We start from the raw sequence: 72,089 nt of genomic DNA on the forward strand, positions 1-72,089 counted from the left end.
GGTTACAAGTGCTAATCCTACACCCAGTTTCTGTGGGGGTGTTACCAAGGACGTGTCTCCAACTTTAGACTAACAATTTGTATGTAATAATACTGATAATCCTGTTTAAGATTTGTATGAATCCTTTATAAAATAACACATTTTACGATATGATTCACGAATTCGTTGCTTTAGTTTTGAAAACTGTTTCTACGAGTTGATTTCTTAATCGTTTGGTAAAACTGTTTTCTGTGTTAAAAGCATTCTAAACATATAGTTATCTTAAGCAAAATAATATATTTTGAGCACAAGTTTCCTTGTACTTTTGCTTGTATTCCCCCCTGAAAACATGGAAAATTCGGAAAAAGCGTAGGGGTATGAACTCACCGTTTGACGTGGGATTCGAAAGTAAGTTGCTAGGAATTGCTAAGTGTCAAATAAAGCCTCGGGCACAAACGGATCCTATTTAGCATGTAAAAGTACATATATGTATCAGGTGAGGCCATAACACTATTTGTTATGGAAGGAAATCATCCTAGGGTCTAGGAAACACTTGAAACTAAGTGTTAGAATCGCATGTGATTTGAAAATAGGGAGTTTGCGGCCGTAAAAGGAGTGTACGGTCAAGGGTTTGCGGCCCAACAGAGTTTACGACCCATGGGTTTACGGCCCATGAGTTTACGGCCGTAAACACTCGAAAAAAATGTGACTCGTGGCATTTCTAATTCCTTTCTAGCCTCTTGGAAGTGTTCTAAGTCCCATGTCTGGCTTAAGGAAGGGTTTAAGACCAATAATTGACCAAAACTGGAGTTATCGGCCAATGAAGGGTGTACGGCCGTACACATGGTTTACGGCCATAAACCCTCTGTGTTCATGCATTTCAGGTCGATTTTTAGGCGAAAATCGATGGTTTCTAGTAGATATCAAGTATAGGGAGTAGTTACTTACTGTTGAGAGGTTTGGAATGAGGTTTTTAGCCACCAAGAACTAGTGTGTGTTCTTGGTGTTCTTGGTGAGAGAGAAAATCTAGACAAAGATGAGATTTGATGAGCTAGGAACATGGATTTACCACTAGATAGAGGAATGAAGCAACAAATAGAGGTGAAAAATACTTACAACTTGAAGATCTTGGAGAGAATTCGATGGTAGAGAGAGAGTAGAGAGAGAAAGTCTCTTGAGTGCTCAAAGTGTGGAATGAAGGCCACTCATCCCTTATATAGGGGTGAGTTTCCGGCCATGGGGTGGGGTGGGGGGTGTACGGCCGTAAACTCGAGGTTGCGGCCGTACACTCCTCTCGAAGGGGTGTTTGGCCCGTATGCTATGCTTTGACTTTGAAAACCTCGTTTTTGAATCCAAAACTCGATTGAACCGAGCTTAGAATATTCCGTTAGACCAAAAAGAATACTAACGTGAACGGAAATAAATCTGAATTGATTTATTTATTTTTAACGGTATAAACGGAAGAAAGTTCGGGTTGTCACATCATCCCCCCGTTAGAGGGAATTTCGTCCCGAAATTCAAGAATAATGACACAACTCGTGGATCTAAAAGAGATGGGAGTACCTCTGTTTCCTTGGGTTCTCGTGCTCCCAAGTGAATTTCAAGTTCTTGATTGTTATCCCAGGGAACTTCCACTAACCGAATACAACGTTTGTTTCGTGCGCTAGACTTCCTGATTGCCGAGTTCAATGATTCCTACATGAAGTGTAGATTCTCGTGGAATTCGATATTTTCGAGGGGAATCGCGAGTCTCTCATCGGGCAGACACTGATTTAAGTTCAACATGTGAATGACGGAATGTATGTTACTAAGTTCTCTAGGTAACTTGCAACTCAGTCGGAGGTAATGATTACAGGTATACTATGAAAACGGATTACTACTGTATTTACTATTCTGATTTGTGAATGATGTGTAGGTTGGACTTGCCTGACCACGTTCATCCAACTGGTAGGATGTTCTTTCGTAGTTCTGAGCAACCTTTGTCCTTGAGTTAATGGTAGGACTTATACCTGGTCCGTTTATCATTGCCTTATGTACACAAGTCGTATATAATTAAGATTAATAAGACGGTCGGATGGGTGTCACTGCCCCAGGTCCACAACCAAACAAGGAACAGGAGATAGGGCGGAAACACACATCCTAAGTCTGCAGGATCTTAATTATACACCACCCTCGCGTGCACATTTAACATTGATAGGCTAACCGTATGCGTCCCTAGCCTCTGTGTTTGAACTTGACTTGTTGCGCGAGGGGTATTTCCAAAATGGTCTGTTGAGGGTGCTTAAGGAAGGTTACAGTTGGATACCATACTCCTTGTATGAATACTTTCGAGAGTTTGAGGCGAGATGGAATTTCGGGGGTTCGCATCTAGTTTATCGTTATGAGTGACGAGAGTTTTGCGATCGGACGATTTAAGACAAAAGGGTTTGGTATGACATAGATTCAGTCGGGCTAAGCAGGATGGCGACGTAGAGTTGCGTGTTAAGGTCGTCCGGAAGGATCGTTTTGTTAGCACATTGATGACCTTGAGTGAATATCTCTGGTGTTTGTTGTGTTGCTTCGAATTTAACAGGTATCACTAACACGATGGTTCAGACGTTTTGAAACTATGAACTCTCATGAAATGGTTCTTACTAGATCTCTTTATGATCGTTTGGTATACACAAACCGCGTATAATTACAACTGACTCTAGTGTATTCACTGGGCTATTGTAATTTGCTCATTAGAGCTTCAAACCTTATAAAGATTTCGCGATTTAATTCGGACGAATAAGTAATCACAATTATGAACCATTATTGGGGTTTTTTGAAAACGTACCAAAACATGGCAGGGTCCTTCAATGCTTCCTCATCTTCTGAGGTTAGACTCATCCTGCTCCCTCGTTGTTTTTCTCTGTGGGGCAGTCTCTTTTGAGATGTCCCATTTCTCCACATATACCGCACACTTGGACTGTGACAGCATCGGTCGTGGAAGTGATGTGTTGAGTTGGGGTCTGTACGGAACAAGTTTCCTGGCCATCCTTAATCCTTGGACAATTTCTTTTGTAATGTCCGGGTTCACCACAATTGTAGCAAACCTGACCCATCGGTATTCCAGGAATCGAGGTGTTTGGCTGTGCAGGTGTCCTGCAGCATCAAGTGGTGTGTCCTTGCATATTGCAGTTCTCACATCGAAGTTCGCGGCACTTTCCTACGTGGTGGAAGTTGCATTTCTCGCAATTTGGAAGTTTTCCAGCATATTGCCGACCTGGCGTTGGTATTGGTTGGGCGGATGTTGTGGCTATAGGAGTTATCACGGGTTGTTGTCTCTTGGCAAGTTTCTGAGACAACTTGCGCTCCCTCTTGTTCCAGAATTTTCGTTTGGCACTCTTAGGTTAAGAGTTGGAATGTCCTCTTGGACAAGCCCTTGTTGATTTCCAGGTGTGTTGTTACAGTTTGAGGTGTGGAAATTGTTCCCATTCCCATTTAGGTTGTTAGTGTTAAGAACAGCTAAGGCGGCTGCTACGGTTGCTGTGACAGTAGCTTGGAACGTGGCTGAGTCCATCTGGAGGACTGGTGTCTTACTAGTGGGGTGGTTATGTTTCTTCGGAGGCATGATCTGCTACATGTCAAGAAAAGAAGTTTGTGAGCAACAATGGTTGCCTCTGGATATATCCGAAACGTTTATCTATGCATGATAATTTCCCGTTTTTGATATTTGACTCTCATTGATTTGACCCACATCCCTATGATGTGATCTTAGCAGCAATAGAAGTAAGTTTTTAGAATGGTTAGAGACCGAGTATCATCCGAACCAAGTTATCTTCGATTTATGAACACTGATTTCAAATTTTCGAAAGGATTTGGAATCAGTCCATAATAAGGCCCACATAACACAGACTTATGAATCCTTTGCTGATCAGTTCATTGAGCTGATTGGAAAACTTTTGGCACTCCCGACGACGTTTAGACAATATGAAGGTTTAGTTACGGGAGGTAGCTCCGGTAATTAAATCGGTACGAAACTCGACTTGGTGCTCGGGAGAAATCCCTGGAATATTTTTGGGGGAAAGTTTCGGGAAAATTTGCAGACTTCTGGAAAAGTTCTCGTGGTCGATAACATCCTTGCATTTCATTATCATGAGGTGGAAATGCAGAGCATTTCTTCTGTAGGTACTTCTGGGTTTTGATACATGAAATGATACGAAGATTTGAACCGAGTTTGTCATGGAAAGTGGTGAGGGATTCACCAAAGAGCAGATTGAGACAAATCGTTTACTCGAAACAGGGGTTATTAGCGTGATCGAGGCTCACTCATCTATGCCGATCATAACATCGATGCTCCCTATGGAAAATGACATGAGTTTTATAGGGAAGGAGTGATCGTCTAGGATAGGAGTACAACCTATAAATACGTTTTGAAGATGAATAATGGTACAATTTTGATAAAGTTACTTAGTTCGTAGGTTACTGATCTAAGATATACGTTTGTTAACGATGACTTTTAACTGAGTTAAGACTATTGTCTCTATAGTTGGCATTAAGATTACACAGAGTTAGGAAAATTTTCGACCTACGAGTAGGTCTACAACATACCAACAGAAGGATAATTTGACAGTATGAAGAACTTAGCAAAACAGTACTTGTAATATAGAGATGTTTACGGAAAAAAGTGCTACTTAGAGCATAAGTAGGAAGGCTATTCTTAACTAAAAGAAAGGATGAGTAGAGTAATTCCTACTAGCGACGGGGACTCCTCGAACGGATCCTTAAGTTAGCCAGCTGGCACTCCATGTCAAGAAGGTGTCGTTCGAATACTCTTTGGCGTACTCGAAGTTCTATAACTTCAGCTCGAGTTGCAGCGAGCTCTCGCCGCAGAATCTCGTTGTCACTCATAACTCTCTCAGGAGCATTTTCGAGACGGATGGTGCGGATTGTATGCATTATTGGATTGGCATCCATTTCCATGATTCTGTTAAGGGCTGTGCTTCCTTGTATTTCGTTCCTAGCAAACCTGCGGACCAGGATTGGGAGAACTCTGTCTGCTGAGCCTCCTGTGCTCAGGTCGTAGAAGCTTCGGTCTCCATTGAAGGGCATAGGTTGATCCTGCTCTTGACTCCACGTTTCCAAGCTTTCCACCCATGGAGGCGTCGGGCCTTGAAAAACCGGACGAGGGTTAGAATTTGGGACAGGAGCCACCGGGGGTTGATTATTGACTTCGGGCTCGGAGTCGGAACCTTCCGAATAGTTCTCGGCGGAATGATCATCTAAGGGAATTGCAGGTTCTTCTGGCTCATCATCGAGCCATCCACCATTTCCTTGGTTGGGAAAGCACGGGTCATCAGGGAGATGGAATCCGGCCATGCTATCTTCGTGAATAAAGGGATAGTTAATAGGCATCGACTCTAATAATACTTCCAGTGTATTATAGCTATATGATTGATTCTTGGGTAAGTTTCTAGTTCGTTCGTTATAACATCCTAAAATACTCCTATAGTATTTTGACCCTTATGTTTGATTCTAGAATTCTTCTGGTATTTAGGTAAGTTTTAGGCTTGCTGCAACACTACAGTCACTCCCAAGCACATGTTGGTCATGTCTCGAATGAATATAGTTGATCAGGCTATATTGATCCTAGACATGATTACATAACTGCCCAGGTTTAACCACGATGTCCAACATCCAAATACTTCTATTTTGTTCTACTTACGACACTGATTGGGGTACTTGGGTATACTTGTATGCTTTTATAAAAATACTTATATTTTTCAAAGTATACTTTTAGTTCAGAGCGCTTCGGCCCCTTAGTGTTTATAGTTGTATACCATGTAAGGTTCGGTATACTTAGTTCACTATAAACTATAGCTCTGATACCAATCGGTCACACCCCCGAACCGTCAGAATGGACGGCAGAAACGTCCGAGGGGCGGGTGACGTCATGCGTAGTATCACAACAATCGTATCATAGTAATCAAAGTAAACACAACCAAACATTGAATACATACATGAAAAAGGTTTACATAGTCTTAGTACATAGTTTTATACATATCAAAGTAAAATGAAAAGACGAAATTCTATCGCGCAGACTTCTCCAAAATCCTGGAAGTACCTGTCTACAAATTCCTGAGAATACAAGCAGTTTGAAAGAGTATCAGCATAAAGCTGGTGAGTTCATAAGCGTTATGTTTTAGACAACTATTCTTTATTGTTTCAAAAAGATACGTTATGTTTCTCCCAAAAACCTTATATTTTCTGATATAATGAATGTTAAGTAAAAATGATTCCTTGATCCTTTGAAAAGTGTTTCCTAAGAAAATCCTATATTTTCTTATGGAAGATGTTTAATTATCCATTAGTTATTTGTTAAACAGTCCGTTTATGAAAGGTTGAGTTACCCCGGGAAAATCCTATATTTTCCCTAAAAGTTGATAGTTGGTTATCTTTTCTTGTCTGAGGTGTACAAGTATCTACCATACTTGTATCGTTAGACGTAGTTTTCTTGAAAAACCCTGTTTGCTCCTTGTGAGGTGTATTAGCCTTATTACATAAATAAAACTAAAGAATACGAGATGAACTAAATCCTAAGAGTATTATTAATAACTATTAGTAGTCAAATCGGTTATTACTTTGAAATTAGTTCACTTGTTTCATTATTACAAAAGTAAATTACTGTTATCTAGGTTGTGAGTGTCATAACCGTACTTAGACTTGATACGGCACGTAACGGGGCCAATATCTTTTTATGACTTTGTCACCCGTAGACCTGCCGGTCCGACTGTAGCTAGCAGCGAGGTGCGGGATTGTCAGTCCTGTATAGATCTATACACAATAGTCACGTTCCCCCTACAAGAGATTCTGGTTACAAGTGCTAATCCTACACCTTGTTTCTGTGGGGGTGTTACCAAGGACGTGTCTCCAACTTTAGACTAACAATTTGTATGTAATAATAATGATAATCCTGTTTAAGATTTGTATGAATCCTTTATAAAATAACACATTTTACGATATGATTCACGAATTCGTTGCTTTAGTTTTGAAAATTGTTTCTACGAGTTGATTTCTTAATCGTTTGGTAAAACTGTTTTCTGTGTTAAAAGAATTCTAAACATATAGTTATCTTAAGCAAAATAATATATTTTGAGCACAAGTTTCCTTGTACTTTTGCTTGTATTCCCCCCTGAAAACATGGAAAATTCGGAAAAAACGTAGGGGTATGAACTCACCGTTTGACGTGGGATTCGAAAGTAAGTTGCTAGGAATTGCTGAGTGTCAAATAAAGCCTCGGGCACAAACGGATCCTATTTAGCATCCAAAACTCGATTGAACCGAGCTTAGAATATTCCGTTAGACCAAAAATAATACTAACGTGAACGGAAATAAATCCGAATTGATTTATTTATTTTTAACGGTATAAACGGAAGAAATTTCGGGTTGTCACAATCAATACTAGTTAAATTATATGATTTCATATTAATATATTAGAACTTATATTATATTAATAAATCATATATAACCTCTTCTCAAAAGTCCATCTTAACAAATTGTCCTGATGTTATGCAACCCAAATGGACCATGCTACTCTCGGGTCGAGTACATACCAATAATTGTTATGGGATTAGACATCTAATCCAACAGTCTCCCACTTGGATAAGTCTAAAACTATTATTGCAAATACGACTCCAAAAACCCGACTAGCAATCGTAGCTCTTAAAAGCCGCTGTCGAACTCTGATCTAGTCAATGACGTGTCCATTAGATAAGGGATCATATATTACTCCATTCTAGATATCATATGGACTGAGACATAGATTACAATCATTCTCTCTGTCCATCTGTTGTTTCCCGATTTCTGATTTATGACGACCGACTAATTGAACAAATCAAATCAGTCCAGGCCCGGCCGAGCACTTAGGGTTGTCATCACTGAATCATCGAGGGGCCCACAGATATCTCTTTTATCCCTCTAAGGGTAAAAGGAATGGATAAACTTCGACTCATATGCTTGCTCTATTTACTTATCAAATCACACACAACAATGTGTTTTATAACACCAAGTTACTGGTGCGTTTTCACATTATCAATGTGCAACCGACTTGTAGACTGCAACTCATATCTCTCCGTTTGAAGAATATAAGATATTATCGTCTCATGGTTACTCGTAATAAAGTCCATAAAGTGATTCAAATTAGCGTGGGTTTAATACAATACTCAAATCTTATTCCAGGAGCACTCATGAATACTGCAACTATGTCTAAAAGACCTAGACATACTACAGACCCATTCATGACAGTCTTGCCTCAATACCTACTTCCAAAGTAAGATCGACTGTGGATGGTTTGAATAACCTAGTTATTCGGGAAGTCAAAACATGCAAAATGAAACAAAAAAAATAATAATAATCCTATATGGCCCAAAAACTTTGATCCATATTGAGTACTCATTATTCATTGTATAATGTTTCAAATAATCAACTTAATACTTGAACTAAAACAATAGTTGTCTCATGCTACAAGCATGCACACTATGTTTACCTATGGTCCTTTCTTTGTGGATAAGATCAATTGAAAACATTTCAGTGATGCTCATTTCAAAATTCCAAATCCTTATGATAAATGTAAGAATACAAGATTCTTTTCCATTTACTGAAATCTGTTAGATTCTAAACTTATATGCAATGATCCTCTTGTAATGACTATGCACAAAAGTCACAAAGACTTGGCAACAGACATTACAAAGTATTCCGATGGAGAGCAATTCCATGGAAACAAAGTCTCACATTCAAAGTACATTCATTTGAACATCCTTCTTGCATTAAGTTTTTATAATCTTACACAGATTTAATGAATAACTTCCACCTATGGAAACATTTCCATATTCCCATTTTGACTATCACTTCTGAACAAGAGTTGCCTCTTTTCAGAATATGTCAATATGGTCTTTCCAAAATTTAAACCATACTTCCAACTGTCCATGAGCAACCAATCTTTGGTAAACCTTCAGACTGTCCTCGACAATTGCTTAATCATTTCAGTCATATCCAGTTCTATTCCTTTTTCCCTCTTAATGCCCTAGGCATTTGGAAAAATTAGAACACATAGAAATATTATAGCATATGCAATCGTTCTTATACCCGAAGCATATGGGATACGATTCATAATGTCTCACATAAAGACATGATCCTAGACCAGTCTTTTGCTATAAATTTTCTATTAGCCATGTTCTCAAAATTCGGACTATGAAGAGGGATACCATAATCATAATCGAATATTGAGAACGCAATTAATATTTCCATATATAGCATTTCCTTATGTTGAACCATTCCAACATAACATTCATATATATATTTGACTAAATTTGATTAAAATCTCAATCTAAGCTTTTAGAATTGGAATGAACTCAATCTAAGCTTTTAGAATTGGAATGAAGTATAATTTCCTCTCCCTTAATTATAGCAAAACAACTTTTCAAACCCAGAAACTTTGCGAATTGAAACCTTTGTTTTCTATAATTAACATTGCTAACTTGCAACATAATAATCATGCTCCCACTAACATGATAATTATATTCTTATCAGCATATCACTTATGCTCCCACTAGCTTTGACATGTATCCATAAATCAGCTGGACTTCTAGAAATCAATACTTTATTGACTTTCATTACCAAAGTTCAGGTTTCTGATACGAGATGCTTCGATAAGACTTTATCTAAGCTTCCCAAAATCATACACCTTTCCTTAGATAGCTCACATGTGTGTCTAAACAATTTTAGAACTATGAAAAGGGATGTCGTAATCATAGTCTCAAATGTTTAGACCTTTGCCATTGCTCACAATTCGAATTATGAAAAGGTATGTCGTAATCATAATCAAATTTGAGAATGCAAATATCACAACTGCTATCTCCTTAAAATATACTTAGTGAAAGCGTTTCCTCACCATCATTTTCATGAATCGAAGAGAAACCTTATGACACTTAGATTTTATGGTGTATGTGTTCCTATCCATGCGGATTTGTCAAAAACATAATCACAAGAGGAGGTTAGTGACAAATCCAAACTCATATGGACTGAACTTGTTCAATCTTAACTTCTTGCCACCTGGTAGCACAAGGGCCTATCATGACTTCCAAGTTGTCATGCAAACAATTGAGAACTCATACAACTCACATGCATAGTTAACTTTAACTGGAATGGGCACAGAAACAAGAATATGTCAACACGATAGGTTATAAACCTCAAGTCGTGTGCTAGTGATAAACAATACCCTTGATTAGTTCTTGAAACTTTTCAAGATCTTTAAGACTCCCACTGACCTCTTGACATATAAGATTCTCTTGTCAAGAACCATTCCTTGACAAAGCAAATATTCAAGAGTTAGTGCGGATTCTTATCAAGACAAACACTTCACACAATTGGCCTTAGTTGGTCTTTGTTTTATCCAAAACATCACAACTCACCAATTTCAAATGTACAAGAGTAGAAAACATTTTACTCTACATTTGATAAGTGTTTTAAACCTTCTTAACATTATGTCACTCAAGGCTCGATCTAGGAGTGTTACACTAAGACTCAATTTTGGAACGAAGTATGATTCATCTTTTGATTTAACCATTTCAACAATTCACGATTCCTCTTCTTAGCCAAACAAATGAACCAAGATGTCCTTAGAGGATCAATTGTGATATGGTTATTCATAATGATTAAGATGATCATAAAACATGATACTGGAGTACTCTCCCATCTTTTCAGATTGGAGAAACTTTTATCTTTCTGCCTAGTTTGATTCTACTAATTCGTCCTGTCATACATTGACACGTTTCCAATGTTTCAGAATTACACTTAAACTTGTAAGCATAACCATATTTACTAAACTTTAGTAAATCATGACGAATAGCCTTATTGTTCTTTGTGGTGGACCTGATCAGCGCACAACCAAGTGTACCCGATCTCCCAGTCCTTCACTTGACTCACATATACATGTGAACAAGGAGTTAGTCTTAATTTCCCAAAGATGAAAATTCTCATTCATCATACAATACAAGTTGGATGATTCCAAGTATCTATCCAACTAAAACTTGGGTGATGAAAATCTTTCCTTATTTGGTAAATTATAACACTACCACAAACGAAAGAATCAAATCCATTTTCCAATATTGCTATCAATGAAATCATATAAACAACAATTTTTTCACAAATGCCATTGTAAGGATACTTAAAATAAATAAAATCAAAAATTTTCCTTTTATTTTAAAATTATGGAAAGACTTATCCTTACAATGCAAATACATATGAAAACTATGTTGTTATCTATTCCTAATCAATCTATCATAACTCTTAAGAAGCAACTCAAAATTCTGATCTACGAATCATGCGATCGAAATCCATTTTCGCGATCAGATTTAGCATACTCTTCTTCTAAGCTTCCTCTCTTTTTCCGATTCTACAAAACATCAAAATGCGACCTAGTCACATCATGTAATAAGAATCTCCAAATAGGAACTTAATAGAGTTAGATAGTGGACTTTACCTGAAGCACAGTCAAATTTTTGACTTTTATGATCCTAGTGAAATTTCAGGTAAATAGGGCAGCTTCGCAACAAATGCCTCCTCTTTTGGCAATAAAAACATATGGACTCTTTAGTAATGGTACATGGGACTATCTCAGACTTAGCCTTTCTCTTTACCATTTGGTCAACCAGGTTGACTATGGCCGATCCCTTTCCATTGGGAAGAGAAGACTTTTCTGGACTTCCAATGTTTCCATTGTCAATGTCCATGAAAGTTTGGGAAGTAGATCTTCCAATCAAATTTGCTTTATCAGTGCTCCAAATCATTGCTGATTCAGCAGCAACAAGCTAATATGTAAGATCATTAAGGGTCATGTCGTGGTCTGTCACATAGTAGTCCTTAATGAACTCACTATATGACTCGGAAAGTGACTGAAGAACCCAGTCAATAGTCAACTTCCTTGAGACTTCGACACCCAACTCTCCCAGCCTGTCAATATGAGACTTCATCTCCAAGATGTGAGTACATATAGACACTGCTTTCCAGTAGGGATTGAGTGACCTTGAACTATTCAAGAAATTGTGGTTTAGGGAGAACAATTGGAGGAGGTGGAGGAGGTGAAGTATGATTTCCAGTCCTACTAATGCACAACAAAGGGATTAATCTTTCACCTTGATCGTCATTTGGGATATCATCTTCATTAGGATAGCTTTATCCAAAAGGATAAGGAAGACCATAGTTGTCATAACTAGACATCTATGAGGGAGAAATTCAAGTTTAGTTGATTTAAGTCCTTAATATAACATCCAATATGAAATATTAAGTATAGGACCCAACACAATATTTTATAACTTGAATGAGGGATGTCGTAATCCAAGCTACAAAATATTTGAAGGTAGGTAAATGACGATTTACCAATTTCCACCATGAAAAACGAAATTTAACATTAGGTTTTAAATGAATTGAAACTCCTAGATCTTTTGAGATTCATTGAACTATTCAATGACATGTTTAAATCTCGATTGTGCCCTTCAAGTTTGTGACTGGGATGCCGAGGATCAGAAACAAGGAGTGAATAACCATGCAAATTAAGTTGGTACACTTAATGATACAACCACCTAATCAATGTGCCGGTTAACCACACACGCTCCATTGATCTATGATTAACATCAAGCTACCCTTTGCCACACATTGTCAGTCCCAGATTAGTGTGCCGGTTAACCACACACGCTCTACTAACGACTTAACAAGGTGCAAAGTGCAATTTCATGGGTTAGCACTAAATTCACATTTTCCTAAAGTAACTAAGATTGGGAATTTAATAGTTTAGTTACTTTATATTTACCATTATACTTTTAATGAAGGGAGAATTAATGTCCTGTCCTACCCGTTCGGCTAACGACCCGCCACGAGTCAAGGAAGCGGTGGGTGAGAATGGACATCCATTAAACTACCATTTTATAGGCATTAACCTTATACCCCCCTTATAGATCGACTTCGTGAATGAGGCCTACTAACGGTAAGACTGACTTACTCTTATGCATATATATAAATACTAAACCTATAATATTATAATAGTATAAGGGTTGAATTTTAAACTTTTAAAATTCTAAGGGTTGGAATTAAAGTATACATGGGGGGGGGGGGTAACTTTACAAATTCCAAAACTTGAGGGCAAGTTTTGAACTATTCAAAAACTTTTGGTTTCCATAACTTATGAGTTTAATATGGTTTTTATGGAAGACTTTTCATGTTCCATAACTTGAGGACAAGTTATGGAAGACATAAAACTATTTTATGATGACATTTAAAAACAAGACCTTTCATTTTTCATAACCTATGAACTTAAATGAATCTTTTAAAAAGAAAAACTCTTCATTTTCCATAACTTGAGGAAAAGTTATGGAGTTCATAAAAACCATTAATATCAATTATTTCAATTAACACAATAATCAAATAATTTTTTCTATGATCTAGATCAAACTCATAAGTAAAGATAATTCACATCAACAATTTTCAAGAAATTAGCTAATTACATAAACTAATACAAATCTTGAAACTTTGACAATTATCCTTTATTTGGATGAGGATAATCATTACCATAACATCAAAATCAAATTTTATGAACAAAAACATTGTGTGGTAATGATCCTAATCCAAAACAGGCCAAAAAACTCAAAAATCTGCATCGAGGACAGCCAACTTGTCGAGTGCATAAGCTGACTCCTCGAGTTGGTCAACTTTGTGAGTGGACTCGGCGAGTCACTCATCCAACTCGGCGAGTCCAAGGAAAAAACCATGCAAATCGTCGAGTTAAGCACTGGACGCGGCGAGTTCTGCTGTCAGAGTGCAGAAAATTCGATTTTTTCACTTTGAAAACCAATAGAACATCAAGTATAATAGAAAACAACCCATGGCTCTGATACCACTGTTGGGTTTTAGTATACTACAACATCCTATGGTGCACATACAACCCTAAAAGCTTTGGATCTATGTTTTCTCTAATTATACATGCATATGGTTTCCAAAGCTTTAAGCCTACAACTAGCATACACATAACATATGTATAATAAGACAAGTTTTAGACATACCTCTTGATGTTGTTGATGTTGCTAGAAAAACTTTGGCCTTTAAGAACTTAGTGCCCCAAGTGTTGCACCTCAAATGGAATCACAACTCACATAGGACAAAGGTGACTCTTGGGAGAGAGTTTCCATGCACCAAAACACCTCCATGACCTCCAAGAACTAGAAGTGGCGGTTTTAGGTTATGGAGCTTATATTTATATGTAGGATTCCAAGAGTCATGGGTATAACCCAAATCCATACCCATGGATTTTATGATCAATGGTTCATATGGCCCAACTCTTTATGTATCCATACATAAACTTAGTCCAATATGGATCATAAGCCCAAAACATATAAATATAACCAAGTACCATAATTAGTCCCCATAGATTTAATTATTCTCTTTTGATCACTAAATTAATTCCAAACTAATTCTTGATCAATACTTATTAAATCATATGATTTCATATTAATATATTAGAACTTTAATATATTAATAAATCATATATAACCTCTTCTCAAAAGTCCATCCTAAAAAATTGTCCTGATGTTATGCAACCCAAATGGACCATGCTACTCTCGGGTTTAGTGCATACCAATAATAGTTATGGGCTTAGACATCTAATCCAACAGCATCAGGAATGCGAGCAACAGTTGGAAAAATAGTTGGATCATCAACAAAAATCCTTGGAGCAGCCATAATTGGAAACTCGGCAGTTTTGACATCAGAAGGAACCAAAATATCCCTTGACCATAAATGACTTGTAAAATCAAGCTCCAAAAACGAGCACTCGAAACACCATCAGCGAGATTGGTGTGTGTAATTAAAGTTCCAAACTCCTCCCAGAGATATGTAGCATAATCCACATTCAGACCGTAATACAATCATGCTGTTATTGAATATACTTCAAGCTTCGCTTTGGCGATCCCATAGCTTCTCCCTATTAAGAAGCATAACACAATCCTAAATAGAAAACTCCACATACAAGGAAGACTATACTTCTTAAAGTGACTTATCCTAGTAAGAATTGGTTGATTCCCCATTTCATTAAACATATGAAGCACCTGATCTGCCGAAACTTCATAGAATGTACCTGACACTGGCAACTTCAGGTTTTGGGCAAATTGCTTCCGAGTGAGCTTCTTAGTCTTTGAATTCGTCAAATGAAACGTGACCACCTTAGTAGCTTTTTTGATGACAACACTTGAACCATCAAGAGAAATCCATTCCATCAGAACTACAAATGAGGATGAAAGTGCATTTGATAACACATAGCTGTTCAGGGTTTGAACAAGCATCTGTAATGGCTCTAGATATTGATCAATCGATGTCACACCCCAAAACCGGAACGGCGGAAACGTTCTGGGGTGGAGGACGTCATGTACAGTATCATAACAAAGCATAATAGTAAAGACAAGCAACAACATCCATTGCATTAATATAATAGTTAAGTACAAGTGTGTTCTTTTGTAAGTTTAAATGACACCAAAAATGTACAATAAAAAATAAGACGAATCTTGGATCCACTTCGTCCTTCAAAAGCTGCATGGGTATACCTGTCTTATTGGTTCCCTGAGAATACAAGTTATTTTGAAAGAGAGTATCAGCATAAAATGCTGGTGAGTTCATAAGTATTTAGTGTCATTGATGTTGTAAAATGTTTGTAACAATGTAGTATGACTATTCGTAGTTGTTTGTAAATGTTTGAACTCCCTAGAAAATCCTATATTTTCTAAATAAAGTAGTCTTCTACCAAGACCTGACTATTTGTATGCTGGTTCCTTTGTAAATGTGAGAGAGTTTTCCCCAGTGAAACTATCATTATAAAAATATAGTTTAAACCATCATTTAAGTGAGATGATTTTAAAGTAAATGTAATAGGGGAAAATAATGTTTTATGTAACGACGTAAATTTTCAAAACAATTTTTCATTTTTAAATCATCAAAACAATATCATACCAAACTGTATCCAATGTCATCATAACAACAATTCCCAGAATCTCAAAACATAATCTCTATGAGTGTGTACAGATCATGTCGGCGCCTTCCCGCGATCCTCGCTAGTACCTGAAACACATAACACAACAACTGTAAGCATAAATGCTTAGTGAGTTCCCCAAGATACCACATACAACACATACGCCTTTCCAGGCCATAACTCTGTAGGATCTTCCGATCCATGTGTCTCAGGGGACTTCCGTCCCGAATCCCGGTAGACCTTCCGGTCCTACCCGTATCGACCTTCCGGTCCGTAACCTCTTGACCTTTCGGTCCATATCGTACATAACATACATAACACATACATATCACATAACAACATACAGCTCATACATCTCATAGCATATAAGACCTTCCGGTCACACATAGGTACCCTTCCAGGTACAGTATAGTGAGAAGACTCACCTCAATGAAGTCGGATAAGCTCTCGTGCTCAACGTCCCGACCTAGCCTCCTCCTATCATTCAAATAACATCCCCGATCAATACTTCTCTCATAGTCTCATCTCTAAAGTTGGGAAGAAGGCCATTCTACCCCTCCCTGAACTCTCTTGAATCAGTCTTGACCAGAACCCTAAGGTCAACGAAAGTCAACGGTCAAACTTCGACCCGACTCGTCGAGTGCACATGGGCGACTCGGCGAGTCCATGCAGGTCCTCTGAATCCTTCTAGCCTTTCTTGGCTCGTCGAGTCATCCTTCCACTCGACGGGTTCCTCCTGTCACGAATCGCGGGGCAACCCCGACTCGACTCGTCGAGTCCACTTATGAACTCGGCAAGTTGCTTCCAAGATCATACTCAAATGACCTTCTAAGGTCAGATCTGCTTCTCTAATATATAGATCTGACCTTCCCAAGCATAATAATGATGTAAAGGTCGAATCTTGGTACACATGCAACACACCCAAAGCTTCTTTTGGTGAAATAACCTCTAAAATGGCCTCCTAGGCTCATAACTCAAAAGGTATGGCATAAAGCAGAGTGGTAAGGACTCTCTGGACCTCTTAAGGTCCAGATCTATGAACCATTTCGCCTTGGGACCTCACATACTCCAGATTCAACTAAAAGAGGCATAAAGAAAACCCTAGATTCCAGTAGAATCATTATAAACACGAGAATGGCACAGATTGTTACCTCCAACAGCTTCCTCTGATCAAATAGAAGTGCATCCAAGCTCCTCAACCCGCTTAGCTTGTTCTACCTCCTTCCTTCTTGCTAAAACACACAAGAAATGGTGAATTAACCTTCCTCTTGCACCACAAACGGTCTCTCTGCTCTCTAGGGTTTCTCAGGGGTGAAGTGGCCGCAAATGGAGGCCATAAGGGCCTTTAAATAGGGCACAGACCCCGAGAATTAGGGTTTCAATCCACAGCGCGGACTCATCGAGTCCACCCTTTCCGACTCGTCGAGTCCGTTCATTAATCCATTTAGCACACGCGATCCTACTCGACGAGTCTACGCCTCAACTCGTCGAGTCCCTCCCTTTTACTCAAAAGAATAAATGATCAAACATAATACCTGGAAATCCGGATATTACAATTCTCCCCCACTTAATTTAGATTTCGCCCTCGAAATCGCTCCTCCACATACAGATCGAATCCTATAACCAAATGGCACCATCGATAGGATCTCATGCCACACAGCTTCCATCCTCTCTGGACACCTGGATCCCAACAGGGATTCCCAATCCTGGGGGAAAACCAACCAAACAAAGAATTATCAACTCTCTGCCCTCAAACCCAAAAGAATAATCGTGCTCGCTCTGAAGTGTCCTCAGACATCAAAAAAAATCATAAGCCTCAGCTCCATTCCTCGTATCCCTTTTTAACACTGAGGACCAGGTCTGATCTCGACCCAATAGTTGAACCTCCAGGGTCATCCGTTCCATTATCCCAACCGTATCCATGGTTTCCTTCTTACCATAACCACATCGGCCCAATGTGACACTCGAGTAATGAAGTCCGCTTAACCCTAAGCGAATGCTACCTTCCCAACTGAAGATCGACTCAACCCCGACCTCTGTTATCTGATACTCATAGTTCCATGAAACTTGCGGTACCTCCCGTACCAGAGTACTGACCCACACAGGTCAAAGACATCAGATGACAAACAACACTCTTCAACATGGAACCCACCTCAGAATCCAGAACCTCATCTCGCCTATCCAAAGCACCACCAGAGCCAAACTCAAACTCGGGAGTTTGGTCCGACCCAGAGTTGGAACCATTCGTCCCAACGAAGCACTCAACTCAGAACTCCTTTCCCGCGCCCCATGCGTACCTCACTTATCCCATTCTTTCGGATTGCAATGATCACACCTTACTCAGAACATAATGATCCCCTAACATTGAGGAGACCCCGATCTCGCCCCTGGTCCGACCACCAGGTTCCCAAAAACTCGCCCATCAGGGCCACCCCATTCCTAAAACTCTCTGCGCCATGATCTGATCAAAGAGTACTTTATCATAACAACTTCTCGCTAACTAGTGTGTGCTACGTCTTCCCGTAGCACCACATCAACCTCTCACTGACTGGTGAGTACTACAGCTTCCCGCAGTATCACCACAACCTCTAACTGACTGGTGAGTACTACGGCTTCCCGCAGTATCACCACAACCTCTGACTAGTGAGTACTACGGCTTCCCATAGCATCACAACAACCTCTGACTAGTGAGTAGTACGGCTTCCCGTAGCATCACAACAACCTCTGACTAGTGAGTACTGCGGCTTCCCGTAGCATCACAACAACCTCTGACTAGTGAGTACTACGGCTTCCCGTAGCATCACAACAACCTATGAATGACTCACACACTCCGGGGACCAATCACATATAGGTGCATGCACTTACCCAAATTATGCATCACTATATCTAGCAGTAATCGCCATAATAAAACACCCTTCTCTGCTGCAATCCATATTCTTGGATAATCTCACTTTCTGACATTAACCGAAAGGACTCCCGCTGGAATCGTAGATGCTTGACCTACCACCTGCCATCTCCACTCAAGACTCAAAATCATCCGAAATCTAGTGCATTAAATTAGGATACCTCGATACACCACCATAGAACCTCACGACATCTCGTCTCATCTACTGATCTTCCTGTTCCACAACCTGGAATTGGTTGTCTAATTAACTTCTCCCCTTCCCAAGCTGACCAACAGCCCCATCATTGAACCAGAATTTCTCAACCGTCGAACTCACCCTACGAGCCAACCATCTCGAATTCACCATTTTGACCTCGAAGAATTTCCGTTCACCCCAAGGTCTCCGACCAACGGCCAATTGCTGTGGAGACACTCATCCTTTTCAAACATAACACATTCATTATCTCGCTCTGCACCTTGTCTCAATCACCAATAACCCTGGGCTCGTGAGTTCGCACTGCCGATCTCTCCATATCCAGATCTCTAACCATTCTCGATCGAATCTCTAATCCCCTCAATAAAATACCCGGTTCTCCCCCACTTAGGGTTCAAACCAACCCCAATCGGCGCACCAGCAATCGATCCCACAGGCTGTTTCCACCAGTAACATCGCACCGACTCTTGGAAGGTGCTACACAACGCTCGATGATCTCCTGACAGAGATCGAGCAACTCCAATGCCTCGAAACTCAGATGAAATCCTCAGAAATTCCTACCATGACTGCCTTTAGTCATTCAGAATCTCACACCATTCCATCACCGGACCTCCCAACTGATCAGTATTAACCCTGACTCTTAGTCTGGAAGTAATGATCTACCGTACTCCTTATCATCGACTCCTCAACCAACGTTCCATCACGTCACTTAGCATAAGAGCAGAAACCATATTTCCACTCTTAATACCCATCAAAGACAATAAGGGCCACCACCCTGATATACTCCTCTTGATCGTCCGATGTTGCAGCTAACACATGCCCTACTATGCTCAATTAGGGTGTCTCCTGGTCCTTGACCATCTCAGTCCCCACTGACGACCTGTTCAAGCTATATCTTTACCTCGCGGCAGACCTACTGCCACATACTCTGGTTGAAGATCACCATCCGTGCAATCCCACAGGGCTCACCCCCAAACTCAAAACCGAAATCTCAACACCTCTTATGTCTCCCACAGGAAACGGATATAGCACCATTCGGGTCACCGAAAGTGACCTCTCCACTATCGGCCGGTCGCCCAGCCCAGACCGTATTCTCCCATAACGCACAATCCCTACTCATCCCTGAGTCTTGCGACTCCAACTGGCATATCACCCACAATCCCCCGGAGCTCACTCGATTTCCCCTTTCAAGGGATGCTCCACTAAAACTTGTTCATCATGGCCTTCTGGCCCCACACTCATTCACTTCGATCTCAGTCTAGACAATCCCCACGGAATAACTGGTAAAACCGGAACACTAACCGCCACATGTCATGATACTCAAACCACGTTCCCTCTTCTCAATCCACCTCAAATCATGGCACTCGACCCATGACATCAACTCTCGACCTGCTACAACTCATGGGACTCGACCCGTGACATCACTTCTCAATCTGCTACTTATCATGGTACTCGAACCATGACATCACTTCTCAATCTGCTACTTATCATGGTACTCGAACCATGGCATCACTTCTCAATGCTCAAATACCGTCTCATGCGTGCCTGCTCAGATGACACGTGCTCAGGGTAAAACAACGCCCTCTCGTGAAACATCCGTGTAATCATAGTCACAGACTCCGTCCCCTGCTTGAGGGACAAGAACTCCTGTGCCAACCGTTCCCGCTCCACCGGGGGAACATACTCGTCTCTGAACATGGTGGTGAACCTCTCCCAGGTCACCTCCGAAATCTCTGCAAGAGTGAAGTTCGCCGCCACGAACTTCCACCAGTCCTTCGCCCCCAAGCGAAACTGTTTCAGTGCAAACCGAACCCTCAGATGCTCCGGACACGAACAGGTGTAGAAGCATCCCTCGATATCAGAAATCCATCTCATCGCAGCAATCGGATCCTGCGTCCCATCAAACTCCGGTGGCTTCGTGTTGCTGAACTCTCGAAACAACAACGAGTCACCTCCCTGAGGCCTGGCAGCAGCCACAACTACAGTAGCTGCAGCAGCCGCAGCCTCAGTCACCGCTGCGTACCGCTCATAAAAAGTCTCAATCAATGTGGTCTTGATAGACCCAAACATCTCCGAAATCTTGGCTCGAATCGCCGCTGCCACCTCATCGTGGATCATCTGACGAAGCTCCTCGTCACTCACGCCGCTCATCTCAGGTCTGTGGCGTGTCTCAACCATGATGTCATAACATAAAAAAATATCAGAGACTCACTCGAGTGTACTCACACTCGATAACTCAGCCCTACTTGTTCCTTAGTACCCTAAGGATTCTTACTTGGACTGCGTACTGATCCGGTGTTTTCAGTAGTACGGGCCCAATACTACCTTCCACACCGCATCATCATTCATTCCAAGTCCTCCTCCTAGGATCCGAGATCACAAGTACTCTACATCTCGCTAAGCATAGGCTACCCTTCGGTAGACTTCTCATAAGCTCCTCACTGCTACCTACTCACTCTCGAAGCATCTCAAAGCAGCAGTACTCTCCTAGGCTAAGGCATCACAAATTAGGCCACTCTAGTCCTAATATGAATACCTAGCCTACTCTAGCATGCATAACATATCATATCATATCTCATAACACGTAATGTAAGGGTATTTTGGGAAATCACCGTTCGGGCGCTGGCTGATCGTACACACTGCTCCGTTCTGCCTTTCTCAAAATCTTTTACTCTTTTAGAAAAATTGTTTCTTTTCTGAAAATTTTCCTCAAATCCTTAGTTTGAGTTCAGATACACCCGAAGGTGCATTCGAATCCCTCAAACCAAGGCTCTGATACCAACTTGTAACGACGTAAATTTTCAAAACAATTTTTCATTTTTAAATCATCAAAACAATATCAAAACAAACTGTATCCAATGTCATCATAACAACAATTCCCAGAATCTCAAAACATAATCTCTATGAGTGTGTACAGATCATGCCGGCGCCTTCCCGCGATCCTCGCTAGTACCTGAAACACATAACACAACAACTGTAAGCATAAATGCTTAGTGAGTTCCCCAAGATACCACATACAACACATACGCCTTTCCAGGCCATAACTCTGTAGGATCTTCCGATCCATGTGTCTCAGGGGACTTCCGTCCCGAATCCCGGTAGACCTTCCGGTCCTACCCGTATCGACCTTCCGGTCCGTAACCTCTTGACCTTTCGGTCCATATCGTACATAACATACATAACACATACATATCACATAACAACATACAGCTCATACATCTCATAGCATATAAGACCTTCCGGTCACACATAGGTACCCTTCCAGGTACAGTATAGTGAGAAGACTCACCTCAATGAAGTCGGATAAGCTCTCGTGCTCAACGTCCCGACCTAGCCTCCTCCTATCATTCAAATAACATCCCCGATCAATACTTCTCTCATAGTCTCATCTCTAAAGTTGGGAAGAAGGCCATTCTACCCCTCCCTGAACTCTCTTGAATCAGTCTTGACCAGAACCCTAAGGTCAACGAAAGTCAACGGTCAAACTTCGACCCGACTCGTCGAGTGCACATGGGCGACTCGGCGAGTCCATGCGGGTCCTCTGAATCCTTCTAGCCTTTCTTGGCTCGTCGATTCATCCTTCCACTCGACGGGTTCCTCCTGTCACGAATCCCGCAAATGGAGGCCATAAAGGCCTTTAAATAGGGCACAGACCCCGAGAATTAGGGTTTCAATCCACAGCGCGGACTCGTCGAGTCCACCATTTCCGACTCGTCGAGTCCGTTCATTAATCCAGTCAGCACACGCGATCCTACTCGACGAGTCTACGCCTCAACTCGTCGAGTCCCTCCCTTTTACTCAAAAGAATAAATGATCAAACATAATACCTGGAAATCCGGATGTTACATTTTACCTCAGCAGTGTCATTGCTGACTATAAAGTGATATAAATGCAGACTCCAGGTAGTATTAAATGTGTAATACACCTCGGGGAGTCTATTTTCCTTTAATTCTTAGTCGGTTAATTAAAGGTTTGAATGTGAACTCGTATGTAACCATGCTGATCGACGACTGAATAACTGACAACTCTCTGGTGTCATATGTAGTGAGGTAACATTTTGTCACCCCTTGGCCTTATCGGCTGGGACTGTAGCTAGCAGTCGGGGTGTGGGAGTGTCTGTCCCGTATAGATCTATACACACAATGCCCGCTGTCCCTCCAGGAGACTCTGGTTACAAAGTGATACAACAATGTAGTGTCGTATCGAGAAGTAGTATGTCACATTTTGGTTATCGTATTCAATGTTTGTATAGTGTGTCATAGTGTAGTAATGTTTTCACTGTACTAGTGTATAGTATATCCTCTTGTATAGTGTATAGCGTGTTCTATTTCTCATTATAGTACGCGTGTAGTAATTTGTAAATGTAATGACTCTTGTATGTGTCGTTGTAATAGTAATAATGAGTAGTAATCTCTTAAACTATACCTATTATAGTTTATTGGTAATGTTGTTTGTATGCCTTTGTTACTCAGAAGTACTGAATTGAAATAAAAGCCTTTATATCTAAACACATATACATGATATATAACTAAGGTTTCAATGACCCTCGGACAAATAACAGAATACTCTAAGTCCACAACCAAACAAGGAACAGGAAATAAAGTGAGCTATCAGTCCTAAGCCCTTCAAATCTTACTTATATAAATATATCTGTAGAGATATGAGTTTGATAATAATGAAGTTTAAAAGAGTTTGAATAAGGATTTAGTATTTAAAAGAGTTTGATAAAATGTTTTGAAGTGTTTGAAATCCATAAGTTTGATAACAATTTGAAAGGAATATAAAACCTTTCTGTTTGTTCTACTTATTAATCACTTGTGATTAATGCAATAACTAGAATGTTTCGACTTGTATTCTCCCCCATAAAAGCATTTAAATTCATTTCAAAGGTTGATTAAGGGGTATGAACTCACCTGTAGTGAGTAACTCGAATGGAAGATCGGTATAGGATTGTTGGGTGTCAAATGGAGTCTCGAGCACAAATGAATCGTATTTAACATATAATTACACATATATGAATACATTAATGTATATAACCACTAATGGTGATAGGGACATGCCTTAAGGGCATAAAAACACTTAGAATTAAGTGTTACCAACTCATATGGTTGCACATAAGGGGTGTATGGCCCTATATTGGAGTGTAAGGCCACAAAATCACGGGTTTTGTGTGTGTGCGGCCAGAGTGTGCGGCCAAGCCTGTGTGCGGCCGTACACTCACTATGAAGTATGTCAAAAACGTGTTTCCAAGCCTTAGGAATGTTCTAGTGAAGGTGTTTTGACCATTTCTTAGTCAGAATGGAAGTTTGTTGCTATTTTGGACCCTTAAAAGGGTGTGTGCGGTTGCACATGGCGTGTGCGGCCAGGGGTGTGCGGCCAGGCCTGTGTGTGGCCATACACTCCCATACAAATGTGTCCAAATCGCTTTTCCAAGGCCTTGTGATGATCCTAAGAAGGTGTTTTGGCCGATGTTATGCTTAGATGAGTGTTTAAGTCCATTTTAGGACCAAAAGATGTGTGTGCGGTCACACATGATGTGTGTGTAGCCGTACACACATGAAGATCATCTAGAACGATGACTTCATGGATCAAACTCGAGGAAAAGGCTTTCTAATGTGTTGTAGTAATGATCTAAGGATGTTTACTTACTTGTATTGCAGATTGGTGAAGAAAACTTGAAGGATTCCTCAGAGAAAATGTTCCAGCTTTGAAGGAGTGGGAAAAAGGGTGTAAGGTTGACTTAGGGTCCTTTATATAGGCTGGGGTGTGAGGCTAGGAGGGTGTGCGGTCGGCTGTGTGTGGCTGGCTGGCCGCACACTCGGGTGTGCGGCCGCACATTGGTTGGTGTGTTTGGCCCGATTTTGTGATGCTACACACATTCTAACCCTTCCTAAGACTCATATCTTGATTATACTAAGCCTAATGCACTTATATAGACCCAAAACTTCCTTACAAAATAGCAAAAACGAGGCTAACTTTGATAAAAATGAAGAATGTATAAGTTAGAAATTTCGGGTTGTCACATCATCCCCCTGTTAAAGGGAATTTCGTGCCAAAATTAGATTTCGAGCGGCTAAGTTATTACAAATAACTAAGTAAAAAGATGAGGATATTTAAGTTTCATTTGATCCTTGCGCTCCCAAGTGAATTCGGGTCCTCGCTTGGCATTCCAGCGAACCTTCACGATTGGGATACGGCTTTGCTTGGTTCGCTTGACCTCTCGGTCCATGATCTCTACAGGTTCTTCCACGAAGTTGAGGCTCCCGTTGATCTCGATTTCGTCGAGTGGAATTACAAGAGTCTCATCGGATAGGCAGTTTTTCAAGTTCGAGACGTGGAAATTAGGATGTACGTTATTAAGCTCGTGGGGTAGGTTGAGCTTGTAAGCTACAGGGCCGATTCTAGCGAGAATCTCGAAAGGCCCTATGTATCTTGGATTTAGCTTTCCACGCTTTCCGAAGCGTATCAAGCCCTTCCAGGGTGAGACTTTCAAAAGGACTCGGTCTCCCACCTGAAATTCCAAAGGTTTCCTTCGTTTGTCTGCGTAGCTTTTCTGTCGGTCTCTGAAGGCTTTCAGTCGTTCCCAAATCTGAACGATCTTTTCTGTCGTTTCTCGAATGATCTCCGGACCCGTGAGAGTACTGCCAGGTACTCGTCCTTTAGCTAACTGAGTGTCACCCACCTCAGCCCAGTACAGAGGGGATCTGCACTTCCGGCCATAGAGAGCTTCGAATGGAGCAGCCTTTATGCTCGTGTGATAACTATTGTTGTAGGAAAACTCGACAAGGGGTAAATGAGTATCCCATGTCTTCCCAAAATCTATCACGCAGGCTCGTAACATATCCTCCAAGGTTTGGATAGTTCTCTCACTTTGTCCGCCGGTCTGGGGATGGTAGGCTGTACTCATGTCCAGCCTCGTTCCTAAGGAGTTTTGTAGTGACTGCCAGAATCTCGAAGTGAATCTACTATCTCTGTCGGAGATAATGGATATAGGAACACCATGAAGTCGCACTATCTCCCGTATGTATGTTCTTGTGAGTTTCTCCATCTTGTCAGTTTCCTTGATGGGCAGGAAGTGTGCGGACTTGGTCAATCTGTCGACGATGACCCAAATGGTATCAAGTCCACCCGTTGTCTTGGGCAACTTGGTTATGAAGTCCATAGTAATCCGCTCCCACTTCCATTCAGGTATCTCCGGTTACTGGAGTAACCCTGATGGTTTCTGATATTCGACCTTGACCTTGGCGCAAATAAGGCATTTACTTACGAAGGTAGCAATTTATGCTTTCATGTTAGGCCACCAGTATGACTTTTTAAGATCCAGATACATCTTATCTGAACCCGGGTGGACGGAATATCGAGTGTTGTGCGCTTCGATCATGACCAAGTCTCTGAAGCCACCGTGTCTCGGTGTCCAGATCCGGTCCATAAGATACAACGCGCCGTCGCCCTTGACTTCTAAGTTCTTATCCATCCCTCGCAAAGATTCACCCGCCACATTCTTAGGTTTCAAGGCTTCGAGCTGAGCCTCTTTAATTTGCGTGGACAGATGTGAATGGATAGTCATAGTCAATGACTTGACTCTCCGACCAGAATATTCCTTCCGACTTAGGGCGTCTGCTACTACGTTGGCTTTACCCGGATGATAACGAATTTCGCATTCGTAGTCGTTGAGTAGTTCGACCCACCGTCGTTGTCTCATATTGAGCTCCTTCTGGTTGAATATGTGTTGCAGGCTTTTGTGATCTGTAAAGATAGTGCTCTTCGTACCATACAGGTAGTGTCTCCAGATCTTCAGAGCAAACACAACTGCTCCTAGTTCAAGATCGTGGGTGGTGTAGTTGACATCGTGTCTCTTCAGCTGTCTTGAGGCGTAGGCGATGACCTTACCTCGTTGCATCAGAACACATCCGAGCCCTTGATTTGACGCATCGCAATAGACCACGAAGTCTTCTGTCCCTTCGGGGAGGGACAGTATCGGTGCGGTGCATAAGGCTCATTTCAGCGTTTGGAATGCTTTCTCCTGCTTCTCTTCCCAGTCAAAGGCCACGCCCTTCTGGGTCAGTGTTGTAAGTGGTTTTGCAATTCACGAGAAGTTCTGTATAAACCTGCGGTAGTAGCCAGCTAGGCCTAGAAATTGTCGAATTCCTGTAGGCATCTTCGGTGCTGACCAGTTCTCAATAGCTTAAATTTTGGATGGGTCCACGTGGATTCCTTCTTCGCTAACCACGTGTCCTAAGAATTCGACTCTTCGGATCCAAAATTCGCATTTAGAGAACTTCGCATAGAGTTTCTATGATCGTAAGGTTCCTAGGACCTGTCGCAGATGATCAATATGCTCCTCCTTACTTTGAGAGTAGATAAGTATGTCATCGATCAAAACGATGACGAACTGATCCAAGTAAGGGCGGCATACCCTATTCATTAAGTCCATGAAGACTGCAGGCGCATTGGTCAATCCTAATGGCATCACTACAAACTCGTAATGTCCGTAACGAGTTCGGAAGGCTGTCTTCGGAACATCCTCTTCAAGCACTCGTAACTGGTGATACCCGGATCTCAGATCAATCTTGGAAAAGTAACTCGCCCCTTGCAGCTGGTCGAATAAATCGTCTATGCGAGGTAGAGGGTAACGATTCTTGACTGTAAGCTTGTTGAGTTCCCTATAGTCGATGCACATACGAAACGATCCGTCTTTCTTCTTGACGAATAAGACCGGAGCTCCCCAGGGTGAGAAGCTTGGTCTTATAAAGCCCTTGCTGAGCAGTTCGTTAAGTTGACCTGACAGTTCTTGCATCTCTGTCGGTGCTAGATGATAGGGCGATTTGGCTACGGGGTTAGCTCCTGGAGCTAAGTCGATCCTGAATTCGACTTGACGTTGGGGAGGTAAACCCGGTAGTTCTTCTGGAAAGACGTCGGGGAAGTCGCGTACTACGGGGAGGTCTTTTAGGTCTTTTGTTTTCTGGTTCACATCGACCACATGTGCAAGAAATGCGTGATATTCCTTACGCAAGTACTTCTGGGCTTGAGTACTTGAGATGATACGAAGGCTCGTATTGGGTTTGTCTCCGTAGATCAACAAGGTTTTGTTATTCGGTAGGTTTAGGCAGACTGCTTTCTCGAAACATAGGATGTCGGCGTGATAAAGACTCAACTAGTCCATGCCTATAATGACGTCGAAACTCTTGATAGCCACATGTATGAGGTCGATTGGGAATGAGTGATTATCTAGTGTGAGGGTACAACCTATGTAAATTTTGTTAGAATTCTCTGTCTTTCCGTTAGCCATTTCTACGACGAAGGTTTCTTTTAGCGCTTGCGGTGCTTGATTAAGTAAGTGTTTAAATTTTTGGTTTACGAAGCTCCTCTCTGCCCCACAATCAAATAAGACACATGCATAAGAATTATCGAGGAGAAACGTACCCATGACTACTGTGGGGTCTGCCACGGCTTCACTGTGGCCAATAGCAAGTAGTCTTCCTGCTCCTCCCGCATTCCCAGCTTTTAGACAGTTTCTTTTGAAATGCCATGTCTCGCCACACCCATAGCAGGCCTGGCTTACTCCTGTACCGGGGACCTGGGTGATGGGTTTGGGCGGTGTTCTGCAAAACCGGACAGTATGGCCCTTCCGGTTACAGTTGGTGCAGTGCATTTCCCGGCAGGGGCCGTTATGATGGAAATTGAACTTGGTGCACTTGGGTAGGGTCCCTGCATATGGCTTGGCTGGTACAGGGGCAACAAGGGTTGTGGCAGCATGGACAGCCACGGTCTGTTGGTTCGTAGAAGAGGGTTGAGCTGATTTGTTCTTCTTTCGGTCCCAACGCTTTCTCTTGTTGTCGGCGGCTTTGGTTGGTGCGGACGCAGCCGTTGCAGTTGTTGTTGGAGTAGAAGGAACCTCGTGATCGATGAGCCTTTGGGCCAATTCCTTGGCACTATCAAAGGTCGCGGGGTTCAATGCTAGGACGTTCCCTCGATACGGGGGAACCAAACCCCAGATGTATCTCTCAACTTTCTTGCTTTCAGTGGGGACCATGTTGGGACTTAGGGTCACTAGGTCGTTGAATCTGGCCGTATAAGCTACTATGTCGGAACCCTTCATCTTAAGGTTCCACAGTTCCTCCTCGAGTTTCTGAATCTCGCCCCTCGGGCAGTATTCCTTTGCCATCAGATCCTTCAGTGTCTCCCAGCCCATGGCGTTAGCTGCTACCAGTGAGATTGATTTGACATGGCCATTCCACCACGTCAGGGCCCTTTCGGTGAAGGTGAAAGGAGCGAACTTAATCTTGCTTCCTTCAAGGCAAGAGCACATCTCAAAGATTGCTTTTGTTCTCTCGATCCATTGGGACAGCGCAATGATCCCTCCAGTTCCGTTGAAGTACGTTGGTTTGCAGCTGATGAAGTCTTTAAAAGTACACTCCCGTGCACGTGGATGGATTTCACAGTGGCTAGAGTTGGTGCCCGTTCCAACTCCACTAACACCACCAGAATTTACTTGAGCCATTGCTGCGGTCACAGCTGCGGTCACAACTGCCTGAAACATCACTGCATCGAACTGCGGAGGGGGTGGTGGTGCTGGAGTTTGATTTACAGGTCTGCCCCTGGTCGGACGCTTGCGAGGCGGCATCTTTTACTGGAAATTTACAAAGATGATGATAATAGTAAGAATCAATTGTAAGTATGATGAGAGTGTTTCATGGACTAAATCGCCATAGTCCAACCACCAGATAGAGACATAACAATAGAGTAGGGTAACACAAAGGTAAAGACTTTCCAATAGATTAGATAACTGTCAATATTACTGGTATTAATGATGTAAATGAGTTCGGGAAAAATGAACTATCAGTAGGTCTTACATCAAATCATAAGGGAAAATGTTGACAGCTTAGAAATCCTAGTTAAAGTACTTGAAAGATAGGAATATTTTACAGACTAGTGCTACATAGGCACAGAAAAGAAAGGCTATTCCTTAACCCAAAAGAAAAGACGAGTCGACATCTTCTACCGGCGACGGGTATCCCTCGGGCGAACCCTCAGCTATGCCAGCTGACGTACAACTTCTTGAAGCTGTCTCTCATGCGCCCTCTGACACACATGGAGTTCTTTGACTTCAGCCCGGGATGCAGTTAGCTGTTGCTGTAGAGCCTCATTGGTTCTCCTAGTCCTTTCCATAGCCTCTTCGAGTTGGCGCATGCAGACCGTGTTAATTCCAGAGTTGGCATCCACTTCCATCACTCGGTCGATGGCTGCTCGACCTTGTTCTACATTCCGAGCAATCCTACAGACCATAATGGGCAGGACTCGGTCAGCTGAGCCTCCCTCCCTTATGTTGTAAAAGCTTCGGTCTCCGTTGAAGGGTAAGGGCTGACCCTGTTCGTGGCTCCATCTGTTCAAGCTTACTGCCCACATAAGTGTGAGACCTTGAAATGCTGGACGGGGGTTGAGATTTGGGACTTGACCTTTTTGGGGTAGGTTGTTGACTTCTGGCTCGGAGTCAGATCCATCCGAAAAACCTTCTGCGAGGTGGTCGTCCAAAGGGATTGGATGATTCTCTTCTGGCTCATCATCGAGCCACCCACTATTGCCTTGGTTGGGGAAATACGGATCGTCGGGGAGATGGAAGCCAGCCATGCTATCTACGTGAGAAAGGGGGGTATAAGAACCTTATAATAATAGACGTACTAATCTAAGATAATTATGAGATGGTCCTCACTAGTTATTTCAACATTTGCGTAGTGCATACCAGTTATATGTAATCAAGGCAGGATAGACCTTCGAATAAGTGACCCTAACTCTAAATCCACAACCAAAGGTCACAGATTCTAAGTCTATGACGCCCTAGTCACATATAACCTTAGTGTATCCACTTAGCAACTATTGTCATATTAATAAAGATCTCTTTAGTTCGCACATACGTAATTATAGTAACACACAATACTCCTATAGTATTTTAGGTTTATGTTCTGTTCTAATGTTTCCATTGTAGTAGTGTTGGTAAGTTTTTAGACTTGTTGCAACACCACAACCATTCTTAGGCACATGCTAGTCACTCCTCGGAAAATATAGTTGATCAGGCTATATCCCCCTAGATTTGACTATATGTCTCTTAGCCTAATTGTGTTGTTCAACAATCGTAATACTTTTGTTATGTTCTAGTATGATACTGTCATGTAGTATGAATGCAGGTATGTATACTTAGTTAAATATTGTACTATTTAAAAGTATAAACTCTTGGTCAGAGTGTTTTAATCCCGATGCGTTTATAGTTTGTATATCTTTTATGCGTTGATATACTTGATTCACTATAAACAATGCTCTGATACCAATCTGTCACACCCTAAAACCGGAACGACGGAAACGTTCTGGGGTGGAGGACGTCATGTACAGTATCATAACAAAGCATAATAGTAAAGACAAGCAACAACATCCATTGCATAATATAATAGTTAAGTACAAGTGTGTTCTTTTGTAAGTTTAAATGACACCAAAAATGTACAATAAAAAAGAAGACGAGTCTTGGATCCACTTCGTCCTTCAAAAGCTGCATGGGTATACCTGTCTTACTGGTTCCCTGAGAATACAAGTTATTTTGAAAGAGAGTATCAGCATAAAATGCTGGTGAGTTCATAAGTATTTAGTGTCATTGATGTTGTAAAATGTTTGTAACAATGTAGTATGACTATTCGTAGCTGTTTGTAAATGTTTGAACTCCCTAGAAAATCCTATATTTTCTAAATAAAGTAGTCTTCTACCAAGACCTGACTATTTGTATGCTTGTTTCTTTGTAAATGTGAGAGAGTTTTCCCCAGTGAAACTATCATTATAAAAATATAGTTTAAACCATCATTTAAGTGAGATGATATTAAAGTAAATGTAATAGGGGAAAATAACGTTTTACCTCAGCAGTGTCATTGCTGACTATAAAGTGATAAAAATGAAGACTCCAAGTAGTATTAAATGTACAATACACCTCGGGGATGTTTTCCTTTAATTCTTAGTCGGTTAATTAAAGGTTTGAATGTGAACTCGTATGTAACCATGCTGATCGACGACTGAATAACTGACAACTCTCTGGTGTCATATGTAGTGAGGTAACATTTTGTCACCCCTTGGCCTTATCGGCTGGGACTGTAGCTAGCAGTCGGGGTGTGGGAGTGTCTGTCCCGTATAGATCTATACACACAATGCCGCTCTCCCTCCAGGAGACTCTGGTTACAAAGTGATACAACAATGTAGTGTCGTATCGAGAAGTAGTATGTCACATTTTGGTTATCGTATTCAATGTTTGTATAGTGTGTCATAGTGTAGTAATGTTTTCACTGTACTAGTGTATAGTATATCCTCTTGTATAGTGTATAGCGTGTTCTATTTCTCATTATAGTACGCGTGTAGTAACTTGTAAATGTAATGACTCTTGTATGTGTCGTTGTAATAGTAATAGTAAGTAGTAATCTCTTAAACTATACCTATTATAGTTTACTGGTAATGTTGTTTGTATGCCTTTGTTACTCAGAAGTACTGAATTGAAATAAAAGCCTTTATATCTAAACACATATACATGATATATAACTAAGGTTTCAACGACCCTCGAACAAACAACAGAATACTCTAAGTCCACAACCAAACAAGGAACAGGAAATAAAGTGAGCTATCAGTCCTAAGCCCTTCAAATCTTACTTATATAAATATATCTGTAGAGATATGAGTTTGATAATAATGAAGTTTAAAAGAGTTTGAATAAGTATTTAGTATTTAAAAGAGTTTGATAAAATGTTTTGAAGTGTTTGAAATCCATAAGTTTGATAACAATTTGAAAGTAATATAAAACCTTTCTGTTTGTTCTATTTATTAATCACTTGTGACTAATGCAATAACTAGAATGTTTCGACTTGTATTCTCCCCCATAAAAGCATTTAAATTCATTTCAAAGGTTGATTAAGGGGTATGAACTCACCTGTAGTGAGTAACTCGAATGGAAGATCGATATAGGATTGTTGGGTGTCAAATGGAGTCTCGAGCACAAATGAATCGTATTTAACATATAATTACACATATATGAATACATTAATGTATATAACCACTAATGGTGATAGGGACATGCCTTAAGGGCATAAAAACACTTAGAGTTAAGTGTTACCAACTCATATGGTTGCACATAAGGGGTGTATGGCCCTATATTGGAGTGTAAGGCCACAAAATCACGGGTTTTGTGTGTGTGCGGCCAGAGTGTGCGGCCAAGCCTGTGTGCGGCCGTACACTCACTATGAAGTATGTCAAAAACGTGTTTCCAAGCCTTAGGAATGTTCTAGTGAAGGTGTTTTGACCATTTCTTAGTCAGAATGGAAGTTTGTTGCTATTTTGGACCCTTAAAAGGGTGTGTGCGGTTGCACATGGCGTGTGCGGCCAGGGGTGTGCGGCCACGCCTGTGTGCGGCCATACACTCCCATACAAATATGTCCAAATCGATTTTCCAAGGCCTTGTGATGATCCTAAGAAGGTGTTTTGGCCGATGTTATGCTTAGATGAGTGTTTAAGTCCATTTTAGGACCAAAAGATGTGTGTGCGGTCACACATGATGTGTGTGCAGCCGTACACACATGAAGATCATCTAGAACGATGACTTCATGGATCAAACTCGAGGAAAAGGCTTTCTAATGTGTTGTAGTAATGATCTAAGGATGTTTACTTACTTGTATTGCAGATTGGAGAAGAAAACTTGAAGGATTCCTCAGAGAAAATGTTCCAGCTTTGAAGGAGTGGGAAAAAGGGTGTAAGGTTGACTTAGGGTCCTTTATATAGGCTGGGGTGTGAGGCTAGGAGGGTGTGCGGTCGGCTGTGTGTGGCTGGCTGGCCGCACACTCGGGTGTGCGGCCGCACATTGGTTGGTGTGTTTGGCCCGATTTTGTGATGCTACACACATTCTAACCCTTCCTAAGACTCATATCTTGATTATACTAAGCCTAATGCACTTATATAGACCCAAAACTTCCTTACAAAATAGCAAAAACGAGGCTAACTTTGATAAAAATGAAGAATGTATAAGTTGAAATTTCGGGTTGTCACATCATCCCCCCGTTAGAGGGAATTTCGTGCCAAAATTAGATTTCGAGCGGCTAAGTTATTACAAATAACTAAGTAAAAAGATGAGGATATTTAAGTTTCATTTGATCCTTGCGCTCCCAAGTGAATTCGGGTCCTCGCTTGGCATTCCAGCGAACCTTCACGATTGGGATACGGCTTTGCTTGGTTCGCTTGACCTCTCGGTCCATGATCTCTACAGGTTCTTCCACGAAGTTGAGGCTCCCGTTGATCTCGATTTCGTCGAGTGGAATTACAAGAGTCTCATCGGATAGGCAGTTTTTCAAGTTCGAGTCGTGGAAATTAGGATGTACGTTATTAAGCTCGTGGGGTAGGTTGAGCTTGTAAGCTACAAGGCCGATTCTAGCGAGAATCTCGAAAGGCCCTATGTATCTTGGATTTAGCTTTCCACGCTTTCCAAAGCGTATCAAGCCCTTCCAGGGTGAGACTTTCAAAAGGACTCGGTCTCCCACCTGAAATTCCAAAGGTTTCCTTCGTTTGTCTGCGTAGCTTTTCTGTCGGTCTCTGAAGGCTTTCAGTCGTTCCCAAATCTGAACGATATTTTCTGTCGTTTCTCGAATGATCTCCGGACCCGTGAGAGTACTGCCAGGTACTCGTCCTTTAGCTAACTGAGTGTCACCCACCTCAGCCCAGCACAGAGGGGATCTGCACTTCCGGCCATAGAGAGCTTCGAATGGAGCAGCCTTTATGCTCGTGTGATAACTATTGTTGTAGGAAAACTCGACAAGGGGTAAATGAGTATCCCATGTCTTCCTAAAATCTATCACGTAGGCTCGTAACATATCCTCCAAGGTTTGGATAGTTCTCTCACTTTGTCCGCCGGTCTGGGGATGGTAGGCTGTACTCATGTCCAGCCTCGTTCCTAAGGAGTTTTGTAGTGACTGCCAGAATCTCGAAGTGAATCTACTATCTCTGTCGGAGATAATGGATATAGGAACACCATGAAGTCGCACTATCTCCCGTATGTATGTTCTTGTGAGTTTCTCCATCTTGTCAGTTTCCTTGATGGGCAGGAAGTGTGCGGACTTGGTCAATCTGTCGACGATGACCCAAATGGTATCAAGTCCACCCGTTGTCTTGGGCAACTTGGTTATGAAGTCCATAGTAATCCGCTCCCACTTCCATTCAGGTATCTCCGGTTGCTGGAGTAACCCTGATGGTTTCTGATATTCGACCTTGACCTTGGCGCAAATAAGGCATTTACTTACGAAGGTAGCAATTTATGCTTTCATGTTAGGCCACCAGTATGACTTTTTAAGATCCAGATACATCTTATCTGAACCCGGGTGGACGGAATATCGAGTGTTGTGCGCTTCGATCATGACCAAGTCTCTGAAGCCACCGTGTCTCGGTGTCCAGATCCGGTCCATAAGATACAACGCGCCGTCGCCCTTGACTTCTAAGTTCTTATCCATCCCTCGCAAAGATTCACCCGCCACATTCTTAGGTTTCAAGGCTTCGAGCTGAGCCTCTTTAATTTGCGTGGACAGATGTGAATGGATAGTCATAGTCAATGACTTGACTCTCCGACCAGAATATTCCTTCCGACTTAGGGCGTCTGCTACTACGTTGGCTTTACCCGGATGATAACGAATTTCGCATTCGTAGTCGTTGAGTAGTTCGACCCACCGTCGTTGTCTCATATTGAGCTCCTTCTGGTTGAATATGTGTTGCAGGCTTTTGTGATCTGTAAAGATAGTGCTCTTCGTACCATACAGGTAGTGTCTCCAGATCTTCAGAGCAAACACAACTGCTCCTAGTTCAAGATCGTGGGTGGTGTAGTTGACATCGTGTCTCTTCAGCTGTCTTGAGGCGTAGGCGATGACCTTACCTCGTTGCATCAGAACACATCCGAGCCCTTGATTTGACGCATCGCAATAGACCACGAAGTCTTCTGTCCCTTCGGGGAGGGACAGTATCGGTGCGGTGCATAAGGCTCATTTCAGCGTTTGGAATGCTTTCTCCTGCTTCTCTTCCCAGTCAAAGGCCACGCCCTTCTGGGTCAGTGTTGTAAGTGGTTTTGCAATTCACGAGAAGTTCTGTATAAACCTGCGGTAGTAGCCAGCTAGGCCTAGAAATTGTCGAATTCCTGTAGGCATCTTCGGTGCTGACCAGTTCTCAATAGCTTAAATTTTGGATGGGTCCACGTGGATTCCTTCTTCGCTAACCACGTGTCCTAAGAATTCGACTCTTCGGATCCAAAATTCGCATTTAGAGAACTTCGCATAGAGTTTCTATGATCGTAAGGTTCCTAGGACCTGTCGCAGATGATCAATATGCTCCTCCTTACTTTGAGAGTAGATAAGTATGTCATCGATCAAAACGATGACGAACTGATCCAAGTAAGGGCGGCATACCCTATTCATTAAGTCCATGAAGACTGCGGGCGCATTGGTCAATCCTAATGGCATCACCACGAACTCGTAATGTCCGTAACGAGTTCGGAAGGCTGTCTTCGGAACATCCTCTTCAAGCACTCGTAACTGGTGATACCCGGATCTCAGATCAATCTTGGAAAAGTAACTCGCCCCTTGTAGCTGGTCGAATAAATCGTCTATGCGAGGTAGAGGGTAACGATTCTTGACTGTAAGCTTGTTGAGTTCCCTATAGTCGATGCACATACGAAACGATCCGTCTTTCTTCTTGACGAATAAGACCGGAGCTCCCCAGGGTGAGAAGCTTGGTCTTATAAAGCCCTTGCTGAGCAGTTCGTTAAGTTGACCTGACAGTTCTTGCATCTCTGCCGGTGCTAGATGATAGGGCGATTTGGCTACGGGGTTAGCTCCTGGAGCTAAGTCGATCCTGAATTCGACTTGACGTTGGGGAGGTAAACCTGGTAGTTCTTCTGGAAAGACGTCGGGGAAGTCGCGTACTACGGGGAGGTCTTTTAGGTCTTTTGTTTTCTGGTTCACATCGACCACATGTGCAAGAAATGCGCGATATTCCTTACGCAAGTACTTCTGGGCTTGAGTACTTGAGATGATACGAAGGCTCGTATTGGGTTTGTCTCCGTAGATCAACAAGGTTTCGTTATTCGGTAGGTTTAGGCAGACTGCTTTCTCGAAACACAGGATGTCCGCGTGATAAAGACTCAACCAGTCCATGCCTATAATGACGTCGAAACTCTTGATAGCCACAGGTATGAGGTCGATTGGGAATGAGTGATTATCTAGTGTGAGGGTACAACCTATGTAAATTTTGTTAGAATTCTCTGTCTTTCCGTTAGCCATTTCTACGACGAAGGTTTCTTTTAGCGCATGCGGTGCTTGATTAAGTAAGTGTTTAAATTTTTGGTTTACGAAGCTCCTCTCTGCCCCACAATCAAATAAGACACATGCATAAGAATTATCGAGGAGAAACGTACCCATGACTACTGTGGGGTCTGCCACGGCTTCACTGTGGCCAATAGCAAGTAGTCTTCCTGCTCCTCCCGCATTCCCAGCTTTCAGACAGTTTCTTTTGAAATGCCATGTCTCGCCACACCCATAGCAGGCCTGGCTTACTCCTGTACCGGGGACCTGGGTGATGGGTTTGGGCGGTGTTCTGCAAAACCGGACAGTATGGCCCTTCCAGTTACAGTTGGTGCAGTGCATTTCCCGGCAGGGGCCGTTATGATGGAAATTGCACTTGGTGCACTTGGGTAGGGTCCCTGCATATGGCTTGGCTGGTACAGGGGCAACAAGGGTTGTGGTAGCATGGACAGCCACGGTCTGTTGGTTCGTAGAAGAGGGTTGAGCTGATTTGTTCTTCTTTCGGTCCCAACGCTTTCTCTTGTTGTCGGCGGCTTTGGTTGGTGCGGACGCAGCCGTTGCAGTTGTTGTTGGAGTAGAAGGAACCTCGTGATCGATGAGCCTTTGGGCCAATTCCTTGGCACTATGAAAGGTCGCGGGGTTCAATGCTAGGACGTTCCCTCGATACGGGGGAACCAAACCCCAGATGTATCTCTCAACTTTCTTGCTTTCAGTGGGGACCATGTTGGGACTTAGGGTCACTAGGTCGTTGAATCTGGCCGTATAAGCTACTATGTCGGAACCCTTCATCTTAAGGTTCCACAGTTCCTCCTCGAGTTTCTGAATCTCGCCCCTCGGGCAGTATTCCTTTGCCATCAGATCCTTCAGTGTCTCCCAGCCCATGGCGTTAGCTGCTACCAGTGAGATTGATTTGACATGGCTATTCCACCACGTCAGGGCCCTTTCGGTGAAGGTGAAAGGAGCGAACTTAATCTTGCTTCCTTCAAGGCAAGAGCACATCTCAAAGATTGCTTTTGTTCTCTCGATCCATTGGGAGAGCGCAATGATCCCTCCAGTTCCGTTGAAGTACGTTGGTTTGCAGCTGATGAAGTCTTTATAAGTACACTCCCGTGCACGTGGATGGATTTCACCGTGGCTAGAGTTGGTGCCCGTTCCAGCTCCACTAACACCACCAGAATTTACTTGAGCCATTGCTGCGGTCACAGCTGCGGTCACAACTGCCTGAAACATCACTGCATCGAACTGCGGAGGGGGTGGTGGTGGTGGAGTTTGATTTACAGGTCTGCCCCTGGTCGGACGCTTGCGAGGCGGCATCTTTTACTGGAAATTTACAAAGATGATGATAATAGTAAGAATCAATTGTAAGTATGATGAGAGTGTTTCATGGACTAAATCGCCATAGTCCAACCACCAGATAGAGACATAACAATAGAGTAGGGTAACACAAAGGTAAAGACTTTCCAATAGATTAGATAACTGTCAATATTACTGGTATTAATGATGTAAATGAGTTCGGGAAAAATGAATTATCAGTAGGTCTTACATCAAATCATAAGGGAAAATGTTGACAGCTTAGAAATCCTAGTTAAAGTACTTGAAAGATAGGAATATTTTACAGACTAGTGCTACATAGGCACAGAAAAGAAAGGCTATTCCTTAACCCAAAAGAAAAGACGAGTCGACATCTTCTACCGGCGATGGGTATCCCTCGGGCGAACCCTCAGCTATGCCAGCTGACGTACAACTTCTTGAAGCTGTCTCTCATGCGCCCTCTGACACACATGGAGTTCTTTGACTTCAGCCCGGGATGCAGTTAGCTGTTGCTGTAGAGCCTCATTGGTTCTCCTAGTCCTTTCCATAGCCTCTTCGAGTTGGCGCATGCGGACCGTGTTAATTCCAGAATTGGCATCCACTTCCATCACTCGGTCGATGGCTGCTCGACCTTGTTCTACATTCCGAGCAATCCTACAGACCATAATGGGCAGGACTCGGTCAGCTGAGCCTCCTTCCCTTATGTTGTAAAAGCTTCGGTCTCCGTTGAAGGGTAAGGGCTGACCCTGTTCGTGGCTCCATCTGTTCAAGCTTACTGCCCACATAAGTGTGAGACCTTGAAATGCTGGACGGGGGTTGAGATTTGGGACTTGACCTTTTTGGGGTAGGTTGTTGACTTCTGGCTCGGAGTCAGATCCATCCGAAAAACCTTCTGCGAGGTGGTCGTCCAAAGGGATTGGATGAGTCTCTTCTGGCTCATCATCGAGCCACCCACTATTGCCTTGGTTGGGGAAATACGGATCGTCGGGGAGATGGAAGCCAGCCATGCTATCTACGTGAGAAAGGGGGGTATAAGAACCTTATAATAATAGACGTACTAATCTAAGATAATTATGAGATGGTCCTCACTAGTTATTTCAACATTTGCGTAGTGCATACCAGTTATATGTAATCAAGGCAGGATAGACCTTCGAATAAGTGACCCTAACTCTAAATCCACAACCAAAGGTCACAGATTCTAAGTCTATGATGCCCTAGTCACATATAACCTTAGTGTATCCACTTAGCAACTATTGTCATACTAATAAAGATCTCTTTAGTTCGCACATACGTAATTATAGTAACACACAATACTCCTATAGTATTTTAGGTTTATGTTCTGTTCTAATGTTTCCATTGTAGTAGTGTTGGTAAGTTTTTAGACTTGTTGCAACACCACAACCATTCTTAGGCACATGCTAGTCACTCCTCGGAAAATATAGTTGATCAGGCTATATCCCCCTAGATTTGACTATATGTCTCTAAGCCTAATTGTGTTGTTCAACAATCGTAATACTTTTGTTATGTTCTAGTATGATACTGTCATGTAGTATGAATGCAGCTATGTATACTTAGTTAAATATTGTACTATTTAAAAGTATAAACTCTTAGTCAGAGTGTTTTAATCCCGATGCGTTTATAGTTTGTATATCTTTTATGGGTTGATATACTTGATTCACTATAAACAATGCTCTGATACCAATCTGTCACACCCTAAAACCGGAACGACGGAAACGTTCTGGGGTGGAGGACGTCATGTACAATATCATAAGAAAGCATAATAGTAAAGACAAGCAACAACATCCATTGCATAATATAATAGTTAAGTACAAGTGTGTTCTTTTGTAAGTTTAAATGACACCAAAAATGTACAATAAAAAAGAAGACGAGTCTTGGATCCACTTCGTCCTTCAAAAGCTGCATGGGTATACCTGTCTTACTGGTTCCCTGAGAATACAAGTTATTTTGAAAGAGAGTATCAGCATAAAATGCTGGTGAGTTCATAAGTATTTAGTGTCATTGATGTTGTAAAATGTTTGTAACAATGTAGTATGACTATTCGTAGCTGTTTGTAAATGTTTGAACTCCCTAGAAAATCCTATATTTTCTAAATAAAGTAGTCTTCTACCAAGACCTGACTATTTGTATGCTTGTTCCTTTGTAAATGTGAGAGAGTTTTCCCCAGTGAAACTATCATTATAAAAATATAGTTTAAACCATCATTTAAGTGAGATGATTTTAAAGTAAATGTAATAGGGGAAAATAACGTTTTACCTCAGCAGTGTCATTGCTGACTATAAAGTGATAAAAATGCAGACTCCAAGTAGTATTAAATATACAATACACCTCGGGGAGTTTGTTTTCCTTTAATTCTTAGTCGGTTAATTAAAGGTTTGAATGTGAACTCGTATGTAACCATGCTGATCGACGACTGAATAACTGACAACTCTCTGGTGTCATATGTAGTGAGGTAACATTTTGTCACCCCTTGGCCTTATCGGCTGGGACTGTAGCTAGCAGTCGGGGTGTGGGAGTGTCTGTCCCGTATAGATCTATACACACAATGCCGTTCTCCCTCCAGGAGACTCTGGTTACAAAGTGATACAACAATGTAGTGTCGTATCGAGAAGTAGTATGTCACATTTTGGTTATCGTATTCAATGTTTGTATAGTGTGTCATAGTGTAGTAATGTTTTCACTGTACTAGTGTATAGTATATCCTCTTGTATAGTGTATAGCGTGTTCTATTTCTCATTATAGTACGCGTGTAGTAACTTGTAAATGTAATGACTCTTGTATGTGTCGTTGTAATAGTAATAGTGAGTAGTAATCTCTTAAACTATACCTATTATAGTTTACTGGTAATGTTGTTTGTATGCCTTTGTTACTCAGAAGTACTAAATTGAAATAAAAGCCTTTATATCTAAACACATATACATGATATATAACTAAGGTTTCAACGACCCTCGAACAAACAACAGAATACTCTAAGTCCACAACCAAACAAGGAACAGGAAATAAAGTGAGCTATCAGTCCTAAGCCCTTCAAATCTTACTTATATAAATATATCTGTAGAGATATGAGTTTGATAATAATGAAGTTTAAAAGAGTTTGAATAAGTATTTAGTATTTAAAAGAGTTTGATAAAATGTTTTGAAGTGTTTGAAATCCATAAGTTTGATAACAATTTGAAAGTAATATAAAACCTTTCTGTTTGTTCTATTTATTAATCACTTGTGATTAATGCAATAACTAGAATGTTTCGACTTGTATTCTCCCCCATAAAAGCATTTAAATTCATTTCAAAGGTTGATTAAGGGGTATGAACTCACCTGTAGTGAGTAACTCGAATGGAAGATCGATATAGGATTGTTGGGTGTCAAATGGAGTCTCGAGCACAAATGAATCGTATTTAACATATAATTACACATATATGAATACATTAATGTATATAACCACTAATGGTGATAGGGACATGCCTTAAGGGCATAAAAACACTTAGAATTAAGTGTTACAAACTCATATGGTTGCACATAAGGGGTGTATGGCCCTATATTGGAGTGTAAGGCTACAAAATCACGGGTTTTGTGTGTGTGCGGCCAGAGTGTGCGGCCAAGCCTGTGTGCGGCCGTACACTCACTATGAAGTGTGTCAAAAACGTGTTTCCAAGCCTTAGGAATGTTCTAGTAAAGGTTTTTTGACCATTTCTTAGCCGGAATGGAAGTTTGTTGCTATTTTGGACCCTTAAAAGGGTGTGTGCGGTTGCACATGGCGTGTGCGGCCAGGGGTGTGCGGCCAGGCCTGTGTGCGGCCGTACACTCCCATACAAATGTGTCCAAATCGATTTTCCAAGGCCTTGTGATGATCCTAAGAAGGTGTTTTGGCCGATGCTATGCTTAGATGAGTGTTTAAGTCCATTTTAGGACCAAAAGATGTGTGTGCGGTCACACATGATGTGTGTGCGGCCGTACACACATGAAGATCATCTAGAACGATGATTTCATGGATCAAACTCGAGGAAAAGGCTTTCTAATGTGTTGTAGTAATGATCTAAGGATGTTTACTTACTTGTATTGCAGATTGGTGAAGAAAACTTGAAGGATTCCTCAGAGAAAATGTTCCAGCTTTGAAGGAGTGGGAAAAAGGGTGTAAGGTTGACTTAGGGTCCTTTATATAGGCTGGGGTGTGAGGCTAGGAGGGTGTGCGGTCGGCTGTGTGTGGCTGGCTGGCCGCACACTCGGGTGTGCGGCCGCACATTGGTTGGTGTGTTTGGCCCGATTTTGTGATGCTACACACATTCTAACCCTTCCTAAGACTCATATCTTGATTATACTAAGCCTAATGCACTTATATAGACCCAAAACTTCCTTACAAAATAGCAAAAACGAGGCTAACTTTGATAAAAATGAAGAATGTATAAGTTAGAAATTTCGGGTTGTCACATCATCCCCCCGTTAAAGGGAATTTCGTGCCAAAATTAGATTTCGAGCGGCTAAGTTATTACAAATAACTAAGTAAAAAGATGAGGATATTTAAGTTTCATTTGATCCTTGCGCTCCCAAGTGAATTCGGGTCCTCGCTTGGCATTCCAGCGAACCTTCACGATTGGGATACGGCTTTGCTTGGTTCGCTTGACCTCTCGGTCCATGATCTCTACAGGTTCTTCCACGAAGTTGAGGCTCCCGTTGATCTCGATTTCGTCGAGTGGAATTACAAGAGTCTCATCGGATAGGCAGTTTTTCAAGTTCGAGACGTGGAAATTAGGATGTACGTTATTAAGCTCGTGGGGTAGGTTGAGCTTGTAAGCTACAGGGCCGATTCTAGCGAGAATCTCGAAAGGCCCTATGTATCTTGGATTTAGCTTTCCACGCTTTCCAAAGCGTATCAAGCCCTTCCAGGGTGAGACTTTCAAAAGGACTCGGTCTCCCACCTGAAATTCCAAAGGTTTCCTTCGTTTGTCTGCGTAGCTTTTCTGTCGGTCTCTGAAGGCTTTCAGTCGTTCCCAAATCTGAACGATCTTTTCTGTCGTTTCTCGAATGATCTCCGGACCCGTGAGAGTACTGCCAGGTACTCGTCCTTTAGCTAACTGAGTGTCACCCACCTCAGCCCAGTACAGAGGGGATCTGCACTTCCGGCCATAGAGAGCTTCGAATGGAGCAGCCTTTATGCTCGTGTGATAACTATTGTTGTAGGAAAACTCGACAAGGGGTAAATGAGTATCCCATGTCTTCCCAAAATCTATCACGCAGGCTCGTAACATATCCTCCAAGGTTTGGATAGTTCTCTCACTTTGTCCGCCGGTCTGGGGATGGTAGGCTGTACTCATGTCCAGCCTCGTTCCTAAGGAGTTTTGTAGTGACTGCCAGAATCTCGAAGTGAATCTACTATCTCTGTCGGAGATAATGGATATAGGAACACCATGAAGTCGCACTATCTCCCGTATGTATGTTCTTGTGAGTTTCTCCATCTTGTCAGTTTCCTTGATGGGCAGGAAGTGTGCGGACTTGGTCAATCTGTCGACGATGACCCAAATGGTATCAAGTCCACCCGTTGTCTTGGGCAACTTGGTTATGAAGTCCATAGTAATCCGCTCCCACTTCCATTCAGGTATCTCCGGTTGCTGGAGTAACCCTGATGGTTTCTGATATTCGACCTTGACCTTGGCGCAAATAAGGCATTTACTTACGAAGGTAGCAATTTATGCTTTCATGTTAGGCCACCAGTATGACTTTTTAAGATCCAGATACATCTTATCTGAACCCGGGTGGACGGAATATCGAGTGTTGTGCGCTTCGATCATGACCAAGTCTCTGAAGCCACCGTGTCTCGGTGTCCAGATCCGGTCCATAAGATACAACGCGCCGTCGCCCTTGACTTCTAAGTTCTTATCCATCCCTCGCAAAGATTCACCCGCCACATTCTTAGGTTTCAAGGCTTCGAGCTGAGCCTCTTTAATTTGCGTGGACAGATGTGAATGGATAGTCATAGTCAATGACTTGACTCTCCGACCAGAATATTCCTTCCGACTTAGGGCATCTGCTACTACGTTGGCTTTACCCGGATGATAACGAATTTCGCATTCGTAGTCGTTGAGTAGTTCGACCCACCGTCGTTGTCTCATATTGAGCTCCTTCTGGTTGAATATGTGTTGCAGGCTTTTGTGATCTGTAAAGATAGTGCTCTTCGTACCATACAGGTAGTGTCTCCAGATCTTCAGAGCAAACACAACTGCTCCTAGTTCAAGATCGTGGGTGGTGTAGTTGACATCGTGTCTCTTCAGCTGTCTTGAGGCGTAGGCGATGACCTTACCTCGTTGCATCAGAACACATCCGAGCCCTTGATTTGACGCATCGCAATAGACCACGAAGTCTTCTGTCCCTTCGGGGAGGGACAGTATCGGTGCGGTGCATAAGGCTCATTTCAGCATTTGGAATGCTTTCTCCTGCTTCTCTTCCCAGTCAAAGGCCACGCCCTTCTGGGTCAGTGTTGTAAGTGGTTTTGCAATTCACGAGAAGTTCTGTATAAACCTGCGGTAGTAGCCAGCTAGGCCTAGAAATTGTCGAATTCCTGTAGGCATCTTCGGTGCTGACCAGTTCTCAATAGCTTAAATTTTGGATGGGTCCACGTGGATTCCTTCTTCGCTAACCACGTGTCCTAAGAATTCGACTCTTCGGATCCAAAATTCGCATTTAGAGAACTTCGCATAGAGTTTCTATGATCGTAAGGTTCCTAGGACCTGTCGCAGATGATCAATATGCTCCTCCTTACTTTGAGAGTAGATAAGTATGTCATCGATCAAAACGATGACGAACTGATCCAAGTAAGGGCGGCATACCCTATACATTAAGTCCATGAAGACTGCGGGCGCATTGGTCAATCCTAATGGCATCACCACGAACTCGTAATGTTCGTAACGAGTTCGGAAGGCTGTCTTCGGAACATCCTCTTCAAGCACTCGTAACTGGTGATACCCGGATCTCAGATCAATCTTGGAAAAGTAACTCGCCCCTTGTAGCTGGTCGAATAAATCGTCTATGCGAGGTAGAGGGTAACGATTCTTGACTGTAAGCTTGTTGAGTTCCCTATAGTCGATGCACATACGAAACGATCCGTCTTTCTTCTTGACGAATAAGACCGGAGCTCCCCAGGGTGAGAAGCTTGGTCTTATAAAGCCCTTGCTGAGCAGTTCGTTAAGTTGACCTGACAGTTCTTGCATCTCTGCCGGTGCTAGATGATAGGGCGATTTGGCTACGGGGTTAGCTCCTGGAGCTAAGTCGATCCTGAATTCGACTTGACGTTGGGGAGGTAAACCCGGTAGTTCTTTTGGAAAGACGTCGGGGAAGTCGCGTACTACGGGGAGGTCTTTTAGGTCTTTTTTTTCTGGTTCACATCGACCACATGTGCAAGAAATGCGCGATATTCCTTACGCAAGTACTTCTGGGCTTGAGTACTTGAGATGATACGAAGGCTCGTATTGGGTTTGTCTCCGTAGATCAACAAGGTTTTGTTATTCGGTAGGTTTAGGCAGACTGCTTTCTCGAAACACAGGATGTCGGCGTGATAAAGACTCAACCAGTCCATGCCTATAATGACGTCGAAACTCTTGATAGCCACATGTATGAGGTCGATTGGGAATGAGTGATTATCTAGTGTGAGGGTACAACCTATGTAAATTTTGTTAGAATTCTCTGTCTTTCCGTTAGCCATTTCTACGACGAAGGTTTCTTTTAGCGCTTGCGGTGCTTGATTAAGTAAGTGTTTAAATTTTTGGTTTACGAAGCTCCTCTCTGCCCCACAATCAAATAAGACACATGCATAAGAATTATCGAGGAGAAACGTACCCATGACTACTGTGGGGTCTGCCACGGCTTCATTGTGGCCAATAGCAAGTAGTCTTCCTGCTCCTCCCGCATTCCCAGCTTTTAGACAGTTTCTTTTGAAATGCCATGTCTCGCCACACCCATAGCAGGCCTGGCTTACTCCTGTACCGGGGACCTGGGTGATGGGTTTGGGCGGTGTTCTGCAAAACCGGACAGTATGGCCCTTCCGGTTACAGTTGGTGCAGTGCATTTCCCGGCAGGGGCCGTTATGATGGAAATTGCAGTTGGTGCACTTGGGTAGGGTCCCTGCATATGGCTTGGCTGGTACAGGGGCAACAAGGGTTGTGGCAGCATGGACAGCCACGGTCTGTTGGTTCGTAGAAGAGGGTTGAGCTGATTTGTTCTTCTTTCGGTCCCAACGCTTTCTCTTGTTGTCGGCGGCTTTGGTTGGTGCGGACGCAGCCGTTGCAGTTGTTGTTGGAGTAGAAGGAACCTCGTGATCGATGAGCCTTTGGGCCAATTCCTTGGCACTATCAAAGGTCGCGGGGTTCAATGCTAGGACGTTCCCTCGATACGGGGGAACCAAACCCCAGATGTATCTCTCAACTTTCTTGCTTTCAGTGGGGACCATGTTGGGACTTAGGGTCACTAGGTCGTTGAATCTGGCCGTATAAGCTACTATGTCGGAACCCTTCATCTTAAGGTTCCACAGTTCCTCCTCGAGTTTCTGAATCTCGCCCCTCGGGCAGTATTCCTTTGCCATCAGATCCTTCAGTGTCTCCCAGCCCATGGCGTTAGCTGCTACCAGTGAGATTGATTTGACATGGCCATTCCACCACGTCAGGGCCCTTTCGGTGAAGGTGAAAGGAGCGAACTTAATCTTGCTTCCTTCAAGGCAAGAGCACATCTCAAAGATTGCTTTTGTTCTCTCGATCCATTGGGACAGCGCAATGATCCCTCCAGTTCCGTTGAAGTACGTTGGTTTGCAGCTGATGAAGTCTTTATAAGTACACTCCCGTGCACGTGGATGGATTTCACCGTGGCTAGAGTTGGTGCCCGTTCCAACTCCACTAACACCACCAGAATTTACTTGAGCCATTGCTGCGGTCACAGCTGCGGTCACAACTGCCTGAAACATCACTGCATCGAACTGCGGAGGGGGTGGTGGTGGTGGAGTTTGATTTACAGGTCTGCCCCTGGTCGGACGCTTGCGAGGCGGCATCTTTTACTGGAAATTTACAAAGATGATGATAATAGTAAGAATCAATTGTAAGTATGATGAGAGTGTTTCATGGACTAAATCGCCATAGTCCAACCACCAGATAGAGACATAACAATAGAGTAGGGTAACACAAAGGTAAAGACTTTCCAATAGATTAGATAACTGTCAATATTACTGGTATTAATGATGTAAATGAGCTCGGGAAAAAATGAACTATCAGTAGGTCTTACATCAAATCATAAGGGAAAATGTTGACAGCTTAGAAATCCTAGTTAAAGTACTTGAAAGATAGGAATATTTTACAGACTAGTGCTACATAGGCACAGAAAAGAAAGGCTATTCCTTAACCCAAAAGAAAAGACGAGTCGACATCTTCTACCGGCGACGGGTATCCCTCGGGCGAACCCTCAACTATGCCAGCTGACGTACAACTTCTTGAATCTGTCTCTCATGCGCCCTCTGACACACATGGAGTTCTTTGACTTCAGCCCGGGATGCAGTTAGCTGTTGCTGTAGAGCCTCATTGGTTCTCCTAGTCCTTTCCATAGCCTCTTCGAGTTGGCGCATGCAGACCGTGTTAATTCCAGAGTTGGCATCCACTTCCATCACTCGGTCGATGGCTGCTCGACCTTGTTCTACATTCCGAGCAATCCTACATACCATAATGGGCAGGACTCGGTCAGCTGAGCCTCCCTCCCTTATGTTGTAAAAGCTTCGGTCTCCGTTGAAGGGTAAGGGCTGACCCTGTTCGTGGCTCCATCTGTTCAAGCTTACTGCCCACATAAGTGTGAGACCTTGAAATGCTGGACGGGGGTTGAGATTTGGGACTTGACCTTTTTGGGGTAGGTTGTTGACTTCTGGCTCGGAGTCAGATCCATCCGAAAAACCTTCTGCGAGGTGGTCGTCCAAAGGGATTGGATGATTCTCTTCTGGCTCATCATCGAGCCACCCACTATTGCCTTGGTTGGGGAAATACGGATCGTCGGGGAGATGGAAGCCAGCCATGCTATCTACGTGAGAAAGGGGGGTATAAGAACCTTATAATAATAGACGTACTAATCTAAGATAATTATGAGATGGTCCTCACTAGTTATTTCAACATTTGCATAGTGCATACCAGTTATATGTAATCAAGGCAGGATAGACCTTCGAATAAGTGACCCTAACTCTAAATCCACAACCAAAGGTCATAGATTCTAAGTCTATGACGCCCTAGTCACATATAACCTTAGTGTATCCACTTAGCAACTATTGTCATATTAATAAAGATCTCTTTAGTTCGCACATACGTAATTATAGTAACACACAATACTCCTATAGTATTTTAGGTTTATGTTCTGTTCTAATGTTTCCATTGTAGTAGTGTTGGTAAGTTTTTAGACTTGTTGCAACACCACAACCATTCTTAGGCACATGCTAGTCACTCCTCGGAAAATATAGTTGATCAGGCTATATCCCCCTAGATTTGACTATATGTCTCTAAGCCTAATTGTGTTGTTCAACAATCGTAATACTTTTGTTATGTTCTAGTATGATACTGTCATGTAGTATGAATGCAGGTATGTATACTTAGTTAAATATTGTACTATTTAAAAGTATAAACTCTTGGTCAGAGTGTTTTAATCCCGATGCGTTTATAGTTTGTATATCTTTTATGGGTTGATATACTTGATTCACTATAAACAATGCTCTGATACCAATATGTCACACCCTAAAACCGGAACGACGGAAACGTTCTGGGGTGGAGGACGTCATGTACAGTATCATAACAAAGCATAATAGTAAAGACAAGCAACAACATCCATTGCATAATATAATAGTTAAGTACAAGTGTGTTCTTTTGTAAGTTTAAATGACACCAAAAATGTACAATAAAAAAGAAGACGAGTCTTGGATCCACTTCGTCCTTCAAAAGCTGCATGGGTATACCTGTCTTACTGGTTCCCTGAGAATACAAGTTATTTTGAAAGAGAGTATCAGCATAAAATGCTGGTGAGTTCATAAGTATTTAGTGTCATTGATGTTGTAAAATGTTTGTAACAATGTAGTATGACTATTCGTAGCTGTTTGTAAATGTTTGAACTCCCTAGAAAATCCTATATTTTCTAAATAAAGTAGTCTTCTACCAAGACCTGACTATTTGTATGCTTGTTTCTTTGTAAATGTGAGAGAGTTTTCCCCAGTGAAACTATCATTATAAAAATATAGTTTAAACCATCATTTAAGTGAGATGATATTAAAGTAAATGTAATAGGGGAAAATAACGTTTTACCTCAGCAGTGTCATTGCTGACTATAAAGTGATAAAAATGCAGACTCCAAGTAGTATTAAATGTACAATACACCTCGGGAAGTTTGTTTTCCTTTAATTCTTAGTCGGTTAATTAAAGGTTTGAATGTGAACTCGTATGTAACCATGCTAATCGACGACTGAATAACTGACAACTCTCTGGTGTCATATGTAGTGAGGTAACATTTTGTCACCCCTTGGCCTTATCGGCTGGGACTGTAGCTAGCAGTCGGGGTGTGGGAGTGTCTGTCCCGTATAGATCTATACACACAATGCCGCTCTCCCTCCAGGAGACTCTGGTTACAAAGTGATACAACAATGTAGTGTCGTATCGAGAAGTAGTATGTCACATTTTGGTTATCGTATTCAATGTTTGTATAGTGTGTCATAGTGTAGTAATGTTTTCACTGTACTAGTGTATAGTATATCCTCTTGTATAGTGTATAGCGTGTTCTATTTCTCATTATAGTACGCGTGTAGTAACTTGTAAATGTAATGACTCTTGTATGTGTCGTTGTAATAGTAATAGTAAGTAGTAATCTCTTAAACTATACCTATTATAGTTTACTGGTAATGTTGTTTGTATGCCTTTGTTACTCAGAAGTACTAAATTGAAATAAAAGCCTTTATATCTAAACACATATACATGATATATAACTAAGGTTTCAACGACCCTCGAACAAACAACAGAATACTCTAAGTCCACAACCAAACAAGGAACAGGAAATAAAGTGAGCTATCAGTCCTAAGCCCTTCAAATCTTACTTATATAAATATATCTGTAGAGATATGAGTTTGATAATAATGAAGTTTAAAAGAGTTTGAATAAGTATTTAGTATTTAAAAGAGTTTGATAAAATGTTTTGAAGTGTTTGAAATCCATAAGTTTGATAACAATTTGAAAGTAATATAAAACCTTTCTGTTTGTTCTATTTATTAATCACTTGTGACTAATGCAATAACTAGAATGTTTCGACTTGTATTCTCCCCCATAAAAGCATTTAAATTCATTTCAAAGGTTGATTAAGGGGTATGAACTCACCTGTAGTGAGTAACTCGAATGGAAGATCGATATAGGATTGTTGGGTGTCAAATGGAGTCTCGAGCACAAATGAATCGTATTTAACATATAATTACACATATATGAATACATTAATGTATATAACCACTAATGGTGATAGGGACATGCCTTAAGGGCATAAAAACACTTAGAGTTAAGTGTTACCAACTCATATGGTTGCACATAAGGGGTGTATGGCCCTATATTGGAGTGTAAGGCCACAAAATCACGGGTTTTGTGTGTGTGCGGCCAGAGTGTGCGGCCAAGCCTGTGTGCGGCCGTACACTCACTATGAAGTATGTCAAAAACGTGTTTCCAAGCCTTAGGAATGTTCTAGTGAAGGTGTTTTGACCATTTCTTAGTCAGAATGGAAGTTTGTTGCTATTTTGGACCCTTAAAAGGGTGTGTGCGGTTGCACATGGCGTGTGCGGCCAGGGGTGTGCGGCCACGCCTGTGTGCGGCCATACACTCCCATACAAATGTGTCCAAATCGATTTTCCAAGGCCTTGTGATGATCCTAAGAAGGTGTTTTGGTCGATGTTATGCTTAGATGAGTGTTTAAGTCCATTTTAGGACCAAAAGATGTGTGTGCGGTCACACATGATGTGTGTGCAGCCGTACACACATGAAGATCATCTAGAACGATGACTTCATGGATCAAACTCGAGGAAAAGGCTTTCTAATGTGTTGTAGTAATGATCTAAGGATGTTTACTTACTTGTATTGCAGATTGGAGAAGAAAACTTGAAGGATTCCTCAGAGAAAATGTTCCAGCTTTGAAGGAGTGGGAAAAAGGGTGTAAGGTTGACTTAGGGTCCTTTATATAGGCTGGGGTGTGAGGCTAGGAGGGTGTGCGGTCGGCTGTGTGTGGCTGGCTGGCCGCACACTCGGGTGTGCGGCCGCACATTGGTTGGTGTGTTTGGCCCGATTTTGTGATGCTACACACATTCTAACCCTTCCTAAGACTCATATCTTGATTATACTAAGCCTAATGCACTTATATAGACCCAAAACTTCCTTACAAAATAGCAAAAACGAGGCTAACTTTGATAAAAATGAAGAATGTATAAGTTGAAATTTCGGGTTGTCACATCATCCCCCCGTTAGAGGGAATTTCGTGCCAAAATTAGATTTCGAGCGGCTAAGTTATTACAAATAACTAAGTAAAAAGATGAGGATATTTAAGTTTCATTTGATCCTTGCGCTCCCAAGTGAATTCGGGTCCTCGCTTGGCATTCCAGCGAACCTTCACGATTGGGATACGGCTTTGCTTGGTTCGCTTGACCTCTCGGTCCATGATCTCTACAGGTTCTTCCACGAAGTTGAGGCTCCCGTTGATCTCGATTTCGTCGAGTGGAATTACAAGAGTCTCATCGGATAGGCAGTTTTTCAAGTTCGAGTCGTGGAAATTAGGATGTACGTTATTAAGCTCGTGGGGTAGGTTGAGCTTGTAAGCTACAGGGCCGATTCTAGCGAGAATCTCGAAAGGCCCTATGTATCTTGGATTTAGCTTTCCACGCTTTCCAAAGCGTATCAAGCCCTTCCAGGGTGAGACTTTCAAAAGGACTCGGTCTCCCACCTGAAATTCCAAAGGTTTCCTTCGTTTGTCTGCGTAGCTTTTCTGTCGGTCTCTGAAGGCTTTCAGTCGTTCCCAAATCTGAACGATCTTTTCTGTCGTTTCTCGAATGATCTCCGGACCCGTGAGAGTACTGCCAGGTACTCGTCCTTTAGCTAACTGAGTGTCACCCACCTCAGCCCAGCACAGAGGGGATCTGCACTTCCGGCCATAGAGAGCTTCGAATGGAGCAGCCTTTATGCTCGTGTGATAACTATTGTTGTAGGAAAACTCGACAAGGGGTAAATGAGTATCCCATGTCTTCCTAAAATCTATCACGCAGGCTCGTAACATATCCTCCAAGGTTTGGATAGTTCTCTCACTTTGTCCGCCGGTCTGGGGATGGTAGGCTGTACTCATGTCCAGCCTCGTTCCTAAGGAGTTTTGTAGTGACTGCCAGAATCTCGAAGTGAATCTACTATCTCTGTCGGAGATAATGGATATAGGAACACCATGAAGTCGCACTATCTCCCGTATGTATGTTCTTGTGAGTTTCTCCATCTTGTCAGTTTCCTTGATGGGCAGGAAGTGTGCGGACTTGGTCAATCTGTCGACGATGACCCAAATGGTATCAAGTCCACCCGTTGTCTTGGGCAACTTGGTTATGAAGTCCATAGTAATCCGCTCCCACTTCCATTCAGGTATCTCCGGTTGCTGGAGTAACCCTGATGGTTTCTGATATTCGACCTTGACCTTGGCGCAAATAAGGCATTTACTTACGAAGGTAGCAATTTATGCTTTCATGTTAGGCCACCAGTATGACTTTTTAAGATCCAGATACATCTTATCTGAACCCGGGTGGACGGAATATCGAGTGTTGTGCGCTTCGATCATGACCAAGTCTCTGAAGCCACCGTGTCTCGGTGTCCAGATCCGGTCCATAAGATACAACGCGCCGTCGCCCTTGACTTCTAAGTTCTTATCCATCCCTCGCAAAGATTCACCCGCCACATTCTTAGGTTTCAAGGCTTCGAGCTGAGCCTCTTTAATTTGCGTGGACAGATGTGAATGGATAGTCATAGTCAATGACTTGACTCTCCGACCAGAATATTCCTTCCGACTTAGGGCGTCTGCTACTACGTTGGCTTTACCCGGATGATAACGAATTTCGCATTCGTAGTCGTTGAGTAGTTCGACCCACCGTCGTTGTCTCATATTGAGCTCCTTCTGGTTGAATATGTGTTGCAGGCTTTTGTGATCTGTAAAGATAGTGCTCTTCGTACCATACAGGTAGTGTCTCCAGATCTTCAGAGCAAACACAACTGCTCCTAGTTCAAGATCGTGGGTGGTGTAGTTGACATCGTGTCTCTTCAGCTGTCTTGAGGCGTAGGCGATGACCTTACCTCGTTGCATCAGAACACATCCGAGCCCTTGATTTGACGCATCGCAATAGACCACGAAGTCTTCTGTCCCTTCGGGGAGGGACAGTATCGGTGCGGTGCATAAGGCTCATTTCAGCGTTTGGAATGCTTTCTCCTGCTTCTCTTCCCAGTCAAAGGCCACGCCCTTCTGGGTCAGTGTTGTAAGTGGTTTTGCAATTCACGAGAAGTTCTGTATAAACCTGCGGTAGTAGCCAGCTAGGCCTAGAAATTGTCGAATTCCTGTAGGCATCTTCGGTGCTGACCAGTTCTCAATAGCTTAAATTTTGGATGGGTCCACGTGGATTCCTTCTTCGCTAACCACGTGTCCTAAGAATTCGACTCTTCGGATCCAAAATTCGCATTTAGAGAACTTCGCATAGAGTTTCTATGATCGTAAGGTTCCTAGGACCTGTCGCAGATGATCAATATGCTCCTCCTTACTTTGAGAGTAGATAAGTATGTCATCGATCAAAACGATGACGAACTGATCCAAGTAAGGGCGGCATACCCTATTCATTAAGTCCATGAAGACTGCGGGCGCATTGGTCAATCCTAATGGCATCACCACGAACTCGTAATGTCCGTAACGAGTTCGGAAGGCTGTCTTCGGAACATCCTCTTCAAGCACTCGTAACTGGTGATACCCGGATCTCAGATCAATCTTGGAAAAGTAACTCGCCCCTTGTAGCTGGTCGAATAAATCGTCTATGCGAGGTAGAGGGTAACGATTCTTGACTGTAAGCTTGTTGAGTTCCCTATAGTCGATGCACATACGAAACGATCCGTCTTTCTTCTTGACGAATAAGACCGGAGCTCCCCAGGGTGAGAAGCTTGGTCTTATAAAGCCCTTGCTGAGCAGTTCGTTAAGTTGACCTGACAGTTCTTGCATCTCTGCCGGTGCTAGATGATAGGGCGATTTGGCTACGGGGTTAGCTCCTGGAGCTAAGTCGATCCTGAATTCGACTTGACGTTGGGGAGGTAAACCTGGTAGTTCTTCTGGAAAGACGTCGGGGAAGTCGCGTACTACGGGGAGGTCTTTTAGGTCTTTTGTTTTCTGGTTCACATCAACCACATGTGCAAGAAATGCGTGATATTCCTTACGCAAGTACTTCTGGGCTTGAGTACTTGAGATGATACGAAGGCTCGTATTGGGTTTGTCTCCGTAGATCAACAAGGTTTCGTTATTCGGTAGGTTTAGGCAGACTGCTTTCTTGAAACACAGGATGTCGGCGTGATAAAGACTCAACCAGTCCATGCCTATAATGACGTCGAAACTCTTGATAGCCACAGGTATGAGGTCGATTGGGAATGAGTGATTATCTAGTGTGAGGGTACAACCTATGTAAATTTTGTTAGAATTCTCTGTCTTTCCGTTAGCCATTTCTACGACGAAGGTTTCTTTTAGCGCATGCGGTGCTTGATTAAGTAAGTGTTTAAATTTTTGGTTTACGAAGCTCCTCTCTGCCCCACAATCAAATAAGACACATGCATAAGAATTATCGAGGAGAAACGTACCCATGACTACTGTGGGGTCTGCCACGGCTTCACTGTGGCCAATAGCAAGTAGTCTTCCTGCTCCTCCCGCATTCCCAGCTTTCAGACAGTTTCTTTTGAAATGCCATGTCTCGCCACACCCATAGCAGGCCTGGCTTACTCCTGTACCGGGGACCTGGGTGATGGGTTTGGGCGGTGTTCTGCAAAACCGGACAGTATGGCCCTTCCGGTTACAGTTGGTGCAGTGCATTTCCCGACAGGGGCCGTTATGATGGAAATTGCACTTGGTGCACTTGGGTAGGGTCCCTGCATATGGCTTGGCTGGTACAGGGGCAACAAGGGTTGTGGTAGCATGGACAGCCACGGTCTGTTGGTTCGTAGAAGAGGGTTGAGCTGATTTGTTCTTCTTTCGGTCCCAACGCTTTCTCTTGTTGTCGGCGGCTTTGGTTGGTGCGGACGCAGCCGTTGCAGTTGTTGTTGGAGTAGAAGGAACCTCGTGATCGATGAGCCTTTGGGCCAATTCCTTGGCACTATCAAAGGTCGCGGGGTTCAATGCTAGGACGTTCCCTCGATACGGGGGAACCAAACCCCAGATGTATCTCTCAACTTTCTTGCTTTCAGTGGGGACCATGTTGGGACTTAGGGTCACTAGGTCGTTGAATCTGGCCGTATAAGCTACTATGTCGGAACCCTTCATCTTAAGGTTCCACAGTTCCTCCTCGAGTTTCTGAATCTCGCCCCTCGGGCAGTATTCCTTTGCCATCAGATCCTTCAGTGTCTCCCAGCCCATGGCGTTAGCTGCTACCAGTGAGATTGATTTGACATGGCCATTCCACCACGTCAGGGCCCTTTCGGTGAAGGTGAAAGGAGCGAACTTAATCTTGCTTCCTTCAAGGCAAGAGCACATCTCAAAGATTGCTTTTGTTCTCTCGATCCATTGGGATAGCGCAATGATCCCTCCAGTTCCGTTGAAGTACGTTGGTTTGCAGCTGATGAAGTCTTTATAAGTACACTCCCGTGCACGTGGATGGATTTCACCGTGGCTAGAGTTGGTGCCCGTTCCAGCTCCACTAACACCACCAGAATTTACTTGAGCCATTGCTGCGGTCACAGCTGCGGTCACAACTGCCTGAAACATCACTGCATCGAACTGCGGAGGGGGTGGTGGTGGTGGAGTTTGATTTACAGGTCTGCCCCTGGTCGGATGCTTGCGAGGCGGCATCTTTTACTGGAAATTTACAAAGATGATGATAATAGTAAGAATCAATTGTAAGTATGATGAGAGTGTTTCATGGACTAAATCGCCATAGTCCAACCACCAGATAGAGACATAACAATAGAGTAGGGTAACACAAAGGTAAAGACTTTCCAATAGATTAGATAACTGTCAATATTACTGGTATTAATGATGTAAATGAGTTCGGGAAAAATGAATTATCAGTAGGTCTTACATCAAATCATAAGGGAAAATGTTGACAGCTTAGAAATCCTAGTTAAAGTACTTGAAAGATAGGAATATTTTACAGACTAGTGCTACATAGGCACAGAAAAGAAAGGCTATTCCTTAACCCAAAAGAAAAGACGAGTCGACATCTTCTACCGGCGACGGGTATCCCTCGGGCGAACCCTCAGCTATGCCAGCTGACGTACAACTTCTTGAAGCTGTCTCTCATGCGCCCTCTGACACACATGGAGTTCTTTGACTTCAGCCCGGGATGCAGTTAGCTGTTGCTGTAGAGCCTCATTGGTTCTCCTAGTCCTTTCCATAGCCTCTTCGAGTTGGCGCATGCGGACCGTGTTAATTCCAGAGTTGGCATCCACTTCCATCACTCGGTCGATGGCTGCTCGACCTTGTTCTACATTCCGAGCAATCCTACAGACCATAATGGGCAGGACTCGGTCAGCTGAGCCTCCTTCCCTTATGTTGTAAAAGCTTCGGTCTCCGTTGAAGGGTAAGGGCTGACCCTATTCGTGGCTCCATCTGTTCAAGCTTACTGCCCACATAAGTGTGAGACCTTGAAATGCTGGACGGGGGTTGAGATTTGGGACTTGACCTTTTTAGGGTAGGTTGTTGACTTCTGGCTCGGAGTCAGATCCATCCGAAAAACCTTCTGCGAGGTGGTCGTCCAAAGGGATTGGATGAGTCTCTTCTGGCTCATCATCGAGCCACCCACTATTGCCGTGGTTGGGGAAATACGGATCGTCGGGGAGATGGAAGCCAGCCATGCTATCTACGTGAGAAAGGGGGGTATAAGAACCTTATAATAATAGACGTACTAATCTAAGATAATTATGAGATGGTCCTCACTAGTTATTTCAACATTTGCGTAGTGCATACCAGTTATATGTAATCAAGGCAGGATAGACCTTCGAATAAGTGACCCTAACTCTAAATCCACAACCAAAGGTCACAGATTCTAAGTCTATGACGCCCTAGTCACATATAACCTTAGTGTATCCACTTAGCAACTATTGTCATACTAATAAAGATCTCTTTAGTTCGCACATACGTAATTATAGTAACACACAATACTCCTATAGTATTTTAGGTTTATGTTCTGTTCTAATGTTTCCATTGTAGTAGTGTTGGTAAGTTTTTAGACTTGTTGCAACACCACAACCATTCTTAGGCACATGCTAGTCACTCCTCGGAAAATATAGTTGATCAGGCTATATCCCCCTAGATTTGACTATATGTCTCTAAGCCTAATTGTGTTGTTCAACAATCGTAATACTTTTGTTATGTTCTAGTATGATACTGTCATGTAGTATGAATGCAGGTATGTATACTTAGTTAAATATTGTACTATTTAAAAGTATAAACTCTTGGTCAGAGTGTTTTAATCCCGATGCGTTTATAGTTTGTATATCTTTTATGGGTTGATATACTTGATTCACTATAAACAATGCTCTGATACCAATCTGTCACACCCTAAAACCGGAACGACGGAAACGTTCTGGGGTGGAGGACGTCATGTACAATATCATAAGAAAGCATAATAGTAAAGACAAGCAACAACATCCATTGCATAATATAATAGTTAAGTACAAGTGTGTTCTTTTGTAAGTTTAAATGACACCAAAAATGTACAATAAAAAAGAAGACGAGTCTTGGATCCACTTCGTCCTTCAAAAGCTGCATGGGTATACCTGTCTTACTGGTTCCCTGAGAATACAAGTTATTTTGAAAGAGAGTATCAGCATAAAATGCTGGTGAGTTCATAAGTATTTAGTGTCATTGATGTTGTAAAATGTTTGTAACAATGTAGTATGACTATTCGTAGCTGTTTGTAAATGTTTGAACTCCCTAGAAAATCCTATATTTTCTAAATAAAGTAGTCTTCTACCAAGACCTGACTATTTGTATGCTTGTTCCTTTGTAAATGTGAGAGAGTTTTCCCCAGTGAAACTATCATTATAAAAATATAGTTTAAACCATCATTTAAGTGAGATGATTTTAAAGTAAATGTAATAGGGGAAAATAACGTTTTACCTCAGCAGTGTCATTGCTGACTATAAAGTGATAAAAATGCAGACTCCAAGTAGTATTAAATGTACAATACACCTCGGGGAGTTTGTTTTCCTTTAATTCTTAGTCGGTTAATTAAAGGTTTGAATGTGAACTCGTATGTAACCATGCTGATCGACGACTGAATAACTGACAACTCTCTGGTGTCATATGTAGTGAGGTAACATTTTGTCACCCCTTGGCCTTATCGGCTGGGACTGTAGCTAGCAGTCGGGGTGTGGGAGTGTCTGTCCCGTATAGATCTATACACACAATGCCGTTCTCCCTCCAGGAGACTCTGGTTACAAAGTGATACAACAATGTAGTGTCGTATCGAGAAGTAGTATGTCACATTTTGGTTATCGTATTCAATGTTTGTATAGTGTGTCATAGTGTAGTAATGTTTTCACTGTACTAGTGTATAGTATATCCTCTTGTATAGTGTATAGCGTGTTCTATTTCTCATTATAGTACGCGTGTAGTAACTTGTAAATGTAATGACTCTTGTATGTGTCGTTGTAATAGTAATAGTGAGTAGTAATCTCTTAAACTATACCTATTATAGTTTACTGGTAATGTTGTTTGTATGCCTTTGTTACTCAGAAGTACTGAATTGAAATAAAAGCCTTTATATCTAAACACATATACATGATATATAACTAAGGTTTCAACGACCCTCGAACAAACAACAGAATACTCTAAGTCCACAACCAAACAAGGAACAGGAAATAAAGTGAGCTATCAGTCCTAAGCCCTTCAAATCTTACTTATATAAATATATCTGTAGAGATATGAGTTTGATAATAATGAAGTTTAAAAGAGTTTGAATAAGTATTTAGTATTTAAAAGAGTTTGATAAAATGTTTTGAAGTGTTTGAAATCCATAAGTTTGATAACAATTTGAAAGTAATATAAAACCTTTCTGTTTGTTCTATTTATTAATCACTTGTGATTAATGCAATAACTAGAATGTTTCGACTTGTATTCTCCCCCATAAAAGCATTTAAATTCATTTCAAAGGTTGATTAAGGGGTATGAACTCACCTGTAGTGAGTAACTCGAATGGAAGATCGATATAGGATTGTTGGGTGTCAAATGGAGTCTCGAGCACAAATGAATCGTATTTAACATATAATTACACATATATGAATACATTAATGTATATAACCACTAATGGTGATAGGGACATGCCTTAAGGGCATAAAAACACTTAGAATTAAGTGTTACAAACTCATATGGTTGCACATAAGGGGTGTATGGCCCTATATTGGAGTGTAAGGCTACAAAATCACGGGTTTTGTGTGTGTGCGGCCAGAGTGTGCGGCCAAGCCTGTGTGCGGCCGTACACTCACTATGAAGTGTGTCAAAAACGTGTTTCCAAGCCTTAGGAATGTTCTAGTAAAGGTTTTTTGACCATTTCTTAGCCGGAATGGAAGTTTGTTGCTATTTTGGACCCTTAAAAGGGTGTGTGCGGTTGCACATGGCGTGTGCGGCCAGGGGTGTGCGGCCAGGCCTGTGTGCGGCCGTACACTCCCATACAAATATGTCCAAATCGATTTTCCAAGGCCTTGTGATGATCCTAAGAAGGTGTTTTGGCCGATGCTATGCTTAGATGAGTGTTTAAGTCCATTTTAGGACCAAAAGATGTGTGTGCGGTCACACATGATGTGTGTGCGGCCGTACACACATGAAGATCATCTAGAACGATGATTTCATGGATCAAACTCGAGGAAAAGGCTTTCTAATGTGTTGTAGTAATGATCTAAGGATGTTTACTTACTTGTATTGCCGATTGGAGAAGAATACTTGAAGGATTCCTCAGAGAAAATGTTCCAGCTTTGAAGGAGTGGGAAAAAGGGTGTAAGGTTGACTTAGGGTCCTTTATATAGGCTGGGGTGTGAGGCTAGGAGGGTGTGCGGTCGGCTGTGTGTGGCTGGCCGGCTGCACACTCGGGTGTGCGGCCACACACACCTTGCTTGGTGTGTTTGGCCAGATTTTGTGATGCTACACGCATTCTAACCCTTCCTAAGACTCATATATTGATTATACTAAGCCTAATGCACTTATATAGACCCAAAACTTCCTTAAAAATAGCAAAAACGAGGATAACTTTGATAAAAATGAAGAATGTATAAGTTAGAAATTTCGGGTTGTCACAATCGATGGAACCAGACGAAGATTAGTGGTTTGGATCTTCATCATCGGTTTTGGAACTTCCTCTTCATTTATTGTTGTAGGACCAGCAGTGTGATGAGGAGCAGCCATTGCAGAAAATGCAGAAGAATTTGGAAACGATGAAAAGTTAGAGTTCTTGGAAATTTGATCTGAGAGCATAAAGTTTGATAATGAAATTATCAACTTCCTTTTATAAGCAAAGGTATTTTTGAATGTGAACCGGTATCCAATAATACACTGCCACGTATTGTTTTGGTTACTTAACCAACACCGTAAAAAGCTCCATATCATAAAAGTGATCATCACGTTTTCCTTGATTCCCGTGAAAATCCTGAACCGTCTTTCACTGTTCCCAACTAGATAAGAACCGTCATAATTTTTGAACCACAACCAAGTACACCATTCAATTTTGACACCAAGATTGGATTATTCCTTCGGCATGGAGGCAAGGCGCATTCGCTTTTGGGATATAGAAGCAAAATCATATGCCAGTCTTTTCAAAATCTAAGTTTCGAGTTGGTAGTACCCAAAACCTCAAGGATTTCAGTGCATTTGTATGCCAAAGAATAAGAGAGAAGAAATGTTAAAAAAAATATGGATATAGTGATATCAAATTTCATTTGATACGAAAGCAAAATGATCCCAGGCAAAGATCTCTTCATTCGACATTAAGATAGATGAAGAACTACTTGTGTGTTATCTCGTGAATTACAATTGAATACTCATTGATGAGCATCGAAGGGCTCTTTTTCATTGGTTTCAAAGGTAGTTTAAATTTTGCACAACATCACAATTTAACATAAGTGTGATCCAATTAAGCAAAATTACTTGGATGACCAGTGTAGTCAAGAACAAGTATGGTTGGATATGATTTTAAGTGACAAAAGGTTAAAAAGATATTCAGACAAAAATCTGATTCCAAAAAGAAATTTAAAGTACTGGATCTATTTGGGCAAAAACGTATTGTTAATAGAACATTTTATCAAGATCACGCAATGCGAACGGAATGAGATTTTGAATATCAAAAAGGTACAGAAACAATTGTTCCGTTATATCTTGAACAAAAGTGTTCACCATCAATTTATTGATGGTTTGACTAATGTGAATCCAGCTTGATTGGGAAGAAACTTTCATAGTGAGAGTTTCATTAAGGCTTCGAACACATAGAGTCTGTGAGGCTTGAAGACAACATGCAACAACATGCTTCTAGGGACACTTAACTGGGACATAACTTCAAATGAATGTATGTTCCCTTGATGGATATGTTCATTTAGCATGCATCATAGCATCATGTTGTTACAATGAAACTTGAATCGTTAGACAATAATATCGAAGAAAGACAAAAAAAAGTTTAAGAAAATATTTTTGGATTTTTGTTTGTAGAAATCAAGTGCACAAAAAAAGAAAACATTTTTGGATTTTTGTTTTTAGAAATCAAACACAAAAATAAGAAAATCTTTTTAGATTTTTAATTTTTGAAAAATATCAAACATAAATAAACGAACTGTAAAATGTTACCCAAATACGTTCGACCCATAGTCTAGCAGTCATCAATCATGGGTTGTACATCGAACGATTTTCATCAAAAGCGAATTGTGGTCTAAATGGTTTAGAGAGAAGTCGAATGCGAACGCAGTCAAACGCTGAACGTGAACAATAACCTTTGAATAGAACACAAACAGTCGAGATTGACTTAAAATGCACAAAGAAAATACCTACTAATCGAAAGCAATAAAAACAACCGAAAGTATGATATAGGCAAAAGTTTATGTCAAAATCAAGAAGAACATGGAACAGAGCTTGCTTCCTTCATTCCCAGACCAGTCAAAATCCTTAGGAATGATTTTTCATCTAAAGGTTTAGTGAAAATTTCTAAAATTCAATCCGTTGTTTTGACAAATTGGACTTCTTCCATCTTCGACGTGGTCTTTTATGAAATGATACCGAAGAGCAATATGTTTGGTTTTCGAGTGTTGGACCAGATTGTGACACATGTGAATGGAAGTTTGTGAGTCACAATACAAAGGTAGTTTCTTCATATTGATTGCATAGTCTCGTAATTGGCTTTGAAACCAAATCACTTGTGATGTGCACGTAGCAGCAGCCACATACTATGCTTCCACAGTTGAAATCGAAACACAAGTTTGATTTTTCGATTGCTAGCTCACAAGCTTCCCGTCCAATAATTAACATCCTCCGGTTGTGCTCTTTCGGTCCAGTTGACATCCACCCATGTCCGCATCATAGAATGCTTGGATAAAGAGTCTTAGAATCATGTCTTCGAAGGATACCATAATCCAAACGAAAATGTTCCGTTGAGGTATCGAAAGGTATTCTCAACTGCATTGAGATGGGGTTGTCTTGGGTTCGATTGGTACCTGACACAATTACATAAAACAAACATAATATCAGGTCGACTTGTAGTTAAATACAAAAGTGAACTGCTCATGCTTCTATATGTCGTTAGATCCACAACAAGCTTATCCAACAAAGGATTCAAGCGTGTGCCAACCGCCATAAGTACCTTAACTTTCGTGTTATTCATCATGCCAAACCTTTCAAAAATATTTTTAGTATATTTCTATTGATTAATAAAAATTCCTTCCCTGCTTTGACGAATATGCAAACCCAAAAAGTTATTGATTTTCCCCATCATACTCATTTAGAAAATTGATTTTTCATGAGTTCCTCAAATTTCTTAGATAATGAAGGATCAGTCGAACCAAAATTAATGTCGTCGACATAAATTTGAACGAGCATCAAGTGATCCCCCACTTTCTTTCGAAATAATGTAGGATCAACTGGTCCTTGTTTAAATTTAGCGATTTTCAAAAAAAAAAATTTAGAGTTGCATACCAGGCACGAGGTGCTTGTTTCAACCCATAGACTGCCTTGTCTAAAATCTAACAGTGATCAAGATACTTATCATTAGTGAAACCATGTGGTTGTTCGACATATACCATTTCTTCCAAAACACCATTGAGGAATGCACATTTGACATCCATCTGATAGAAGTCGAAATCCTTATGAGCTGCATAAGCAAGAAAAATTTGTACCGCCTCGAGTCTTGCGACAGGGGAAAGGTTTCCTCATAATCGATACCTTCTTGTTGAAAATAACCTTTTATGACTATTCTCGCTTTGTTCCGAATAATATTGCCTTCTTTATCAGTTTTATTTTTACAAATCCATTTTAAACCAATTAACGAAACATCCTTAGGTTTAGGAATCATTCTCCAAACCTTGTTTCGTTCAAATTCAGGAATTTTAGATTGCATTGCAACAACCCAATCAGAGTGTTCTAATGCAACATTTACTGTTTTTGGTTCTAATTTCGAAATGAACACATTAAACATACAATATTCTTGATGAACATTCAACACTTAATTTTTGGCTTGAATCTGGGCTCGAGTCAAGACACCTGAATTTGGATCACCAAGAATCTTTTCCTTTGGATGATCTCTTGTCCACTTTTCCATCGGTGGATATGCAAGATCAAAGTCTAAAGGCGCATCTTCGAAAATGTCATCCGCTTTTGAACCTTCTCCTGCAATCGACATATTATCAGTTACGTCTTGAAATCATTATTTTGATCATTACTATTATCATGATTTGATCCACTTGGCTCCCCCTTGATCAATGGATTTGAGATGTGATGCTCCCCCTCAACATCAGCATGGTTAGACATACGCTCCCCCTTGATATGAGATGTAGTTGGCATATGCTCCCCCTCAATAATCAAATCATGGTTTTCATTTTGTGATGTCAAACTCAAGTGCCCCCCCCTCCACTTGATCACCAGTCGAAACCAATATTCTTTTGACATTTACCCTTGAAGTTGATGAAGAATGTGCATCATTTTCTTCACTTGTGACTGTCGAATCATCAGAGTGTTTTGATGCTTAAGGAACGTGATTATCATCAGCATGAATTTCTGCATCAATGGCCCTATCAGGAATTCCAAAAATCAAATGAAGATCAATATCATAAGAATTCATGATTTCAAATTCAACATTTGTTTTAGCCATAATAGGTTTTTGAACGAAAGACTGTTCGACTCTTTTGACGTAATAGTCATCAAATGTGAGATTGAAAGTTTCTTCAAACTTCCTCGTTTGTTTGTTCAACACCCTATAGGCTACAGAGCTGTGAGAATATCCCAAGAAGATTCCTTCATTAGCTTTCGACTGAAATTTAGAAAGATTGTCCTTGAGATTCATGATGAAACATCTGCACCCAAAAACATGGAAAAATTTAAAATTAAGTTTCCTTTTGTTTATTACTTCATAAGGTGTAATATTAAAACGAAGACGAATGAAAGAACGGTTTTGTGTCAAGCAGGCAGTCAAAACAGCCTCTGCCCAAAGGTATTCAGGCAAGTTCGCATAAGCAAGCATCATTCTCGCAGCTTCACATAAGGAACGATTCGTCCTTTCTACAACACCATTTTGTTGCGGTGTGTAAGGAGACGAAAAATTATGAGATATGTCCAACTCGATCAAGAATGAATCTAGAATTTGATTCTTGAATTTCGTTCCATTATCACTCTTTATCCTTCAAACTTTCCTTTTTAAGCTCAAATCTATGTTCTTGATAAAGTCAATCATCACTTGAGCAGTTTCAGACTTCTATCGAAAAAAGAAAACCCAAGTAAACCTGAAAAATCATCAACAATGACTAATATGTACTTCTTCTTATTGTGAGTCTTAGTAGTCGAAGTTCGATATAAGTCAATGTGAAGAAGTTCCAAAGGTTCAATGATTTTTGAATCAATGACTATCGGATGACCTTGACGATGTTGTTTTCCCTGTTCACATGCAACACACAATGAGTGATTGTCAAATTTTAAAACAGGTAAACCTCGAACAAGATCATTTCGAACAAGTTTGTTAATATTTTTGAAGTTAAGATGAGAAAGATGTTAACCAACTGAGATCAGAGGATGCTTTCGATAGCAAACATGTTAACGGTACACCCACAATTCATTTCAAGTCAAGATTCAACATATCTCCCTTCCGTTTCGAATTCAGTAGAATCTCCTTTGTTTCCTTATTGGAAATAATACTTCCTTCCTCATCAAATAGAACCTGATTTCCAGTACCAACAACTAGTTGTGAAACACTAATCAGATTATGATTTAAGCCTTCAACATATGCAACTCGATTTACAGTGAATTTCCCATTCGTTACTTTTTCGTAACCTTTGACTTTACACTTGTTATTTCCAAACATTACAACTCCAACATTGTCCAGCTTTCGTAAATCACATAAATTCTCCTTGCTTCCAGGCATGTGACGCGAGCATCGACTATCATTATATCAACTTTCGTCATATGGCTCGTCTAAAAGAACATGCGACCAGTTAGAAGAATTTAGGTACCCAAGGCCTTTTGGGTCCTTGGACATTATTTTGGAACACATTATGCAACGAAGAACCTAAAACCCAGTTACAAACTTTCGATTTAAAACTGTCAATTAAGTCAATTTCATTAGCTTTAGGCATCGAAATGGAATTATTCAACGGGTAAGTTTCAACATTGACTTTCGCTTTTTCATCCTTTTTCTGAAATCCATCAACTTTCTTCTTTGGAATTTCTTTCCATTTTCGCATTGTGGGAGTGGATTCTTGAGACAAAGTACTTCCACACATCGAATCATTCAAGTACTTCTCATAAGCAGATTGGATTTTCTCTTGAGAATACTTTCCTGATTGACATTGTTTTCCTTTTCCCTCAAGCTAGTGATTGATGTTCCTAACATCACTTCTCTCTTTTGCAAATGATGCTTTCATCTTCTGTTTCGAATCATGATTTGTAAAATATGGATTTTTAGGTTTGAATGGTTCACTTTTCTTTCCTTTAACTCCCAGTTTTTCAAATTCTTTTTTTGGAAATGACCTTATTGAACGATTGTGAAAAGGATTTTGATATTGGTTTTGATAACCAACACCATTTTCTTGAAAAACTTTTCGATATTGATCAAAACTTCGTTGTACATGACTTGGACTAAAATTCCTTCGTCCATTATTTTGAACAAAATTCATTTGTTCAATGTTTTGAACAAAACGTCCATTTCCATGACTTTGACCATGATTTTGAACATAACTTCCATTTCCATGATTTTGAAAATCATGTGGTCGAAATTAATTTTGGACATTGGTTCGACTCTTTTGAATTGAGATGGTTTGTTTTGAAATTTCATTTCATTTTGTGAAAATGTGTGAACGGTTTCATAGGATTTTTGTTTAAAAACTTTTTGTTTATGAAAAGCTTTTACATTTTTCCAATAGGCTTTATTTTGTGCTTTTGATTTCAAAAATCCTTCCTCACAAGCCAATTTCTCTACCTTTCCTTTGAAAAATTGTGTTTTCACCTTTTGATGTTTTGGATCATTAGGTAAAAATTTAACACCTTTTTCTTTATTTTTATTATCAACAACTGATTTTTCAGTTTTCACTGCTCAAACATATTTTGGTTTTTGTTGTTGAAAATTTGTTGAGTTTTTGTTCAAACTATGTTCGACAGTGTTTTAATTCAAATAAAAACCTTCTTTTTCACTCCTTTATTGTCTTCCTTTACCTGTTTGTTCAATTATGGATCCACATTATCACCATTTTCTGTGGTGACAAAGACTTGATTTGGAAACACAACTTCATCTGTATCCATGAACCTAGGATAGACCACTGAATTCGATTCAAGATAATGTTTTCCTTTATATTTCAACGCTTTTGTGTACTCCTTTGATTCTTTGAAGACTTGTTCAACTATAACTCTAGGAATAGGTTTCTCATTCGAAACATCATCCTCATCACTCACATAGTCTTCAACCACAACATGATCAAGAGGATCACAGACTTTGGATGTGGAAGGTTGATCACTGTTTACTTTCGACATTGCATCATGACATTTTTATTTGCCTTTAGCCATAGAATTGACATTAATGACAGACAATCATGAGCAATCGACACACTCCTCATCCTCAATTTCACTAATATTGTCAGAATCATCTTCGATATCAGCAAAATTTTGTTGAGAATCAAGTTTCGACTTCTCAGTCATGTTCACAATCTTGACTTGTTCATTTTTAGTTAAAGTCTCATTCACAATATGCACAAGGTCATCAACATTTAAATGTTCATTAATATTTACAATTCCATACGCATATGAATCATTTGAAACTTTATCGTACTCTACTATCTGACTTTCACAGTCATAAGTACTTTCGTCTATTTGTTCTCTTTTGAAAGCAAGAAAAGGAAGTAGTTTACCATGTTTTTCACCACATATTTTAGCAGAATGATGAAGTTTAGCAATTTTTGCATACAATCTCTTAGGAGACTTGCAGTAAATATTGCATTGTTTAACAAGAATGATGTTGTCCGTACGAATACAATCTCTATCAACTAACAAATTAGTGATCCTTAAATCCGGAGCTTCTATTACATCCTTCTTTTCCTCTAATTTATTTTTAGCTCGATAGTAAAGGGACTTGGACCTTTCTGCTTCACTACTCATGGGGATTAACATGTCATTAAGATAAGCACAAGTATTATCAAATCCAGCCAAACCATCATTATAAGAAGATGAATGAATTTCAAATGAGTTAAGAAGATCACGTAGCTTAGCAGTCATCGGTGATTTCGTCGATTTAGTGGACACGAAACACCGACTAGTTATCTCTTCCACAACCACTTTATCCTCATCATCTTCCTCCAGTTTAGCATACATGGCTCCGTGAGTCGGATTTCGCATCTCATCGTCATCTAATCCAGACGACCATATCTGATAAGTGCCTTCTTCCTCATCACCTCCTCTAACCATCAAAGAACCTCCCTTGGTTCGAGCACGAATCTCTTCTATCTTCTTAGTATAGTATGATTCATCCTTGACTTTCTCCTTCTTTTCTTCTTTCTTTCTGAGCATGCAGTGCTTTGCCAGATGGTTCAACCCATTGCAATAGTTATAATTGTAACCTGAGTCTCCTTTTAATTTCATCTCCTTCTTCTCAACCGAACTCTTCACATCTTTCTTTTCCACATTCGACTCAACCTTCACATTCTTTCCAGTCAAAGTCACACCTTTATTCTCAGAATTGTTCTCAAACTTTCCATTGAAACGCTTCTTGAAGAATTTCTTCACCTTGTTGTTTGAATAATATGTGACTGCTTCGTCATCGGAATTAACTAAGAAACCTTCTTCATCATTTTGGATTCCTTCATCAGATTCGACTTCTGATTCCTTTTTAGTCACTTTTTACATCAGTGCCAATGATCCTCCCAAACTTAACTTTCCATCTTCAACAATTTCATTAATATCACTTTCATAAGCTTTCAGAACATTGTACAAATTTGCAATGAGTAACCATCAAAACTTTCTTGAGTTTTAATCATTACACTGATGTTCCTCCACTCCTTTCGCAAGCCCATAAGAAAAGTAAGATCGAACTCCAAGGATGAATGAGTCACTCTGTATTGAGAACAGTTGAAAATCAGTTCATTCGGTCGATCATAGTACGATTCGATTGATTCATTTTCCTTCTTCTTGAACTCACCTACTTCTAGCAAATCTGCTTCACAAAACCCTACTTCATATTCTCATTTCCTTGATACTTCTCCTTCAAGGTGTCCTAAATCTGCTTGGTTGTAGAACATCCACGAACATAGTTGTAAACTACTGGTGGAAAAGCAACGTGTAGTTCACGTAGACATTTCTTATCATTATCCTTCATCTTTTCCCTAGAGTGATCATATCATCATTCGTAGCAACATTTCCTAGAGTAACAAGCATCTCTGGAAGAAATGGACCTTTTTGAATGGAACACATCAAATCTTCATCGATTCCATTCAGATTGTCTTCCATCCTATCAACCCATTGTTCTTTGTACTTGGTAATCAGCATCGAAATCTTAGTTGATGATCTGAGCAAGTGAGAGAAGTTTGTCATTGTGTTCCGATTGAAGTTCGCCATTGTTGTACGAATTTTAGAAAAAAGAGGATTTTTGGATTTAAAACGAGATTTAAGAATGTAATCAAACAAATATTGATTATTAATCAATTGATCTAACACGTAGAGTGCAAAATCTATTCACAACAATTGATCAAATCAAGTTTCCTAAATCAAATTGCGGAAGTTTTTGAATCGGAAAGAGCGATTCAAAAAAATGAAAAACACGAGAAAACTGCAATTGATTGGATGAATATTGCTCTGATACCACTTGAAGTGTATTAGGATTGATTACGAACACAAATGATACTCAGAAAACTATTAAGAACACAAGATCTAAATATAATTTGGTTGGCTCGTATTCAAGTCTGAAACAAGTACAAGAGTTCGAAAGTACAAAAGATAGAATAAAGATCAAAAGTCTTACTCTACTGTAGTACATATCCTATTTATACGATACAAAACAGACTTACAAAAAATTACAATGACTAAACATCTAAGCTTCGAATACAACAATGCCTTGTAAAATAGATAGATAGTCGAAATCATTTGGATTTCGACTCCTTACAGACTCAACCCAATTCGACTCCTCACTATTAACATTTAACCCATACACAAATGGTGTTGAGTCCATCAATGCGTTATCAAAAGATGCACAAAAACTACCAATAATAATGTTGATTGACTTCTTACGAGCAATAATGCAACAATGGTGATGTCAACAGCATAATGCTGGAGGTATGTTATATAAATTATAATTCTTTCAAATTATTTTACCATAATTTACTTTTCATGACAATATGTTTGTATTTTTAATAGCTCAAAGTGAAAAACACGTTATCGAGTATGTTGATATGGCTATTGAAAGGAGGATCAACAAATCCTCTGTTTTTCGAGTATACCAGATCAATACAAACATATATAAAGTGACTGACCAAATGAAAAATGGTATAGTAAACTTGGAAACTTATTTCTATACATGTGGGAAATGGAAATTGTCTCGTATACCTTATTCTCATGTTCTTGCGGTATTCAAGGAATAGAGATGTCAACACTACAATAGATGGGTGTCATCGTACTTCAAAGTGGAAACATATCGAACAACATATATAATGGTTGTGTTTCTTGGGCCAGTTCCAACTGAATGCGAACAACTAAATGAAGTCATGGTTGTATTACCACAATTGGTGAACAAACAACAAGCCAGACATCCACAAAACCATAATCGTATCTCATCCCAAGGTGAAAGTCTGATTCAGAAAAAATGAAATCATTGCCAAAGGAGCGGTCACACAAGCAGAAATTGTGATGCTCAGTTTCCCATAGATTCAATAAAAACTGAATCTTCAACTAGGACTAAGTCAAGTGTCAAAATTAAGAGTATGTCTAAGCGTAGATCTAATATGAAAACTAGTCAAAAAAGTACTCAAGAGTATGATACTATTGATCTAAAGTACCACTAGTCATGTTTGTACCAAATTAGAAAAAATCTAAAAAAAATATTGTCCGGTCAGATAAACTTGTTTTTGCTACGTCGTCATAAGGAAATTGTTTAAAACATACACAAACACTACAACTCAAATGTGAGGTAATATGCAGTCTCTATCCATGGCCAAGTCTCACACCACCACAAAGCAGCACACTCCTATAAAGTAGGTTGTAACATCTTGTTGGGAGGAAGCTGTATAAAATAATAAATAAAGGTTAATGATATCTTATTCTATCATATCAAGTTATAGATTATAAGGTAAACTAAGACACATACATTTCTAACATCTGGAACACATGCATAATCATTAGTCAGTAAACGCCTCATCCTAGGGTATGTAACTGTCTGAG

Source organism: Lactuca virosa, chromosome 8, assembly GCF_052849685.1.
Source record: "Lactuca virosa cultivar CGN04683 chromosome 8, Lactuca_virosa_CGN04683_v6, whole genome shotgun sequence".
In the NCBI taxonomy this organism is placed as follows: domain Eukaryota; kingdom Viridiplantae; phylum Streptophyta; class Magnoliopsida; order Asterales; family Asteraceae; genus Lactuca; species Lactuca virosa.